The following is a 66813-nucleotide window of genomic DNA, read 5'->3' as shown; positions in this document are numbered from 1 at the left end:
TGGCAGTATCTCTAAGTGAGATGGTGTCAAACTTAGAGCAATAGTTCCTGAAGAAATCCCTCAAATGCTTATCACAGCCCTTGAGAAATTGTCTCCTCATGTGTACTTCTGCTTCTTTTGAATCAGGGCTAAAACCTAACAGTCCCTCAGTTTTTTTAGTAAGGAGATCAATAAATGTACTTGGGTGTTCATTTTTTTCTTGGGATAATCTGTCAAATTTTCCCCATGCATTGGGCCTTTCTGACAATTGCTTCATTCCCTGCAATAGATCCTCACAGCATTTTCTTAGATAAGCCAAAGATCTTGGATTAGAAAAATCCAGATCCTCAAAAACTTCTGGCCAGCTCGTGAGTGTTTGCTCAATAAAATTTTTATGTTCCTGGGGTGTAAAAAGTCCAAATAAAAGAATTTCTACATCCTCAAAATCTGGTTCATAGAGGCAAAATGCTCTCTTCAGTTCTTTAATTGTGAGATGAGGCTCTAATAAAAATTTAGGCATATGTTAGACACTAAGTCATGGGTGGTGAATGACTTATGAACCTTTTCATGTAAAATGCCAGTGTTATCATTGACCTTAACTACATCATGCAAAGGCATAATCTTTTGAGCCTTTGACGCATTTGCAAGATTGTTAGCAGATACATTAATTGGTGCCTGTATGTTATTGGCAAGGTTATTTCCCCCTACTGCAACTAACGGTGTCCCAGTATTAGTATTAATAACTACATCGTCCTTATTAGGCTGTCTCATCATGTCCCCAGTCTCCTTGTCGGTTCCCTTCCCCATGCCTTGTTTTCTCTGCATGTAATCCTGGTACATCTTTTATAATAGGGATCTGACCAAACAATGTCTCTAATCTATTATCGATGACTGGAGCATGTATAAGCTTTCTTTTGGAAGATCAGGTTGGCACCAGCTTTGATATTCTTTAAGATGTTAGTCACTGCCACGAACATAACATAGATTTGGGGTATGATTTGCCAGAGGTAATTGACATCTAGGTAATTCACTGGCAACTGTGTCCATCCCACAGTCATATTGGTTAATGTCCCCAGAACATTGTCTATTATAACTGATACAGTAGCCCCAATAAATGGCAATTATTCCTAGCACAGTTGACCACAGTATTAGTTGCAACATGTTTCCCATCAGATCTTTTCTAGGCTCTAACTGCCAGGAGTTAACAGTTAGAAAATGGTTGTTGTCCCCACAAGTTTTTCTTCTAGCTAGATAGAATCCAAGAAGGCCAGATACTATTATTGACAGCCCTAGTACAGTCTCGATTTACAATATACTCACTCTCAGTTTTATAACTGACCAGAGTGTCAGTTGGTAACTGACTTGTTCTCTCTCCCCACAGAGTCAGTGACAAAGGCTGCTCGCCTCAGGAGTTGTAATTGACAACTGACAGTTGATGGCAGCTGGTGACAGTCACTAAAGGTTATTATTTTTCAAATAAATGGGGTCCTTATTAATCTGGGGTGCCAACTGTTTAAAAAAAATAAGAGAGAAAAGAGAAGGGAAGGGACGTAATCCCAAAAGGAGGCTTGGACCCTGAGGTATGGAGAGAGGGAAAGAGAGGAGAATCTCCCCTTTCTACAAAGCAGGGTTCAGGGGAGACAGCAGATGTAATGGGTTGGCTCAGAGAAAGGAGAGGGGGTTTGAAGATTTTCCCCCTTCTGCCTTCCCTCCTTAGCTAAAGCTGCTCTCCCCAATTTGCTCTTGTCCCTGTGAATCTTAAAACTTCTCAGACTCTACCTTAGAACATTTGGTTAAGGCTATTCCCCATTTAAACAGTGAAGGTACTTGGTCAGGAATGTATTGAGAACTCTTACATTACTCCACCCATACTTAGGCATATTTTAGGGGAAGATAAAGTTGTAAACTCCTGATTGAACAATGAAAAGTACTTAACCCATACTTAAAGTAAAGCTAAAACCCTTAACCTGGGTCTATTTTTAAATCTAATACAAAAGGGTGCTAAGTACCCATGAAGGTCAAATTAATCACTAAAAGGTCAAGCAACTTACAAAGGGCAAGCTTAGCAAAGAGGTGTGAAGTTTTAGTCTACTCAGATGTGAACTAAGAATGGGCAGTCCTAGAAAAAGCGTCTACTGTGATTGGTAGATGTGAAAATTTAGGGGAGGTGACACAAGAGAAAATTTTCTTTAAAAGGAAGGAGCTTGAGGCCTCTGAACAGAGTTCAGCTTTGGAAGCTAAATTGGGAGGGTCTCTCTGAACACTAGAGTTTTGCTTGGGACAAAAATCTTGTGGTGAGTGATAAAAGACTGACTAGTCTCTCTTAAAGCTCAGGCCTAGGCCATTTTGACCTAGGCCTGTTTCCTACTATTTCCTCTTACTCTGTCTCTTTCCCTTCCCTTAATTCCTTCATTCGTATTAATTAAAAATCTCCATTAAAAACCCAGCTGACTTGGGTATTTCATATTTGGGAATTTTTCCCATGGTGATCACCATTTTTATTTAAATCAAGACACTGAAAATTATCTTTACAGTTTTGGCAATTCAAAGTCTTGAAACCCACATTCCTCTTGTCCCCCCTCCACTACTAGAGACCAAAAGGTCTCCCCTTGATCCATTCACTCACACTCAGCTTGGGGAACAAATAACTTTTAATGTCAACTCAATCAGGTAACACAAAAGGAATAATGGGCAGGGATGAAATGGGGAAAGGAAAATGGGAAAAGGGGTTCCTGTCTCTATCTAGACTCTTTACCTCCCTCCTCAAGTTTGGGGAGAACTCAGGCCTTGGTAGCCTGAGCGCCCCCCCCCCCCTGAGAAAGTCAGGTTGACTCACCCTTGGGCAACAGGAGCGGAGGTAGAGTCTTCAGAAAGTTCTTTCAATTGGGAAGCATTGGGGGGAAAGATTTCCAGTCACCAGCAGGAAAGATGGGAAACCCTCAGAAGAAAGTCTTTATCCACTTTCTCTCTTTGGCTTCTCAAGACCAAGAGTCCCTCACAGCTCTCTCAGCCAGAATCTTCTCCTCAGGATCCCATTCCTGGGGCCCCTCCCCCATTGAGGTGATCAATTTCATATACTCTTCAGTCTGGCACTTTTTCTCTAGTGCCAGCCTCTGTCACAAAGTGTAATGTCTAATACCATTGGTCAGGCCAACTAAGAAATGGATTGGAAGGGCTGCACTGGGGGTTCAGTGACCTGCTCAGCATGTCTGAGGCAGAGACCTCCCATCTCTGTGTCTGGCTCTCAATCCGCTGAGCCGCCTTGGTGCCCCCTTCCATGGCATCTTTTAGGCAGAGCGCCCAGGCGCCACACTCAGACTGCCCGTCTTTCCTCTGAAGGCCAAGGAGTGCCTGCAGTCTCCTGCCTGCCTGAAAGCTCTCAATGTGGGACTGTCTCCCTGTTTCCCAATAAACTACACGAGCCCTGGTACATGGGGATTCTAAGAGAGGGGGGTGAGAAGAGGGCCCATCTTAGGCACGAGGGGCAGCTTGCACAGAGGCAGGAAACAAAGTTTCCTTTATGAAAAACAATCAGAGGAGCAATTGGGTGACTGAGTAGGTAGACAGGGAGGCCCTTGGTTCAAATTTGGATTCAGGCACTTAGCTGTGTGACCCTGGGCAAGTCACTTGATTCCAGAGGGAGAGCGACAAAAAGACATGAATTGCTGTGACAGAATTTCCTTAGGAGCTGTTAGATTTAAAATGGTTGAAGGCCTTAAACTGTAACAGTTAAAAGAGTGATGTTGTAAACTGTAGTGAGTTAAAATGGTGGAAGATATAAATTGTGATAGATATAAGAGAGGGTGAGTAAATTTGACCGCAGAAAATATGTTTCACTACAGTGTCTTGGTTTTTAAATCAAATATAACGTGGTCGCCAGGGAAATATTCCCAATTATTCAAATACCCAACTCAACTGGGTTTTATAGAGATTTTAATTAATACAAATGTGGAATTAAAGAAAAGAGAGAGAGAGAGAAAAAGGAAATAAGTATGAAGGGCCTTAAGCCAACATGGCCTAGACCTGAGTCTTAAGAGAGAGAGAGGTCAGTCAGTCAGTCTTTTATCACTCACCACAAGGTCTGTCTAAGCTAGGATTCTAGGGACACCAGGCCAGCTCCATCTCAGCTGACTTCACCAGAGAGAGTTCCAGCCAGAGTCCTCCTTAAAGAGCCTTCCAGCCATAGACTGTTCCAAAGGGCCTCTCTCCAGAGCCTCCAAAGGGACAGAGTCCCGAGGAGCTCCAGCAAGACCTCCTTAGAGATTGTCCTCCAAGAGCTTCCCTTCTCCAGGGCCTCTCTCAAGAGATTCTTCCCAAGTGATCCTCATCAGAGATCATCCAAAAGGATTTCTTCTCAAGAGATTCTGCTTTTTCTTATATAGGGGTTTTTCTCCCATGTCACCTCCCTTAAGTCCCTACATCTACCAATCACCGTAGATGTTTTCCAAAGGACTGCCCATCTGAATTCCTGCTAAGTCAACTAATCTCCTCAGTAAGTCTGAACCAGAAAAAATGCTGCTGTGTTGACTAATCTCCTCAGTAAGTCTGAACCAGAGAAAACACTGCTGTGTCGACTAATCCCCTCAGTAAATCTGAACCAGAGAAAACACAGCTGAGTCGACTAATCTCATTAAGAGAAAACTTGCCTGACCCTTTTAGGTATCTAGCATCCCATTGTATCAATTCTAAAAATGGGCATGGCTCAAAGAACTCCTTGCCTTATTATAAGCATGGGTCCAAGTACTTTCATTGTTTAGCAAGGAGTTTTCTCCCCTAAAGCAGTCTTTAAGTACGGGTGGAGTAGAGGTCCTCCCATTTCTGATCCTGGTGAGTTCTCACATCAAAATGGGGAATGTTTCCAGTAGGGAATTTGTTCCAATGGAGGATTCCTCAATGTGGAAATTTTTAACATTCACAAGTCTGAGAAATTTCAAGATTTACAGAGCCCCGTTTGGATTTTGGCTGAGAGGTACACGTGGCGTCAAATCCGGATACGTCCCCGCATTTATTATCATCATTTGCAGTAGTGGTGCTGGCTGGGAAGTCCCAGAAGGCTGGGCGTTCTCTAGCCATGTGCCGGGGCTCGGATTGGAATACTGGACGTCCCAAACTTGGGCACATATGTGAGTGGCTCTGCTTTGTGGGGACAAAGTGGCGGTTCTCGAGGAGGCCGAGAGCGGATTGTAAGCCGCCAACCAAAGCCTCACCTAAATTCTGCGATGATGAGACAAGAGCGATCGCACCCACTCTGTGATGCCGTGTTGAGGCCGTTCAGTGGATAGAGACAGCTGGCGTGGTGGGTGCCCCGGGGGCAGGGCAGTGGCGCCCACTCTGCTTTGAGTCCCCGCTGCAAAGAGAAGGGGCAGCATCTGGAAGAGCTGCTCCTGTTGTCCCACTCCTGAGCCTGCCACAGATGTCTCTGGCTGTCATCTCTGTAAGTGCCGGGAAGAGGAAACACTTCTTAGAGGGGACTCCCTGGGGAGCCGTGTGCGAATAAAGCTTCGACTGTCACTGTAAGAAAGGCCAAATGGGAAGAACATGAGGCAACCCGGAGAACCCCAGTGAGGAGGAATGAATGGAGTCTTTAGTGAGCGTGGTGTGCAGAGGCTCCAAACAGGAAAGCGAGGCAGTCCCTAGTCCTGAGGACCTCAGTCTAAGGGGGAGATGACACTCACAAAGGTCCCGTGGTCCTTAGGGGCAGGGCCACAGCCTCCTTCCCACGGATCAGATCCTGTTTCTGGTGTGGCACCACTTGGCAGTGCCACGGACTTTGGTGGCCTGGTCTTCAGCAGCTGCGGGTGCAGGCCCTGCAGGAGCTGGATGGTTGGGCTTAGAAGCATGGCTCCTCCCAAGCCTATCTGGGCTCCCTTCATCAATGTCAGTCAGTCACTAAACATTGATTAACTGCCTACTATGTGCCAGGCTTAACCCACATTTTCCCAGATGACCGATGACAGTCTCTGCCTTTTCTTGGGGACTAGAAATGCACTGAGTTTTTACATGGGGCCTTTGGGGTGGGGGTGGACAACAAGGCTTGGGAGGGACCTACGAGGTCTCATCCAGAAGGATCTCCACTGAAGACCAAGCCCTGCTAGAGCTGATGCTTTGGAAAGCAACCACCCGGCCTTGATGTGAGTTGTCGCGTGCTAATGTGGGAGGTGCTACCAGCTGCCTGTACTGTCAGTTAGGATGACAGCCTGGGAGTTGTTGGGAGCCCTGGGACAAGGAGACCCCGGAGAGCTTCCCTGAAGGGTAGCTTGTTGCCAGCCACCTAGACAGATGTTCGAGGCAAGAAGATGGCCAGGCAGCAGGAAGGTGGCCACCTTACCTTGCCCCCACCCCCAGGTGTTAGTTCTATCCCAGTATCATTTCCTTATCATTCGCACAGGAAACCAAAGATTTGGGGTTCCAAAAATCCAGCTTGGGGGACTTGAAGCCGGGGAGCCTCCAAGCTACTGCCAAGTGGGTACAGATATGAAAGCGAGCCAGCCTCTAGGAATTTCTGACCAGAAGTCAGATGGAAGCTTGGGACAGAGACCCTGCCCTTAGTATGCAGCTGGTTGAGGATAAGCACAAGTTCAGCTAGAATGGCACTAGATTCACTTCACAATCTTGGATGACAAAGCACTTGGTTCCTAGGGCCCATCTGAAGGAGTAGAGAGCTCCTCCTTGGGTCTCCCCTTAAGGAGGGCCCAGACCAGTCACTTCTTCACTCACTACCAATTCCACTCAGGTGGATTTCTCCATCATGTCCACACTGTGAACCTTCTTTCCTTCCCCCTCTTTTCTGCTTTCTTTTGTAGGTTGCTTTTCCCTGTTAGATTACAAGCCTCTTGAGAGCAGGGACTGTCTTTCACATTTCTTTGTCTCCCCATTCCACGTGCCATCCTGTAGCTAGATTATACGCTTTTTAAAAAACAAAAGCAAAACAAAAAACCTTACTTCCGTCTTTGAATTGAGACTAAAGATTGGTTCCAAGGCAGAAGAACGGTAAGGGCTAGGCAATTGGGGTTAAGTGACTTGCTCAGAGTCACATAGTTAGGAAGTATCTGAGGCCAGATTTGAACCTAGGATCTCCCATAGATTATAAGCTTCTGAAAGGCATCACCTTTTTATCTTTGTATCCTCCACACCTAACAGAGTGCCTGGCATACAGTAGGTGCTTAATCAGTGCAAATGGATTGGTTGCACAGTTGTGGCTCATTCATGTACTGCAAATAGAGGAAAAAAGACTCACGACTGAGAATACTAGAATATCTGCTATCCACATGGAAAATTGTTCAGCATTTAAAATACATTTTAGAAATGCCTCCAACACAATGGCATCCCAGAAAAGGGACATAAAATGAGGTATCACAAAGGGCTTTAAAAGAATGCATGCCCTTTGATTTAGCAATACCACTACTGGGTTTATATGCCAAAGAGATTTTTTAAAAACTGGGCATGGACATGTTTGTGCAAAAATACTCATAGCTGTACTTTTTGTGGCATCAAAGAATTGGAAAATGAGGGGCTGCCCTTTGATTCGGGAATGGCTGAACAAATTGCGGTCTCTAATGGTGACAAAATACTATCGTGCTGAAAGGAATCATGAACTGGAGGGATTCCACGTGAACTGGAAAGACCTCCAGGAGCTGATGCATAGTGAGAGGAGCAGAACCAGGAGAACATTGTACACAGAGATGGATACATTGTAACATGATCGCATGTAACTGACTCTACTACTAGTAGCAATGCAGTGACCCAGGACAATTCCAAGGGACTCATGAGAAAGAACACTATTTACAACCAGAGGAAGAACTGTGGGAGTAGAAACGCAGAAGGAAAACAGGATTGATTACGTGATTTGATGGGGATAGGATTGAGGGTTTTGGTTTTATAAGATCACTTTCTTACAAAAATGAATAATATGGAAAGAAGTATCAAGTGATAATACATGTATAACCCAGTGGTTTTGCCTATCAGCTCTGGGAGGGGGGATGGGAAAGGGGAAGGAAAGAGCATGAATCATGGACCCTTGGAAAAAATGTCAAAATAAAAAATAGAAATAAACAAAATGGAGCATCAGCCCACTACAGTTCTGTCTAACATTTAATCCATTCCCTTCTTGAGAGAACTGAACCTGGCTTCTGTTGAGAGAGGAGGTTGGACCAGAACATCTCATTAATTACTTGGTTTGCATGGATGCCATCCAGTCCTTCGGCTTCCCTGGAAAACATGGTGAAGAGCATCTCCGTCTCTGTCCTTAGGATGCAATAAGTGTAAAATACTCGATGGAATGCCAGTTTCCAACCTATTCAGGAGAATGAAGTAAGTGGTGCTGAAGCTGGAACCAGGTCACCAGCAGACCCACCAGCGCCCACAATTCTCAGGATGGAGCATTGACCCATGAACATTTGGAAGTGATGTTTTTCACCGAGATCCCCATGCCAAACCCAGCTACGCTCCAGTCTGCATGGAATGATGGGCCCTGGGAGAAGAAATCTGAAAGATGAGCTCCACCCCATCAGTTAGTCGGTCTGTTGCTGGCACTTTCTTGACACTTCTGGGCCAGTTATCTTAGCTGTCGTCTAGGTAACAGTCCAATCAATTAGGTTCGGCCACAAGCAAAGGGGGGGAGCAGGTGTAGATGGAATTCCCATCTCCAAAAGTCATGTTGATTTTTTTGGCATAAAGGGATTCCATGGCCTAGGGCCACCCTACATCCCTGGCAGATGGTTGGCTCTAAGATCAGGTTGCTGTGTTTTGTCTGCTAGGAAGAAGCTGAAGGTCCCTGAAAGCCCCATTTCCCAAGTGCAGCCAAGCCCTCTCTTCTTCCTCCTCTTCCTCTTCCCCTTCGGTTCTGGGGTCTCTCTGTCAAAGACCCAGGGGTTTGACAGACTCCTTCAGTGGGCTGGCTCTCCATGTGTGCAAGGCACTTTCTATAATCACTTGGGCTTCCTGTGTGGATTAGAAGCCTCAACTCCCTGGACTGGTCATGGAGAGGGCCAGGGTTTGACGTGGCCAGAGAGAGACAGAGGATTAGGCATTTATTAAGCTCTTACTGTTTACTCAGCACATCCACAGGATGTCTGTAGGCAGGACCTTGCCCCTGAGGGTGGGGGGATCTCTCCTGCTTTTGGACTCTGTGCCAGACACAAAGAAAGGTGCCAGGGTGGGCATGGAGGAGAGGGCACAGAAAGAGCCACATGTGTGCACATGCTCCTCAGTTGAGTACAAGGCCCACAGGCCTTAGGGGAAAGTCTCTAGCTGTTTCTGGGGACACCCTTTGGGTACTGCCCGTGCTCTGGATACTGGACAACACCCTCGACTTTGGGACCCAAGCGCCCCCCTTTGCCAGGATGTGAGATGGAGGCTGTAGAGGCCCATCACTGCTCGCAGTCCAACCAGGGACATGCTGAGTAGCCTTGGAGGCGTGATGAGGTGGCTGGGGATGTCCAGGGACCAAAATGTGCTGGACACAATCAAGGCTGCACACACGGTGGTCCTGCAACGGACCTTGTGCCTTCTCAGTCTAACAGGAGACCACAGGTTCCATTGGAATCATTGTCTAAGTCATGCTTACAAGGCTGCATGGAAACTTAACTCATGCCCAGGCTGACTCTGTCTGATTCCCACCATGTCCGGCTCATGGATAGCATGAGTCCCCCTCATGGAAAGGGGAGCCAGGCACACCCCCTATGGGTGAAGAAAGGAAGGACCTTCTCTAGCTGGACATAACAGTGGGGCTGAGACTGCCCTGAAGCATGAACTCAGCGTGCCAGGGCTGCCACCTGAGGCCTGGGCTTCTCTTTCTCCTATGGTGCTTCCTTTCCTTTGGCAACAGTCTTGTGAATGGTGAAAGGAAGCCCCTGGAAGGCTGGAGTCCTTCCAAGAAGGAGGAGCAAGACCCACCATGTTTGTGGCCCAGCGTCATCAGGGAGAAGACGAGACCCTGGGCAGAGGAGCCAGCTGGGCCCGGAATGAGGACTGGCCAATAAGCAGCCTTGCAGGGAAACTGGGTCCCAAGGAGCCTGGAATGGCCCAGGAATGGTAGGTTCTAGGATTCCATCCAAACCAGGCTCGGACTCCCCAACACCCAGAGCTGAGGTGGGTCATGAGCTGCACTCTGCCTTTACTTCCCCCAGATGAGAGCCAAAGGCGGACTTGTTCCTCGGGAGCCCAAGTCGGGGTGGAATCCCCACTACCTGACAGAGCAGATGGGCAGCCCCCCAGCAATGAGTCTGGGGTGGACGGCAGGCTACAGACTGTGGACTCAGCCAAACAAGGCCTCCATGGTCACTGGGCTAGATATGGAGGAGACTCCTTGGGAAGGTGGCAAATGGCTTAATTAGTTCTGATTCGGGGGATAGTCACACAGTAGATAGAGCCCCAGGCCCGGAGTTGGGAGGACCTGGATTCAAATCTGACCGTAGACACTTCCTAGCTGTGTGACCTGTTAGATTTAAAATAGTTTTGGAGCGTTAAATTGTTGTAGATAAGAGAGTGGGAGCCATAAACTGTGATAATTAAAATGTTTGGAAGCAAGGGAAATATATAACAATTATGACCGCTGAAATGTTTTCTCCTGTGTCTTGGTTTTATATAAATATAAGATGGTCGCCAGGGAATATATTCCCAATTTATGAATATGCCCAAGCCAACTGGGTTTTATAGAGAAATTTAATTTATAATACACTGATTAATCAATAGAAAAAGAGAGAAAGTAAGAAAGGAATAAGAATGAATAAATCAGTCAGTTGGTTTTCTCACTCACCCAAGATCTCTCTAGGTAAGGCTTCTCATGCCAACCTCAGGCTCCACCTTCAAGAGAGCCTCCTTTCAAGAAATGTTCCAGAGAATTCTCCTCCTGACTCCTCCTGAGTTCTCCTTTGTAAAAAATAGACTCGAATACAGGACTACAATCCCCATGAGCCTTTGCTCCACTTCCCCAGAATGCCTTGTAATCTCACCTGGGCCGAGCTCGAGAAGGTATTTAAGCTGATTCAAAGGCTTTTGAGAGTCTCTCTTGGGTCTTTTGGACTTCCATTTTGCAGCAGGAGCGTCTCTTGCGTGATGTGAGGTTATTTTGTCTAGGCCTCTGGCCTAGGCACATGTTTCTTACTTGTATATTCTTTAATCTTTAACCTTTAATAAACCTCTAAAAAATATAATACTTCTTGCAGAGAGAAACTAATTTCTACCTGCCTCAGTCTCCCCATCTCCCCTAAATTTTAATCTTTACACCTTCCACAGCCTCCTTCAAGACCTCTCCAGGAGCTCTCCCTCCAGGACCTCTCTCCCCTCAGCCCTCCTTCAGAGCAAAAAAAAAAACTCCCTTCAGAGCATCAACCTCCTTCCATTCCCCTACCCTGCTATCTTTAAGCAAACAACCTAAGTTCCCTCCCCTCAGTTCTCGCATCTACCAATCACTGTCAATGTCTCCCCTGTGCCAATGGTGGCTCTAGCTTAACCCAGGACCGCCCAGAGGTCTGTCTCCTTTGCACATGTCTGTTGAAGGTCATATTCTCAAATAATTATATCTTGATCTTTGCTGCAGCCCTTCCTAAATCCTGTTACTCTGAGTAGGGTGGAGATTGTAGTTTCCAAGACCTGGTTCTGTCATTCCAAGTATCTCTATTGTACCAATTCTAAAATCAATCATGACTCAAAGAACTTCCTGTTCTATGCTTAAGCATAGGTCAAAGCCCTTTCCATTGTTTAGCAAAAGGTTTCTGTCCTAAAGTAGTCTTAAGTAGGGAGGAGAAGGATCCTCCCATGCCAAGGAGTTTCATATTCCAATAGAGTTCTTACTATCAATAGAAAATTTTTTCAAGTATGAAATTTCCCAATGGGGAATTTTCTAACATTCATAAGTCTAAGAAATTTTAAGGTTTACAGACCCTGATTGCCTAGCCTTAGCGTTTTCCTGTCTTAGAATCAAGCCCGAGACAGAAGGAAAGGGTTTGAAGTGGAAAAAAGTGGTTATTTTCATCTCTATTGCCAAGATCATCACAAATGCCTTTCACTAGGAAGAGGGGCATCCCGGGAGGCCCCACAGCATGGATCTCACCGGGGTTATGTCGGCCCCTTCAGGACTGGGGTTAGTCTGGGGTCCAGTTTCACACACAGGGGTGACAGCCTCCCTGGAGGAGGAAGAGGGTGAAAATGGTGGAGGGGGCCAAGCCTGGCCACAACAGGAACCTCGTGGTTGTGAAGCCCCTGACTCCTGGGAGTGACCTCGGGGCCTCCAGGCGAGCCAGCGGGGACATGGCCTGGGAGAACGGTGAATCTAGGCTGAGCATCCATCACTCGGCTGATGAGCCATAGTTAGCCTGGACAAGGAGAGGGGAGAAGGGCACTGACGTGCTGGGAGGGGCACAAAGGATTGCCAACAGGGAGATCCATCCATGAGGGGAGCAAGGAACAAGCATTTAGTAAGTGCCTACTGTGTACCAGGCCCTCTGCTGAGATCTTCACAAATGTAATCTCATTTGATCCTCACAACCATCCTAAAATGGGTTATCATCCCATGCCCGAGCCACGTTTCCGAACCTGAGGGTCACGGAGGGCCTGGAGGGAAATTATTCATCTCTGGGCAGCAGAACCCCGGGCTGAGCCTGAGCTGGGGTGGGGCGCAGGGCCTGCCCCTGGCAGTGCTTCTGACCCCACCTATTCAAGGCGAGATGCCATGGGGGAGGGGGCAAGAGGTCTAGGCCACCCCTTTTATTCTGAAGACTGAGCTAAGCTGGGCAGAGTTTTCCACATTTGTTTGTTTACTTAGAGGAGTTTCCCAGGATTCATGCACCCCCCCCCCCCAGCTGCTGGCAGTTCCCTGTTACACAAACCCATTTCCATGTTAGTTATATCCGCACCTAAGTGATGAGCGGAGCCGCCAGCCCACCGACCACGTGATCAGGCAGCTGGTTGCTGTAGCAGTCCGCCCCCTAGCTATGGGCAAGGGGAAAACAGTATGTGCAGATTGCTCAGTCTTGGGCATGCTCAGTAGTGCTCATGGCTGGGAAGGCCTCTGACCCTTGACCCCAGCTTCTCCCAGGTTAGGCGGGAAAACAGGTTTCTTTGTTCTCACCTGGTTAAGGGAAACCACACCTATGCCTTGTCATTAACCAATGAGAATCATCCCTATGTACTGTGTATATTTGCATATCAAAAACTATATCCAGCCCAGCAAGCTCCGCCTTCGCTCTCTCTGCTCTCTGCTCTCTGCTCTCTGCTCTCTGCTCTCTGCTCTCCTTCTCTTTCAGGCTACCTGATGGCTGTCCTTGCAGGAGCTTGGCCTCTGGCCAAGCTCCATCTTTAATCTTTCTCTATTCACCTCTCTGACCTGCGTGGTATGGATCTCAGGACTGGAAAAGCCTACAGAATTGGTCCTTTGATCAGAGCTTAGCTGTGGCTCATTGATAATTAATAAAGACTCATCCTGACCACCTCATATCTCTATTAGGACTCCGTCACTTCCCTCGTGGTATCAAAAACTTCTATCCTGTCTCTATCTTCCTACCTTGTGGCTTCTCTCACCTTTGAGAGAACCAACAGTTGCCTTCTGTGTTTCTGCTGCTGCAGTTAAGTCCCTCTGATTGCTTCTGGGTCATTGCATTGCTGCAAGTAGGGAAGACAGTTATGATTGTGCTACAATGTATCCATCTCTGTGTACAATGTTTCCTGGTTCTGCTCCTTTCGCTCTGCATCACTTTCTGGAGGTCCTTCCAGTTCACATGGAGTCCCTCCAGTTCATTATTCCTTTCAGCACAATAGTATTCCATCACCAACATATACCACAATGCGTTCAGCCATTCCCCAATCGAAGGGCAGCCCCTCATTTTCCATTTTTTTACCACCACAGAGTGTGCAGCTACGAATATTCTTGTACAAGTCTTTTTCCTTATTATCTCTTTGGGGTACAAACCCAGTAGTGCTATGGCTGGATCAAAGGGCAGACAGTCTTTTAGTGCCCTTTGGGCATAGTTCCAAATTCCCTCCAGAATGGTTGGATCCATTCACAACTCCACCAGCAATGAATTAATGTCGGACTTTGCCACATCCCCTCCAGCATTCATCACTTTGCTGTCATGTTAGTCAATCTGCTAGGTGTGAGGTGATTCCTCAGAGTTGTTTTAATTTGCATCTCTTTAATCAGGAGGGATTCAGAATACTTTTTCATGTGCTTGTTAATAGCTTTTATTTCTTTATCTGAAAACTGCCTCTTCATGTCTCTTGCCCATTTATCAATTGGAGAATGGCTTGATTCTTTGTACAACTTTGTACAACTGGTTTAGCTCTTTGTAAATTTGAGTAATTAGACCTTTGTCAGAGGTTTTTGTTATGAAGATTGTTTCCCAATTTGTTGCTTCCCTTCTCATTTTGGTTGCATTGGCTTTGTTTGTACAAAACCTTTTTAATGAATGGGCAAATAGATCCCCAAACATTCTGTGTGGTCTAGAGTGATTTGAAATGGAATTTCTCTTTCTAACTCTTGCTGCTGAGAAGTGTTGGAAGTATATAGACTGCACCTGACATGTGGCTCATCCAGTGTCTCCTCGAAGCCCTTCAGGGTGGTCCCCCACCTTCCCCCTTGGCTTCCCATGGACCTCCCATCCTCCACCTTGGCACCCCGGGAGAGTGGAGCCAGATCTCCTCTGCATGGCACCCTTTGCCTTTGTTACCCTTCCATGTCGATAAGAGTCTGTGGCTGGATACAAGGACCAGTCACTGCACTCCTCCTGGGGAGCGTCTAAAGTTCCCCAACTACATGGAATAATCCTTTTCAACCTACGTTTTCCAAAATGATGAGGTCCAAAGCCTCTCCCTCCCCTCCCCCACTCAGAGATGGTGAGCAACTTGATCTGGGCCGGCCAATCATTAAGTCCACACCGGACACTGGTGGAAGGGCAGGCACCTCCGAAACCCACCCCCCAATAAGGCCCTGAACGCCTTCTCAGGAGGGGGAGAGCATTCCTGGGCAGAAGTCCTCCAGAACTGGCCAAGGTTGCTGTTCTGGGTTCAGTGTTCTCCCCCTTGCGCTTCTTTCCCTCTGCTCTTCCCCCTGGACGCCGGATGAAGCCCTGCTCAGTCGGCCATTCCCCAACGGTGGGCGCTTGTCGCCTCCCTTTTCCGTGGTCTCTTGGGGATAAGGCTGCGGGCAGGTTTGGGGCCCTTCCCTCCGGGCAAGCCCCTCCACAGGGAGCCCGGAGAGGGGAGGTTCCTGGGCTCTAAGTGGAGCGTGCAGAGCCCCCAAGTTCGTGCCGACTCTTCCTCAGCCTTGCTGGGGGGCTGCTACGCCTGTTCTTTCCCTCCCCCTCCTCGGTGAGGTCCTGCAGCCTCCTCTCAGGCTGTGGAATGGAGGCTAATCAAAGCACGGCTGTTGGGGGAAGGGCGGGCTGAGCCCGGTGCTCTGCCATAGGCTGCCTCACCAGGCAGGCAGGCAGCCCCCAGGGGGCTCCCAGGGTCCTCCCCACCCCAAGGCTGCCTCCCAGCGACTCCCAGTCTGGTCTGGGCCTCCCTGGCCTCCCCCGGAGGCCCCGGGGTCCTGCTGAGTCCTCAAGTCCGCCATTCGGGCTCTTCCCGATGGACCGGGCTGGAATCGGGCCGCAGACCTCCTCCCGAGGGGGAAGTTGGACGTCCGTGGATGAAGCCACGCTGGGGCCAGGCTGAATGAAGCAGGGGGCCACCCGGCCTCACGACCCAAGCGCTGAATCGTGCTTTCTCGGAAAGGGGCCCCGGCTGGCCGGGATGGGCTTAGCCTTCGGCTCGGCTCGGGGGTCCTGCGTGAGCCTCCTCCCATTTCTCTTGGCTCTGCAGCCCCTCCAGGTCTCCGGGAGGGCTCTCTGGCCTCCAGGCGTGGTGGGATGGGGAGGCAGCAGGAGCATCCCTGGGCCAGGACGGAGAGAGGAGATCCCGGAGGCTGCAGGGAAGCGGGGGCCAAAGAGTGAACTGCCTGCCTGGAGGAGGGTGAAGAGAATGGAGGCGGCAGGGAGCCCAAGGTTCAGTCCAACAGCCCTGCAGCAAGCCCCTCTGGGGCGGCAGATGAGAGCCTCGCAGCAACGCTGCAAGGCAGGCGCTCTTGGTGTCCTCACTTCCCAGGGAAGGAAACTGAGGCAAACAGCCCACCTTCGGGAAGTATCCGAGGTCAAATTTGAACTCGCGTCTTCCTGGCTCCGTTTCTGAGCGGCAGGAGGCCTCCCTCATCCTTCCGGAGAACTCTTACCCGCGAAGGCGGCTGCTAGGCTGGGAGCCTCAGATAGTCTGTGAAGAACCCCACCGGCCAGGGAGGCAGAGAAGAGAGGGAAGATCGCGGGAGTGGGGAGGCCGCGGCGCCAGCTTTGGGGAAAGGGAGGACTCGAGGCCAATGGTGGGAGGGCCGCGGGAGAGCCGAGCCTGGGGGAAGGAGGGAGCCGGGCTTGTCAGCTCTGGCTCAGTCTGGGGGAAGGAAGCTGGCGCGGTGTCGAGGAAAAGAGGAAAAGATTGCCTGGCTGCGGGGAGGACCCACAGGGGTGGGGAAGTAGGAACTGCCACTCACCCAGTTGCCACGGCAACAGCCTCTCTGCCCCAGAGACAGCTGCCTCCTCCGGAGGTGGGATGGAGTGGGCGGGGCCTCCATCTCCTCCGGTCCCCCTTTCCTCAGTTTCCCAGGCCTCCCCTCCCCCGGGCCTCCTCTCATCCAGCCCCCACCCCAGCTGGAGCCCTCGTGGCCTCTACATCCAAACCACCGGCCACGGAGGCTGCCAAAGGCATTTTCCCAAGGCAGTTTGGTCACGTGGGCCCTTGCGTGCTCAGCGAACTCCTGGGGGCTCCCCAGTGCCTGCCCGCCCAAAGCTCAGCTCCCCTTTCTGGCATTCCTGGGCAGCCTTGGTGCCAGCCCCTCCCCCGGTCTCCCTCCTAACGGGAGGCAGGGACCCTCCGGCTTTTGTGTCTGGGTCTACCCGGCCCACCTACTGAGCGCTTCGTAAAGGTCTGGGGGAGCCCCTGAAAGGAAATGATCTCCCAGAGGAGCTCCACGAGGCCCCCCCCAGGGGGTCCGATTCTTCTGGCCACGGACGCAGGAGACCAGGAGGGGGCGCTCCTGCCACGCCACAAGAGCAGCTGAAGGGCCGCCGCCTTTCTTTCCCTCTGCCTGGCCCCGGCGGGCAGCACATGGAGCAAAGGCTTCTGGGGCACGTCAGCGGCTCAGGCGTCTCCTCAGCACCTACTATGCACGTAGCACTGTGCTGTGGGGCGTTCAGCACAGTAGGGCTGCGGAGCTGGTGATGCCAGCCCCACTCAGGGCGGTTCTGGCTTGCTGGCTTGCCGGCCTGCCTCCCCGTGAAGGTGGGCCGAACCGGGGCAGGACCAGGGCCAGCGCCCGGCTCAGGCTGCAGCGCCCTCGCTTACTGCGGGTCTTTGGGGAGGGGCGGACGCCGGCCAGAACGGCCATCTGGGCTGATGGGGGGCCGGACTCCTGGCTGTCCTCTGGCTGTCCAGCCCCCGACCTGGGGGTCCTCAGAAGGAGACACGACTTTCAGAAGAAGTGAAGCCACGTGACCTGCCCTGGGGAGGGTTCGAGGATGGCAGCAGCTCTTCGGAGCCAGCCCACGCGTGGCTGCCACCGTCTGACGGCTCGAGGGCTGGCGGAGAAGGCGGAAGCTCCCACCTGCCCTGCCGGTCCCCTCCCAGGGGAGTCCGGCCTGGAGCCTCATTCGGCCTCTCCAGCTGGCCCCCTCACTTCCTGCCTCCCCGGTTGAGGCTCCCCGAGCCGTGGGGCAGTTCTGCTGCCAGACCGCTTCTGGGGGGTGGGGGGCGCCTGCCCTTCGGCTTGCCAGGCCCTTGGCTCACTCTGGGACGCCCGGAAGCCACCTGGCCTCCCTGGAGGGTTCCGGGACGACAGTCACTGCAGTTCATTGGCCTGAAGCTCCCATGTCCTGAGTGCGAGGGGAGGAGGAGGAAGGGGGCAGATGGCGTTCAGCCCCATGTCAGCAGACCCCAGAGACTTCCGGGGGGTTTCTCGGCGGAGTGCTTTGCCATTCCCTTCCCCGAGATGTCTCCATTTAACAGATGAGGAAGGGAGATAAATGGGGGCTTGGTGACTTGCCCAGGGTCACACCGCTAGTAAATGTCCAAGGCTGGACTTGAACTCGGCTCTTCCTGAATCTAGACCTAGTTGTCTGTGCCAGGCACTGAGCCAAACATTGTAGGTACAAATGCAAGCAAATAAGCCTGTCCCCTCTCCTCGGGCAGGGGAAGAGGACCTACAAGGAAGAGCCGCCAGCAATGATTGGAGGGACCGAAATAGGGTGAGATCAGGCGAAGAAGGGGGGCCTCTCTGGGCAGGCAGAGGGGAGGGCTACTTTTTCACGTGGAGTGGGAGTGCCAGTCAAGGGGACCTTTCCAGAGGCCTGTGCGGCAGCCTCTTCCCGTGCCCAGGGGCCAAGCCTCCGAAGGGCAGCCGAGACCACCCTCAGCCATGACCGTCCTTGTTGCTCTCACTCCAGTTCCTCTCAGACCCGATGCCGATGCTGCCAATGGCAGACAGGAAGGAGGGGGGCGGCCCTCCCTGGGCACCACCTCGCTCTCTCGTCCTCTGCTTGCAAAAACCGATTCAGCTCTCCTGGACGTCTCGGGTGCCGAAGCCCAAGTTCTGAGCCCCTCAGCATGTTCCCTCGAGCCCGTGCTGCAGGTGGAGAAGGCCTCCCCACGCCGGGAGAAGTGGCAGCCCCCCGAGGACCGTCCGGATCCAGAGACTGCGCAGGGCTCAGCCCCGGGAGGAAGCCCTGGACCGACACCCTGCTCTGAGGATTTCAACTTTCCTCCCGCAAGCTTGGTTAGCCGAAAGCTCAACGGCTGTCCATAGTAACCTCCCTGGGTTCAACCCGCCTAGTGGAAGCTGGAGCTGCCTGAGGGAGGCTCATTATCTGGGGAGCTGCCGGCAGGGCTAGAACCTCCCGTTTCCAGCAGCCCTCGGAATCGAGCTGCCTTCGCCTCCCAAATTTACCTCCAGGCTGCTGAAGTGGTTCCCTTTGGGGCCAATGAAGGAGCCACGGGAGGTTTTCACAGAAGACACTGTAGTGGCTAAAAGAATTCTTCCTGTGGCTCGCTGGCATATCTTTGGCTCACCATGGCCTTGGCAGAGCCCTGAACTCTGGTCAGGGCTGGTTTTCGGAGTCCCGAGCTGGTGCTTGAGCAGAAGCAAAGCTCCGCTTGGCCTGCGCGCTCTCTGGTGATTTCTACTCAGGGCCGGATGCTGCCACGTGAACTCTTTCTCCCCAAAGTGGGGTAAAGGGATCCCTGGAGCTCAGCAGTTATCCTCCCCAAATAAGAGGAGCGGCCTCCGCTGGCTGGAGCTCCTCTGGCCTTTCTCAGGGAATGCCAGCCCCAGCTGAGTCAGCAGAAGGCCAGGGGCCAAGGCGGGTGATGCAACCTCAAAGGACACGAAGAGTGGCCAGAAGTAAGGGAAGGAGAGCTGGGGTTCTGCCTGTGGCTCTCAGTGCCCCCAGTGAAGAGCCAGAGAATATCCAGAGAAGGGTGAAGGGAGGGGAGGCCTGGGGACCACCCCGTGGCCGACTGGTGGAAGGAACTGGACTCGGCTAGCCCAGAAAACCTAGAGGAAAGGGGTAGGACAGCTGTCTGCAAGCACTGGCTCCAGGGTCTACACTTGTTTTCTTTGGCCCCAGAGAGCAGCAGCAAATTTGCAAAGAAGCCAATCTGAGCTCGGCTCTGGAGGGATAAAATCTTCCTAACAACGAAGCCTTTGCTTGTCTCCCCACCAGGAGCATCTTCCAGCAGGTGCTTGGGACCCTGTCCTAGCTCAGGCTCAGGGACTAGATGGCTCCTGACGTTCCTTCTGCCTCAGAGCTCCCAGGATCTACTTGGCAGACCAAGTGAGCCACCTCAAGTAACTGCTGTGTATTATCGCTACATTGTGTAAAAATGGAGACTTGAATCCAGGACTTCAATCCCCAGAAGTCCTTGCTCCACTTCCCAAAATGCTTTGTAATCTCACTGAATTCTCACCTGGACCGAGAGCAAATCATTATTTAAAGGGTCTCCACCCACCGCAGGCTCTTTCTCTTTCCTGTTTCCACTTGCAAGAGACCTCTTTTTCATAATGTAGGTGAGGTTGTCTAGGCCAGAGGCCTAGACACATGCTTTCTTATTCTGCATTTTCTTTAATCCTTAACCTTTAATAAAGCTCTAAAATATAATACTCCTTGCAGAGAGAAACTAATTTCTACCTGCCTCAGTTTCCCTAAATTTTCATCTTTACAGTTGCCTGTCTTCGTCCCTCTCCTCCCTGTGGCACTGAACCCCACTGTCTACCCCTTTCTGTTTCTGTCGGTGTGGTCTGTTTCACTGGTACTCTGTCTCTCTCCTTCCCTTTGTTTCTCTCTTGGTCTGGGCTTGCCTCTGCCTGTATGTCTGTCACCCCCCACCCCCCATCAGCTTTTTTCATCCTCCCCCAAGACCTGCCCCCAAAGGTGGCCAGAAGGAGCTTCCTGTCTGGGGCCCGCCTACCTGGGGCTGTGAGCAATGAGGCTCCTGTGGCCACATCTGCCCTGTGTGGATCTTTTCTGGCTAAGGGAGATCCAAAGCGAGGGAGCTAGGGAAGGGCGGCGGATGCGAGGGTGGATTTCCATGGCTCGATCTCTGAACACAAGCCGGAACCTTCCATCCATTCAGACCCCGAGAGAGAGATCCGTTCTGCTTCTCGTGTTGCTCCGATGAGTTCGTGGTGGCTGGGGCAGAGTGAAGGAAGGCTCACCCCGGGCTTTAGCCTAGGCCAGAGGTCCCATTGCACGTGGCTTCTGCGATCACGGAGGAACATTGAGTCGGCGGCGGGGGAGGAGGGGAGAGTTTGAGAAATCTGTCGAAGGAATCAAAGGAGGAGAAATCTGTTGGCCACTCACTGACTGACTCTCGCCAGAGATGCTGCCGAGAGCTAAGGCGGCGGCTGCTTCCACCTGGCTGGGCAGAGGAAGTGCTGCCCACTGGGCACCTCTGCTGACTGAAGGCCACTTTCTCTTGGGGAAAGTCAAGCCATTTCTCTGAAGAGACTTTGTGACAAAAGCCTGCACCAGGTGATCGGGAGAAGACGTTGGGGACCCCCCCCCCCGTCTTTCTTTCCCAAGAAATAAAGCAGCCAGTTAGTATGGCAGAGGGGGGAGGACTCCAGAGTCAAAGAAGAAGGTTGGGAGGGGTTGGCTCGCCTTTGGTCGGGTCCAGGCTCCAGCCCGTGTCTGCTGGGACTGGCCGAGCCCCCCAGCTCGCCTCTCTCCCCAGGGACAGTTCAAAGACTGCTGCTGTTGGGCGAACTGCCTCTCGAACCCGCGACTGCAGTCAGGCCGCTCTGTCTGTCCAAATGGAAGTGGCTTGTGAAAGTCTGGGTGTTCTCCAGTGTTCCTGTTGAGGCCAGGCACCTGCTTCCCCCTCTCTTTGGGCCATGGCGGGGAGCCCCGGGACAATGAGGCATCTGCCCAGGCGCCACTTCTGCCCGGAGGCCAGAAGAAGCCCCCGTCTTGGAATGTGGGAGCTGGAAAGCTACTCAGATGGCCTGATCACCTTCGCTTTTCTGGGCCCTGCCTGGATGCCAGGAGCTCTAAGGGGGCGACGAGACACTCTGGGCCCTCTAGGAGTCTCCAGCCTCCGGGGGATTGATGTACAGGCCGAGCCAGAGCCCCTTTGGGGGGAGGGCACCCTGGTTTCTGGGGGAGCAGGGAGGACTTCCCGGAGGAGGTAACGCATTCATTAGTGCTTGGTTTACACGTCCCCATCATTTATCCTGCCTGCCCTAACCCAGAGTGCAAGTGGAGACTTCTGTAACCCGAGGCAGGTCCCTTCCTCTCTCTGGCCGACCTCCTCTCGGACCCGGCCCTGGATGGCCAGCATTTGCCCTCTCAGGCTCTTGCTCTGGCCTAGCCCAGGCACCGTCAGCAGAGATGTTGCGTGTCTCCCAGAGCTGTGGCCAGCCCTTTGCCTCCATACATTTGGCTCTACTGAAGGGATCCATTCACCTCCCCCAGCACGTCTCTCCCCATCCCCGGCCTGTCCCCCCCCACCCTGCAGGCCCCCTCCAGGGCAGCCTCCTCCATTTGGGTCTGACTCTTTGTGACTCCATCCAGGCTGTTCCTGGCCCTTTCCTTCTCCTGCTCATTGGACAGATGGGGAAACTGAGGCAAAAGGGTGTGAAGACTGGTTTTAGCTATCTCCTGATTGGACAATGAAGGTACTTAGCTCTTACTTTATGGTGAAGCTGGAACTTTTAGCTAAGTCTATTTTTAGACCTTCATACAAAAATGTGTTAAGTAACTATAAAGGGTAAATTAATCCCAAAAGGTCAAGTAATGAACAAAAGGTGAACTTAACAAAGAAGTGTGAAGTAACTCAAAAGCTATAATCTAAGCAGAGAAGATGAGAACTAAAGAATGGACAGTCCTGGAGAAGAGCCTCGGATGTGATTGGTAGATGTGAAAATTGAGAGGAGGGGACACAAGAGTAAAAGGTCTTACATTTCACGTCACTTCCTCTCTACCTTTGGCAGCGGAGAGGTGGCTGGTGGCAACGTGCTGGGCCTTTCAGCATCTTGGCGTGGCTACAGCTATTGTCCGGTTCTGTGGGGAGTTTCTGGCTGAGTTTTTCCTCCTTTACTTTCCAAACTTTATCCTCTTAGAAGCCTCTAATCTCCTTCAGAGACCTAGTTGCAGAGATCTTGAACTCCCCCTGGCACAGGCCAGGCGGGAGAAATCCAATCCCTCTTCCCTCTTTCTCCTTAAAATCCTTCCGTCTATATTAATTAAAGTTACCTTAAAATTCCAGACTGACTTGGGTATTTTATTTGGGATTTTCCCCTGGCGACCAATTAATTAGATTTTAAGTCACAACCCTAAAATTATCTTTACATGGGTACAGTGACTCGCCCAGGGTCACACAAGCACACTCACACCCATACGCCTCCAGTGGCCCAACTCTCCCCTCCCTGTGGTCTTTCATCTCCCTCTGGGCCTCTTCTTGGGTCCCTTTCCAGGCCCCTTCCTTGTGCTGTGGCCTGTCCTAGCGGATCCCTTTCCCGGTCCCCCTCCTGCTTCCTCATCCTCTGGCCTTCGTCCGCCTCCCTCCACCCCCTGCAGACGGACCTTTCCCTGGACTCTTCCCTCTGCAGTTGAGTCGGAGGTGAGGCTGCCATTTCTCACCGACTCCTCTAGAAAGCTGCCTTTCCCAGGCCTGCCAGTCCGTGGCGACCTCACTGGTCAGACAGCGGCAGCCTCGGGGCCCCTGGGAGAAGGCCAGCAGCGCTGTTTACACTTCCGCCCCCGGCTGACCCGACGTGGCCCCCAGGGCCCCTCAGGGAGGTCTAGGTCGACCCTGCAGAGACCCAGGGTTTGGGGGGGTTACCGCAGCCAGACAGAGCCTGAGCCGCTGGCCAGGAAGCCCAGAGTGCGGCCTTTGAGTGCTTCTGAAGGGTGCCTCCTCCCTTCACCCCAAGCCTGTGCAAGGCCACTGGGAGACTCATGCGCCCCGCCGGCCTCCCCCGAGAGGCAGCTTTGTCAGACCCGGAGGAGCACCGGCCTGTGACCGCCTGGGACCCACCTCAGGAGGTCAGAGCTGGCCGAGGCCTCGGACCTCGATGAGGAGCCTCTGATGAGGGAAGAAGGCTCGCGAGGAGGGAGCTGCCGGGACAAGGCTGGGGGTCTGGGCTGAGGCTGCCGGTCACCGGCCAGAGCAGCGTTCTGAGGGGTGGGCAGCGGGGCCAGAGGCCAATTGTCTGGGCCGGACGGGCTGCGCTCGGGCAGGGACGGAGGGCTCTGGCCCCAGGCTCTCAACGGGGTTCCCTCTTCACTCTGCCTGGTCCCCACCGAGCGGTGAAATCGAGCCTTGCCGGGCCTCCCCTCTGAGTAGAGGCTGGAAGTGAGGCAGGGGCCCCGCTCACCCTTCCTCTGGGGCCTGTCCTGGACACGGCAACCCCAGGGAGAAGCGCCAGCATGGGGCGGCATCTCGGGGTGAGCCAAGTGGACCCTTCCCAGACTTCCATAAAGGCCTCCTTTGAGCCTTTCCCTTGGAATTCGCCCTCAGAAGGGAGCCGTCCCCCGGGGCGTTCTTGGGAAGGAAGCTTTGGCTGCTGCGTGTGTCTCTGGCCTCTTCGAGGCCCGTCCAGCCCCCTTCTGTCCACCTCCCCCCTCCCCCGTCAGGTGCCTAGAGCATGGTGGCTGAAAGGGCCGGCCCATTGGGGAGGCCCATCGGGGAGGCCCATCGGGGAGGCCCATTGGGGAGGCCTGGCTTCCCAGCCTGCTCCCGCTTTGCCTCCTCCATGACCTGGGCCCGGCCTGTGTCCCCTCTTCTGGGAAGCAAAGGCCTCTGAGGGGCGCCCGGGCAGCCGGACCCCAGGGTTCTCCAGGCCTGGCAAGGGTCCGGCTCCCAGGCGGCCACGACTGCTCTGTGGGCTCGCGTGGACTTTCGCTTGGTGGCTGCTCTGCCCCTTCTCCCGGGGTGGAGGCAGGACAGGGGAGCCAGGCTGCGGCTGCCTCAGGCTCAGCCCGGGACAGTTGGGGCCGGCTGCTTCCCGGCCCGAATGGTGTCGGTCCGAAAGGCAGGTTAGGCTTCGGCTCTTCCCTCCTGGCTGCCTGCCCCACGCCCACCTTCCGGCCAGAGGCTCCAGCCGTCCTGCTGTGGCAGGCAGACGTGCCGGAGCCTCTGCTACCAGGAAAACGCTTCCCGGTGCCCTCTCCTGGCGCTGGAACACCTGGGCCCAAGCTACCCGGAGTGTGCGTGTGCATGCGGGGTCCGGGCCTCCCCTTGCACATGCGTGTGTGTACACACATGGGGTCCTGGAGCCTCCCCTTACACACATACACACACAGAGGTCCTGGGGCCTCCCCTTGCACACATACACACATGGGGTCCTGGAGCCTCCCCTTGCACATGCGTGTGTGTACACACATGGGGTCCTGGAGCCTCCCCTTACACACATACACACACAGAGGTCCTGGGGCCTCCTCTTGCACACATACACACACGGAGGTCCTGGGGCCTCCCCTTGCACACACACGGGGTCCTAGAGCCTCCCCTTGCACACACACGGGGTCCTGGAGCCTCCCCTTGCACACATACACACACAGAGGTCCTGGGGCCTCCCCTTGCACACATACACACATGGGGTCCTGGAGCCCCCTTGCACATGCGTGTGTGTACACACATGGGGTCCTGGAGCCTCCCCTTGCACACATACACACACAGAGGTCCTGGGGCCTCCTCTTGCACACATACACACATGGGGTCCTGGAGCCCCCTTGCACATGCGTGTGTGTACACACATGGGGTCCTGGAGCCTCCCCTTACACACATACACACACAGAGGTCCTGGGGCCTCCTCTTGCACACATACACACACGGAGGTCCTGGGGCCTCCCCTTGCACACACACGGGGTCCTAGAGCCTCCCCTTGCACACACACGGGGTCCTAGAGCCTCCCCTTGCACACACACGGGGTCCTGGAGCCTCCCCTTGTACACATACACACACAGAGGTCCTGGGGCCTCCCCTTGCACACATACACACGGGGTCCTGGAGCCTCCCTTGCACACGCACACACACGCGTGTGTCACGTCATGCCAGGGCTGGGGCGCCCCACTCTGTCCCAGGAGGGGAAGCTCATTTCATTTGTGCCTCGTGTCTGGGGGAGATGCTGGCCGAGCTCGGAGGGGGATGGGGTGGCCCCAAGTTGGCAGCCGATCTCCTGGCTCCTCTGCTGCCTTCCGCCTCCCCCCACCCCCACGTTCTGCCCGAGTGACCTCAGACAAGTCCTCGGCCCTCTCTGGACCTCAGTTTCCTCCTCTGAAAAAGGGGGAGAGCTTCGCCTCGCAGCTCTGCGCTATTGAATCCAGAAGCGCCGCAGGGAGGCGCCTCCTGGGCTCCGCCCCCTCGGCCCGGCTCCCTCCTCCCGCTCTGACTGAATGTGTTCTGGCTGTGGGGGGGGGGGAGGGGAGCACTCAGGAGGAGGAGGAGGAGGACGTCCCAGGGCCCCCCGCAGCCCCCCACCACGGGGCAGAGCCGGCCGGAGGCGGGGAGGGAAGTGGGGGCGACTCCTCCCGTCCATCCCTCTGCCCACCTGCTTCCCCACCCCAGGGCGGTTGGGGCAATCCCGGGAGGCCGGAGGAGGCTGGAGGCTCCTGAAAACAAGCGCTTTATTGCCTGGGGGTGACAAGCTGGCGGGGCTGCGGGGGACACAGCCGAGGAGCCTCGCGGCAGCCCCGGAGCGCCTTCCGCACTCGGGGCCTCATGGACGGGCCCCGCCCCGGCCGTGGGCGCTGGTGTCTCTCCTGCCCCGCCGGAACCCTGCTCTCCTCGGTGCGGACCAGGTGCGGCGGGGCTTCGAGCCTGCCCCGGTGTGGAGCGACTTCTGGGGCCCGGAGGATCTCCCGCCTCCCCCGTAGGTCCTCGGCGGCTGCGGGTCACGAGGAGGAAGCCGAAGGGCGGCGTCAAGGGGGTGGGAGGCTCTGGAGATGCTCCCCCAGCTGTCCGGCAGGCCCCCCTGGCCTCCCCTCGTCCTCCGGGTCCTCTGGGAGGGCGGCTCTGGGGCCCTCAGCTCCGCAAGGTGCTCGAGGATAGACTGTGCCACATCAAGCAGCCGTTTCTGAAGGGAAGAACCGGCAGCCGCCCCGTCGAGCCTGTCGCTGGTGCCTCGGTTTCCGCTGGGCTGCCGGAGCTTCTCTGGTTCCCGGCTGGTCGCGGGCAGCTGCTGATTCCGCCCTGACAGACACAGAGAAGGGACGCTGCAGCTGGCCTGCCCGGAGCCTCTCCTCGGGCTCCCCGAAGGGGCCCCGGGCGGCTCGGCCCCTTCTGCTGGCGGGGGATGCTCCCAGCACCCAGAAGGCCCCCCTCGAGCATCATGGCACCGCCTTCCTTGGCCAATGGCTGGCCTGACACCCGCCCCTCGGGCGGCGGCAGCCCCTGTGCTCGGAGATCCCCAAGCTGAAAGGAGGGAGTTCAGGGGCCACCCTGACTGGGAATAACCCCCAATCCATTCTTGGATCCCCCTCAGTGACGGGAGAGTCACTACCTCCCAGGCAGCCCGTCTCAGAGCCCACCCAGGCTCGGCACCTAGGATGACCGTCAGGTCTGGAACCCGCCTCTGCCTCAGTCTACTTCCCGGGAAAATGGGCCTCGGAGCAGCCCCTCCCCCTCTGAGGATGCGCTCTCTCCTTCCTCTCCTGGACCTCCCCTCGCTCCTCTCGGGAGCCCAGAAGACGCTGCCTCTTGCAGGCCATGGAGCTGAGATTGACAGCTAGGGGACTCCTACGGAGGAATGAGGCCCATTTTCCAGGGGAGGAAACTGAGGCCCGGAGGGAGGGGGCGGGGCGTCCTTACTGGAGATCCAGCCGCACTCCCGCTCGCAGGCCTCCACCGAGTCGAAGTTGTTGGCTTTGCCTTCGCAGCCCCTGAAGAGTAAGGAGAGGCACTTCTGCAGGCGGAGGGCGTACTGGAGGTGGGGTTCGAGCCCTTGGCACGACCCGTCGTCCCGGGGCTGCAGGCAGGGCGATGAGGGGGGCGGGGGCGGGGGCTCCAGCAGCGCCGGGAGAGCAGCCCCGAGCGCCGGCCAGCACAGCAGCAGCGGCAGGAGGAGCGGAATCATGGTCGAGAAGAGGAGCCGACGTGGGGCCTGCCCGGACGGGGCTCCCGCTTTATTTAGCGGTTCGACCCGCCCTTGCTCTGGACCCAGCCCCGGGGAGGGGCTCGGGCGGGGCTCGGTGAGGGAACTCGAACTCGGCGCCCACAGCGGGCGGGAGGGGCGGAGAAGAGGCGAGGCTGGCCCCTGGCCTCGGGCACCCGATTCCCTTCGGCGCTCGAGAGGCCCCCAAGGGGGGGCGGGGCGGGCGCTGTGCTGGACTAGGAGTCTGGGCCCCCCGCCGGCGGGCTTCCCGAGGCCTCAGTGAGGGTGCCCCGGCCAGGCCAGCTTGGGGGAGGCCGGGAAATCGCTCGGCGGAGAGCTCCCAGTGAGCGGGCCACTTCCCGGAATTCTGGCCTGGAATTCCCGGATTAGCCGCCGCCCGCCTTCCCGGAAGAAGGGCCAGCTGGGATCTCTGGCCTGCGGCCACCTTAGTTAGGCGAACCCCGCCGGCCCTTCGGAGCGCGTCCGACCCGCAGCCACAGAGAGAGCCGCCCCAGGCTTGGGTGGAGCGAGCCCAGGAGCCCGCGGGAGAAGAGCGGCTCAGGGGCCCAGATACGGGGCTTCCTTAGGTTCGGGATTCACCCCGTTTCCCGAGTCCACCCACGGAGAAGGCGCGTGGGATGCCGCCGGGCCACTTTCCCTCCCCGCTGCGGACTAAATCCCGAGGCTGGCCCAGGCAGCTTCTGCGTCGCCCCCTCCTCGCCTTCCCTCCTCCGCCCTCGCTCAGAGCATGTGGGTTTCTGCACTGAATCGCGAACCCGAGCCGCTCGGCCTGGGTCGGGTCCGAGTCTGTGCAGCCTCGGGGGATTCGCCTTCAGCATTTTCCTAGCGGGCCTGGCAGGTGGCTCAGGAGGCCCCGCCCCCTCCCCTCGGCCCCTCCCGCATTCCCGCCCCCTTCTGGGCCCTCCGCGGAGCCGCTCTTTTCCCCTTACCGAGGAAGGTCTTAGGGGACTTCCCCTCCCCCCCCCCCCCCCGCGCCCCGCGTGGCTCCGGCGGCCTTTGCGATCTGGGGCGCCCGATTCGCGCCGGGATTTCTGGGAAAGCGCGGAAAGGGGGGCCGACAGAGGCTCGTCGCGCCCTCCCCTGCGGCCAAGTGCGCGTGAGCGTGTGCGAACGGGCCTCGCTCGGCTGGGAAACCGACGCCTCCTTACCGGGCCCAGCCGGGGTTCCGCCTGCGGCGGCCTAAACTCTGGGGGGGGGGGCGGGGGAGCCTTCCACGGTCCCCGCAGGAGAATGCGGCCGCTCCTCCGTGGCCCCGCCCCCTGCCATGCCCGGACCCCCCTCCGTTCCCCCCCTCTCCAGAGAGTCGCTTCCTCGGGAAAAGCCCGGAGGGCAACCGCAAAGCCTCGTGGTCGTGCCGGCGGTCCAGAAGGGGGTGCTGGGCCAAACCGAACAACCGCGGGTCGCCGGCATTGCCTCCCTGGGAAAGCCCGATCTCTCCTCGCCTCGTTTTTGGAAACCCACCCCTTCCGCCTCGGGGAGCGCCCAGGGCCAGGCAGTGGGGGGCCAGTGACTTGTCCAGGGTCACCCAGCTGCGAAGTGACTGAGGCCACGTTGGAACCCCGGACCTCCCGGCTCCAGGCTGGCTCTCCCTCCACTGAGCCACCCGGCTGCCCCCTGAGCCTTTCCTTGCAGACGATGTTGAGTCATTCTCTTCTCTTGAGCTTCCCTGTGAGCAGAACAGTTTTGATGGCAGGACTCGCACTCTCTGCCTGCCTGTGTCCCTCCCTCCTTCCCTCTCCCAGCTGCCCCCTCTTCTGGGGCGCTCTCGTTGCACACGTCCCCTGTGCCCGGCTGCTCTCCCCGTGCTCAGCCGTCTGAGGCCACTTCCCCATCCTCCTCGGTGAGCTCAGGAAAGAGGAGATCTGCGGGCGTCCGGCCCCCCCAGGATCCCCCAACGTCGACAGCCCCTCCCCCTGCCCCCCAAGTGCCCTTGTCGGAGAAGAGGGGGAGGGAGGCCAGTCTGGGCAGCCCAACCCCCCTCCAGATTAATGGCGTCAGCAGTTTGGTGGCCTCCTTGAGAAGGGGGGCCGGGTCTGGCCGGTGACCTTGGCTGGCCGAGAGGGAGGGCTAAACCGCCTTAATCGGGTCAGCGGAGCTCAGGGGGCGGCTTTAAAAGCCGGGCCAGCGGCCTGGAGGGCAGCGAGAGAGCCAGCGAGCCACCGCGATGCCCGTCATCAACATCGAGGACCTGACGGAGAAGGACAAGCTCAAGATGGAGGTGGACCAGCTGAAGAAGGAGGTGACCCTGGAGAGGGTGGTGGTGAGTGCGAGGCCGGAGCTGGGGGGAGGCGGACCCTGGAGGCTGCCCAGGGGGCCCAAGTCCTGGGGACAGAGACTGGGAAGGGCTGGGGGGCTTCTGGCCTCTTTCCAGAACCCCGGCCCGCCCCCCCCCCCCCCTCGGCCGCCACGTTCCGTGGCGCTTGGTTGGCTTTCTGGATCCTGCGAACAAATGGGCTTTAGCCACCCCCGCCCGAGAGTGGGCCAAGAACCCGGCCCGGCAGTCAGGGACGGCCGCGTTTACTGTGGGGTCCTCGGGCCGGCCTGGCCCACCTCCCGCTCGGCCGATGCCAATCCGCGATCCTCTTTCCGTCTTTTAGTCGCGTCTCATTCCCGCCTTCCCAGAAGTCACCCCCGGAGGGCCTGGACTGCTTTCTGGCGCCTCCTCCGTCTGCCCACAGCTGGCAGGGGGGCGCTCTGAGCCCGAGGCTTCCTCACCCTGCCCAGAACCAGCAGGCTGGGCCGTGTGGGCAGATCCTGCCCCGATAAAGGCTGGCCCAGGGCCGTGGATGGGCTCACACAAGCACTCATTTGCACACTCGCTCACACCCTATACACTCCCCACACACGCCCATGACACTAGAGAGCCTTCTTGGGTGAGGCCCAGCCGCTGGGGTGGGCTTTCTGCCCCCCAGATGCCAACAGCCCCAGGTCCAGCGCTAACCCTAACCCTAACCCACCTTGGCGTGTGCTCTGGGGAGGTCGCGGAGTCGGGCTGATCCCCAAGTAGATGTTGCCCCCAGCGAAGTCCCGACAGGCCAGTTTGTTCCGTGTTTCCCAGCATCTCCCTGTGCTTGCCGGCTTTTCCCTCTGTTCCCCGGCAGAGGCCCCCGGGTTTTGGCCGCAGTCAGCCGAGGAGGCTTTAGGAGACGGAGGTAGCCTGTCCATACCATCGCCTCCACCCGGCCCTCCCTCAAGGGCCAAGCTTGGCCGGTCCCCCCCCCCCCCCTTCTGGGCTCGGAGCACCCATCCCGAGGCCTCGCAGCTTCTGTAGGGAAATGGAGCCGCCTCTCTGCTCAGGGCTCCCAAAGCTCAGGGTGCAGAGGGACAAAAGAGCCTCTTCCCAGGCATGGGAAGTCCAAGGCCTGGCCCGGCCCATCCAGCAGACCAGGGGTGAGTCCCACCTCCCTTGGGTCCTTGGATGCTGCACACGTCTGACTGTCACTTCCCTGCCCCCCCCACGGGAGTCTTCATGGGGGGCCACCTAAGCGCCTCCATTCTTGTTGTCCCTGTAGCACCCACACATGCCATTGTTCCGTAGTGTCTGACTCTTCATGACCCCATTTGGGGTTTTCTTGGCAAAGATCCTGGCATGGGGTGCCATTTCCTTCTCCGGGAAACTGAGACAAATAGGGCAAAGTGACTTGCCCAGGGTCACACAGCTAGGAAAGGTCTGAGGCTGGATTTGAACTCAGGAAGATGAGCCTTTCTGACTCCAGACCCTCCGCTCTGGCCATGGCGCCATTTAGATGCCCCCTCGCAATCGAGGTGCTTCATAAATGCTTCAAGCCTTTCCTGTTCCAGCCCAGCCCCCCTTCCAGAAGTCTCAGCACCCTCCCCTCCACGCCTTTATCCTGCTCACTGCTCCATATAATAGTGACTCTTCACAGCTCTGTGAGGAGCATGTGGCATCTCATTTGATGCTCACAACAACCCTTCTGTGAGGCAGGTACACTCCAGCCACACTGGCTAGTGGCTTGCTCCTTGAGCTCAACCCTCCATCTTTTGGGTTCCAAGTCCATCGCCATCCACCGTGCCCACCCCGGGGTACTCTTCCTCCTCGCCTCCCCGGCTCACAGTCTACGTGTTCTCTGCGGGAAGCTCTTTCTCTCCCCATCACGACTTCCTTCCCCTCCCTCAGATCATCTCCGGAGCCCACGGTCAGTTCTTAGAAGCTCGGGCCTGGCTTGATCTTTCTCTGCCTCTTCAGCCAGTCTTGGTGCCCAAAGGGCCCACATCATAGAGCATGAGGCTGAAGCCTCACTGAGGGGCTAAAACCTCAGGGAAAGGTGGGGGGAGGAAGGGGCGGCTTGGGAGCCAGCTGGATGGCCAGCTGGCCTCTTTGGGGGTTCTGGGTGCCACCCATCAGCTGATCTTCTCCCGTTTTCTTTTTTTGAAGGTCTCAAAATGTTGTGAAGAAGTAAGGGACTACATAGAGGAGAGGTCTGGGGAGGACCCCCTTGTGAAGGGGATCCCGGAGGACAAGAACCCCTTCAAGGAGCTCAAGGGCGGCTGCGTCATTTCCTGAAGAAAGACCCAGATGCTGCTAAGCTAGTGGAAATCCCTTGTCAGAAGTGTGAAAGGATCCAGGAACAAGGCGGCAGCCCCCCACCAATGGCCTGAGAGAGAATGTGCGACCTTGGTGGCTGCTGCTCCCCCCTCCCCCCTTGGCTTTTAATAAAGATTGGAAGTGGCCCATTCAAAGGGCTGAGCCCATCTCTCTCCATGGGTCCGGGGCTCGGGGAGTGTTCGGAGAGGTTTGCTGAGGGCTTTTCAGTATCTTTCATTATGGGCTTCTGTGAATCCCTTCCTGCTTGCCCCATGACTCATTTCCTAGTCTACGTTTCACCCGTTTGATCTAGACAAACTCCTGCCACCGCTGCCACAAGCATCTTCTCCCTCAGCTCCAGAGCCAGTCAGCCTTCGGGATTCCAGTTGTGAGCAGGGAGGGAGCCTTCCTTTAGGAGCGGAGGAAACCCAAAGACCTACCCTCAGCAATGGCAGGGCCATTCCTAGTGCCGCCAGGCCATGGCTGAGGCCCTGCTCTTCCCCCTTCCAAAGCTCAGGAAAGGACAGTAAAGATCTCCAGGGTGCCAAGAGTCTCAGCCAGGCTGCAGAGAAAGAGCTAGGCTGCACCATCCATGGTTCAGGAAGCAGAGCTCCAACGGATGGCTACTGGCCATCTAGAGAAGGAAGTGGCATTCGAAAGAGCCAGGATGGTGGCTTCCAGAACAACTGGGGGCAAACTAACATTGCTGCCTGCCTTTCCTGGGATTGGGAGTGTGGAGAAGTGAACCCTAACTGGAAACCAAACCCTAACGCAAACCCTAACCCTAAATACGTTTCTAACCCTAACCCTAAATACATGCTCCAAGGGATGGCTACTGGCCATCTAGAGAAGCAAGCGGCATTCCAAAGAGCCAGGATGGTGCCTTCCAGAACAACTGGGGGCAAACTTCCCGCCTTTCCTGGGATTGGGAGCGTGGAGAAGCGAACCCTAACTGGAACCTAACCCTAACCCTAACTCTAACGCTAACCTCAATCCTAAACCTAACCCTAACCCTAAATACCTGCCGATAACCTTAACCCTAACCCTAACCCTAAAAACATCAACCCTACCCCTAACCCTAAACTTAACCCTAACCCTAACCCTTTCCTGGGATTTGGAGACTGGAGAGGCAAACCTCAACACTAACCCTAACCCTAAAAACCTCAACCCTAACCCTAACACTAACCCTAACCTTAACCTAAACCCTAAACCTTTCCTGGGATTTGGAGACTGGAGAGGCAAACCACCCTAAACCTAACACTAGTCCTAACCCTAAACCTAACCCTAACCCTAAACCTAAACCTAAACCTAAACTCTAAACCAAACTCTAACCTTAACCCTAACCCTAACACTAGTCCTAACCCTAAACCTAACCCTAACCCTAATCCTAAACCTAAACTCTAAACCAAACTCTAACCTTAACCCTAACACTAACCCTAACCCTAAACCTCAACCCTAACCCTAAAAACCTCAATCCTAACCATAAACATAACCCTAAAAACCTCAACCCTAACCCTAACCCTAACACTAAAAACCTCAAACCTAACCCTAACCCTAACCTTAACCCTAACCCTAAACCTTTCCTGGGATATGGAGACTGGAAAGGCAAACCTCAACCCTAACCCTAACCCTAACCCTTCCAAAGCTCAGGACACGACAGTAAAGATCTCCAGGGTGCCAAAAGTCTCAGCCAGACTGCAGAGAAAGAGCTAGGCTGTGCAATCCATGGTTTAGGAAGCAGTGCTCCAAGGGATAGCTACTGGCCATCTAGAGAAGGAAGCGGCATTCGAAAGAGCCAGGATGGTGGCTTCCAGAACAACTGGGGGCAAACTAACATTGCTTCCCACCTTTCCTGGGATTTGGAGCATGGAGAGAAAAACCTCAACCCTAACCCTAACCCTAACCTCAACCCTAACCTTAAACCTAACCCTAACCCTAAACCCTAACCCTAACCCCAATCCTAAATTTGGGCAGAGTTCTAGACAGAGTTCAGCTGGGCTCTTGTTCAGGCCTTTGCAGTGGTGAGCCCATCTGGGGCTTTCCTGGAAGCAAAGATGCTGGGGGGTAGGGGGAGTTGCCATTTTCTTCTCTAGCTTTTTTGGCAGATGAGGAAACTGAGGCAAGCAGAGTTCAATGATTTTCCCAGGGTCACATGAATAGTAAGGGTCTGAGACCAGGTTTCACCCCTTGGCTCCAGGAGGCCTGTGGGACAGTCATTCTGAGGTAGTTGGGGAAGCTCCGAGTTTGAGAGCTTGCGGTAGGATGGCTCCATCTGTATAGGCTCGAGAAGAGCCTGGGACGGGGTTCAAGGAGTGCGGAGGCCACCCGAGAGTCTGACTGGGAGGAAAGCTGCTGGCCAGAAGCCAGAGGGAGCGACCCCCCAGAGGAGCCAGGAGCGAAGTCTCCCCACAGCTTCTCCCATTTGGAATTCTGGGTTTGCGCCACTTTGTCCTCTTGGTTCTCCCTGTTTGTAGGGGTCTATCTATGTTGGGGCCAGGCCATCGGGGATCGGCTCACTTTCCCCTTTATCCCCCAGCTTGGGAGGGGAGAGCTCAGATGAAGCCAGGAGGATTGTGTCCCTGTCCCCAAGGAGTCCCTGAGACCGGCCAAGCCTGCCTCCTCCACTCCTCTGCTAGCCCAGGGAAGCCACTTGGCCTCGCTAGAAAACTCAGTTTCCCCGTTTGTAAAAACTGGGCCAAGGCCACAGGCAGGGGGAGGCCAAAGGCCTGGAGGATGGCTCTGCTTTGCTAGGCAGACTCCCCCTCCCCAGGCCCTGCCCCACAGAGCCTTGGCCCCTCCCCTGGCTGGAGAAAGGGGGGGCAGTTCGGAAGGAGGGCTGCATCCTCTTCCTGGATTCACACACAAAGCCCGGATGTGACTTGAAAAAACAAGCTGCCCAGCCCAGCCCTGGAAACTGCTTCCAGTGTGGTAGGGAGAGCGCTGGAGCCAGCAGGGTCGGTCCTGGATTCAAATTCTATCCGGGCCCCTTCCTAGCTGGCTGACCCAGGGTAAGTGACCCTCCCTCCATGGGGGTGGGGGAGGGGAGCTATTCTCCTAGCTGGGATCCTGGAATTCTGGGGGGCAGCCCCTCCCCTGCCCTGGTGGACCCCTTTGGGGGGCAGCACTGTCAGGGGGTCCTGGGGGAGCCTCATAGGGGTGGGAGGGAGAGAGCCAGGCTGAGGGATTCCTCCTCGGAGCCTCTCCAAAGGGAAGGTCAGGCATTCCTGTGGGGCAGCTCACAGGGGCCTCCCCTGGCTCTGGGCAGAGGGAAGATGCCGGCGGTCCACGTGGAAGACCTGTCGGAGAAGGACAAGCTGAGGATGGAGGTGGCGCAGCTGCGGAAGGAGGTGAAGCTGCAGAGGCAGCAGGTGAGCCTGGCCGGCTTCTCTGGGCAGCCCTTTGAGAGGTGGATGGGAAAGAGGAGGGGCGGGCGGGGGGCAGAGGGGGGCCTCTCAGCCCCCCCAGAATGCCTTGGCTCTTCCTCCAGCCCCATCGGGGCTGCCTGCCTGCTCGCCTTCCTCTGGCTTTCCCAGAAAGGAAGCCTCTTGGAGTTTTGTCTGACCTCTTCTTGCTGAAGTCGATTCCAGTACCCCAAGAAGGCTTGGGGCTCCAGGGCTGGCCCCTTGGCTCAGATCTGGCTTTGGGCCATGCCTGGGCATGGCTCTGACCATGGGGGGGGGGGAAGGCTGTCACTGTCAGGCTGTGTGTTCTTTTGGGACAGTCTGGGCTGAGCCAGAGCCAGGTTTGAGCCCCCCCCCCCCCCAGCTGCTTTGCTGTTTTCCATGGGAGCCAGGGACTATCCTGCAGGACCTGCCTCGGCTCTCTGGCTCTGGCAGATGCCCTCTGCTTGGCGCTGCACAGATGCTGCCTCTTCCATGAAGCCTTCTCAGATTTTCCCTTTTGATGAGAGCCGGCCTCTGGCCTCCTCCTTCTGTCCGGACGTCTTATTGGCTGTCCCCCCTCCCCCCAAGCTCCTTGACATGTTTCACCCTCCTGTTAGAGCGGGAGCTTTGGGAGCTTCCTGAGGCCCGGACTAAGCAGGAAGAGTCTTTGGACGGGCACAGAGAGATCTGGGGGGACACTTGGATCTCGAAGAGCAAAGCGCAGACCAAGTGTCTGCCCTGAGGCAGGGCTCAGCTCTGTTCTGGGGCGCCGCTTCCCTCCCAAGGCCTAGATCGCAGCTCCCCGCCCGCCTTCTTGCTGCCAGCAGTGACTAACGGAGGCAGAAATCTGGGGCCCGGTGGGTCCTGGAGAAGGTCGCAAAGGGCCCGGTGGGCCCAGCAGCGGGCATGAGAAGGCAGAACTCGCCCCCAGTTAGGGCCCCACCTCCAGGGGGGAGGAGGGGGAGGAGGCTGGGCACTGCAAGCCACTCGGCTAGGCAAGAAAGTGAGCGCTGTCCTGGGAGAGTGGCCAGTCTGGAGGAGGGGGGCACCCCTTCCCTCAGCCCTGAGCAGACTGCTTCAGGCATGCGGTGCCCAGCTCGAGGCAGGGAAGCCCAGTGGCTAGAGAGCCTGCCTTGACCAGGATGGAAGGAGGCTGGCCTCATCTGAAGGCAGCGCCCAAGGGTCTGAGGCGCCAAGCTGCACGGCCGCCGAGGGCTTCCTCGCCCAGAAGCTCCGGGGCTGCGGGCAGGGTCAGGCTACGAAGAAAGGAAGGAGCCCGACAAGGGCCGGAAGTGTCTGCCCAGTGCACAGCCTCCAGGCGCTGAAGAGAGGGGGGCTCGTGGGCTGGAAGGGCTGGCGTGGCGCAGACTGGGAGAAGGCTCGGGGACAAAGGCCAGGGCTCCCCGGCTGGCAGGGACCGGAGCGTGTGGCGAGGGTCCGTCTGTGAAGTTCCATCTCAGTGCCCTGTTCTGGGAGCTTGGTACAGAGCAGAGCAGAGCACAGGCTCCTTGAGGGCAGCCATTGCGTCCCAGGCCTTCGTAACCCCCACTGATGGCCCGGGAAACCCATCTCCCGAGATCGAATCCGGCCTCAAGGGCCTCCTCCCTGTGGGAGCCGGAGCTTGCCTCGGTTTCCCCATCTGTCAAACAACTTGGAGAAGGAAATGACAAAGCATTTCCTCCAGGATCTTTGCCAAGGGGGGTTCCCACAGAACTGGGCACAAGCAAACAGCAGCAGGGCTTCGAGGCCAGGGGATGGTGGAAAGGCCAGAAACCGGGTGAGGGGCGAGGGCCAGAGGCCAGCTGTCTGGGTCTCCTGGCTTCCACACAGGCTGCACCTGAGTCACACCAAGAAGCATTTATTAGGCACCCACTGTGTGCCGGTGTCAGAATGGACCCCAGGCAGCGAGAAGGGCTTTTTGGAGAGGGTCCCGGGGCCTGCCTCGGGCTCCCATCCGACCCACTCTTCCCGGTTTTCAGGTTTCGAAGTGTTCCGAGGAGATCAAGCAGTACATCGAGGCACACTGTGGCGAAGACCCGCTGGTGAAGGGCATCCCGGAGGATAAAAATCCCTACAAGGAGAAGGCAGGCTGCACAATCTCCTGAGCGGCTGTCGGGGCTGCCAGCCCAGGCCAGGGCGGCTCTGCTCAGACTTGGGACTCTCCAGATCACTCTGCCCCTGGCAGCTCCACAGGCAGACCCTGGCCCCTGGGCTGCAGGAACCAGGCTCCCCTTTCTTTTCCTTCAATAAAGCTCTTCCTCCCTTTTTCCCTCCTCCCACTCTGTGGGTGGGGCTGGGCTCTGAGAGGCTGGGCTGGGGGAAGGGGTGCCCTGGACTCCAAGCTCTCTTTTGGCTCCAGAGGCCTGGCAGCCAGTGCTGAGCCCTGTGCCAGGAGAGTACCCTGGCCTGGGAGGAGCCAGCTGGAGGGAGCTGGGGAGCAGAGGCTCTGTCCTGTGCTGGTCACCCTCTCCGGGACTCCACTGGGACAGCATGGCTCGCTGCTGGGCTGCACTCACTGGGCGCTGGCTGCAGAGCCCAGGGTGGGGCCGCTCCCTTTTCCAGGGGATCCCCAGGGGTGTCCGCCACTGCTCCTCCCAAGCCTCCTCCCCAGAGACCTGCAGTAGCCCCCACAGCGCAGACCCTCTGAACTACACGAAGGATCACCTGGCCCTGAGGGAGTCCCTGCGAAAGGTAGCAGCTGCCCCCTCTTCCCTTCCTGGAGCCCTGATAGTGGAGTCCCTGGGGAATCCCCCCCTCCAAAAGGCCAGGCTGGACTGGAAGGGCTCCCCTCGCTCTCTTCCAGGCCGCCTGGTTGGTATGAAAGCCAACAACCCTTAGACGTGGACCTCCTCGGAGGCCTGTTTGGCACTGTCACTGCACAGGGCTGAGCCCTTTGGTTAACTTGGGAGGGAGAGCAGAGAAGACCTCCTGCAGCTGCCCTGTCGGCTTCTCTTTCTCTCCTTTCTGTTCTCTGCCTTTATTCTTCCTGGCTGGGCTCGGCTCTCTCCAATTCCAGCCGTTTGCCATCTCTGCAGCTCCCCAGCTCTGCCCCCCCCCCCCCCCCCCCCCGCTTCGGACCCTGTAAATCAGGCTCACAGGATGCCATTCACCCACCCTGAAGCGCCTGGAGCCGTGCCAAATGCTGGGGAGCCCGACACAAGCTGTCAAAAGACAGGCTGAGCTTATGTTCCCATTGGGTAGGAGCATGGGGTAGGGGTGGGGGTGGGGGTGGGGGTGGGGTGGAGGTAGAGACAGAAGGAACTGGGCTCAGACCCTCCCCTCCCTTCCCCCCTGTTGCCTGGCCCTGGCCAATCTTCTGCCTGAGAATCCAAACTAACAGGGACAGTGAGAGTTTAGAAAGGAGCTGCCAAGGGCAGGCTGGGGCCCAGGGCTGCGTGGGAGAGGGGAGGGAGGCTGCTGGCCTCTGGGCCCTCCCCCAGTGGAAGAATGCCAGCCCTTTGGCCCTTTGGAAGCCGAATGGCTGGAGCCCAGGTAGAATGTTAGCGTTGGCAGCAGCCGGCCAGAATCGCCTTGAACCCTGGCCTTTCAGGGCATTCCCTGCCTGGTTTATGGGTGGACAGGCAGAAATCCCCCGGCCGCACCCTGGGGGCTCAGTCCTGGGAGGGACCTGCTGGCAGGGAGCTGGGAACCTTGCTCCCTGGGCACTTTGCCATGCTGGGGCCTAGCAGTGGCCGCAGTACCCTCACACCACAGGTCTTCTGTCCAGAGGGCCCCAAAGGCTGCTGGGAACCCCTTTGAGACAACTCCCTCCCGCTCCTGGCAGTTTGACCTGGGAAAAGGGTGGAAGTTGGATGCTGTCATTTGAGCCTTTCACACCTCGGGATGAGAGCTTGTTCACTGGAAAGTTACTTCTAGGGCCTAGAAAAGGCTTCCTTTCAGAGTGGGGTCTCAGGAGCCCTCCCCCCTCCTCTTCCTCTCCTCCCTCTTCACCAGCCTTCCCTCCCCCTCTCCTTCTCTTCTTCCCCCTCTCCTCCCCTTCTGCTTCTCTCCCTCCTCCCCTCTCCTCCCCCTCCCCCTCTCCTTTTCCTCTTAGGCGCCTCCCCCTCTCCTCGGTTCTCCTAGCCGGTGCTCCTAGCCAGCTGGGGATTTCACTTCCTTGACTCTTGCGAGGTGGGGGCTGGTCCTCCCTCCTGGGTGTCTGGGCATCGCACAGGCCTGCACCCGGGACTCAGTCCGGTTGGGTTCTGAGCTTCCTCTGGAGGCAGGGAAGAGGGAGGGGGCAGGGGGCACGGGGAGGGGGGGACGCTCCCTCTTTACTACTCCCGTTTGGCGTCTCTGGGGCCTCTGTCCCGGGCGCCCAGGGATCGGGCCCTTTTTTTTCTGGCACATCTTCCGCCCCCAGCGTCGTCCTACTTTCCCCTCCGAGCCGCCTTTGTGCGGCCCACCCTCTGCCTAGAAGGCAGGTTTTCCCTAATTCCTGCTGAAACCTCGCCAGGCTCTCTGGACCCTTTTCTGTATAGGACCAGCTCCCCCCTTCCCCCACTCCGTCCTCCCTTCCCCCTCCCTCGTCCCCCTCCCCCCTCTGTCCTCGGGCCCCCCCCCCCCCCCCTTCAGTTGCTTCAGCTCCGGGGAGGCAGACTTGGAGGGAAAGAGGATCACAGCCTCGGGACTAGCACTGGCCCAGGACGGGGTGGGGGGTGGGGGGCGGGGCTCCCGTGTCTTGGGCTCCGGGAGAGGCCCGGTTCTGTTTCTGCTTTAGCCTCTCTGCGCCTCAGTTTCCTCCCCTGCCAAATGGGACGATTGTGCCCATCTGGCTGCCGGAGTGACGTTTGTTTGCTTATTGACTTTTCCCCGAAGACTCGCCACAAATCCCTTCCGAAAAGGAGCGCGGGGCCCGCGGGCCCTCCCTATGGACAGACGGAGTAACTGAGTCTCCCACAAGCTCAGTGACTCGGCCAGGGTCCCAGAGCCTGGCTCAAGGGCAGCTTAGACCTGGGCCTTTGGGACGGACCGCAGCCACACTGGCGGGGCCCTGGGGAGGGAGAGGGGCGGGGCCTGCTGCTCTCCAGGCGTTCACAGTGTTTACAGAGGGGGTCCGGGGTGCAGAGCCGGGAAAGGGGCCGCCCGGCGCAGCGACACAAGGTCCAAAGCCGAGAGCCCAGGCGGCGGGTGGGGGTGGAGTGGCCGGGAGAGTCTCGGGGCCCCAGGAATGGACGGAAAAGGCGAAGAGGCGGGCCGCGAAGGACCCAGGCGCAGGCTGTGCCCAGGACCTTGGAGAGCAAGGCGGATGGCTGAGAGGCTGAACTAAATTGGTGCCGCCGCCGCCGCCGCCTCCGGGAGGGACACCGGGCTACCGGAGCTCTTTAATACGTCTCCTCCCCGCAGATTATCGAGAAGGAGATTAATCCTTTCGTGGACAAATGGGAAGAAGAACGAGGCTTCCCGGCCCATCACCTGTTCCGGATTCTGGGCCAAGCCGGCTTCCTGGGGGTGGACAAGCAGCCAAGTAAGAGCCCGACCCGCAGGTCTGTGTGCGGGGGCGAGAGAGGGGCCTGCTCCTTGCCGCGCTCTTCGGAGACAATAGGGAGCCCCTAAGCGGGCCTGGCAGGTGGTGCGGAAGCCCCCTCGGCTCCGGGGGGGGGGGAGGGACGGGCCGCAGATCCGATTAGCCCGACTTCCAAGAGGCTCAGGAAATGCTGAGTCAGGAGGCCGCAGAGGACGGGCGGCGGGAAAGGGCGCGGCGATTAGGGCTGCTTCGAGCCGCTGTCAGCGCGCGCTGCTCTACTGGGACGTGACGGGCCTGTAAGTCCCGGCTGGCCTCGCTCTCGCTTTCCCCTCGGAGGCCTCGGGCCGTTCAGCACCGCTGCCACGTGAAAAGCGCTACTCGGCCTCCGCTTCCTCAGAAGGCCGCCCGGCCCCGCCCACGCCCCTCTCAGGCCCCGCCCACTCCTCTCTGGCGACTCTTGCTCTGGGGGGCGGCGGGGGCAGGAGAGCCGCTGCCTCCGCCCAGCTGCCTCCTGGGGCCTCCCTGAAGGCGCGCCCTCAGCGGTCAGAGCCCAGCTCCGCCCACGGTAGCTCCCTCCCCTTGTTAGCGCCTGGACGCGCTTCCCTGCCCGTCGCTTGGGTTAGTGAGGAATCTTGTCCTGGCCAAACCCCGAAGGAACGACGGGCCGCCCGGGATGGACCAAAGGCTTTGTGCTGGGCAGGCGGCAGGCGAGGTGGGGCCTGCGGGCTGGTCCTGGGACGCCCACCAGCTCCTCTTGGGGCGCCACCCTCCGACCCAAGGCCTTGCCCCAAGAGGCTCCTCACGGCCTGCACTGGCAAGCGATGGGGAAGGAGGCTTCGGGCTGTGGAGGGGAGGAAGTGGGATGGCCTGCGGAGCTCCTGGAGGGGAGGAAGTGGGATGGCCTGCGGAGCTCCTGCTCATCGCAACATGGGGGGGGGGGGGGTGGCTGGGCAGCCTCAGATACCGAGCGGTTTCCTGCTAATTATCAGGGCCGGCCACACTTCCTTTCAGAGCGGGGCTTCCTCCCCTCCCTCCCCTTGGCCTCTTTTCCAGGTCAGCTTCCGAGCTGGGATTCTCGGGGAATCACGGAAGGACATGGGGGGGGGGGGGAAGGGCGGCCCATTCCTCGAGCCTCCACAGCGGGGCCACAGGCTTAGCGGAGCTGCTCGCTCTAATGTGAGTTGGAAGCGAGGCACATCCCCAGCCTGGAGTGTCACCAGGAGGAAAAGGAGAGGCCTGGGGAAAGCCTCAAGCTGGGCTGGAGGGCCGGATGGGCCCCATCCCCCGTCCCCCATCCCCCCCCAGGCCTCAGGACCTTCCCCCGCCCCCCCCCCCCCCAGCCAGGCTAACACCCGCAGTCATCCCAGGAACTGCTGGCCTTGGCGATGGTGGAGGAGAAAGTGAGCATCTGAGGTGGAAAGCAGCAGTCAGAGGGGGGAGGAAGATGATGAACTTGAAATAGCAGGTGCCCACCTTCACTGCCTTCCCAGCCACAACCCTAGTGTGGGTGCCTGGAGCTCCCCCCCCACCTGCAGCCACACCCCACCTCCAGACGCTCTTTCCCTCCCCCTTCCCTCTCTCCTGTCTTGGAGGGGGGCTGAGGGGGCGCTGTGGCCAGGCACTAACCCACCTGGCCCTTCTTCAGGCTCCTCTTTCCTCTCTCGCTTCTCACAAAGGCGCCTGGAAGCCTCCCAACCCAGCCAGCCCAGCCTCTCTGTTTGGGTGTCCCTCAGCACCACCCCAGGGTCCTCTCTGACTCCCCCCACCCTTCCAGGCTTCCTGTGAGGCCCCGTTCCCAGGCTCCAGCCTTCTGGACCTCTCGGCCACGGAGACATGGCCCACGGCCTACCAGCCCCTCTGACAGCCTGTGCCCACCCCACCCATTGACTGCTTAGCCTTCCTCTTTCCCGAATTACTAATGACCACTGGGTGTCTCAGGCTCAAAGCCCTGAAACCATGTGGTCCCCTTTCCTCATGGGGTCTCCCCTGAACACCCCTGTGGTCGTGGACACAGCCAGAGCCTCCTTTTCCAGTGGCCTGTGGCTCTCTGGCGAACCCAGGGTGGAACTATTGGAGTCCTCTTGGTTAGCCAGGCCTTTTGCGGGCTGGAATTGCACCAGAAACCCCTCATCTGGGATTCTTGGCCAAGTAGGCAAAGCCTCCCAGCATCCCCCACTAAGCAGAGCCTCCCCTGGAGGTGGAATCTGGCCACCCGCAGCTTCGTTCTCGTGGTCACCTGGTAAAACATAGGAATGGTGAGGCCTGACTTAAACCGAAAGGGGCTGCTACAAGTGGAAGTGGGAGGTGAGCAGGAATAGGATGCCGGCCAAGGACAGACAGAGCAGCACAAGATGGTCAAGGACTCATTCTGATGATATTAAGTGAAAAAGGGCTTGGACAAAGCCAGAAGGGAAGCAACAAGCTGGGGAAAGACTTGGATAAAGACCTCATTTCTCAAATAGATAAAGAAGGAACCAAGCCATTCCCCAACTGACAAATGGGCAAAGGACATGAATAGGCAATTCTCAGTCAAAGAAATCACCACCATTAATAAGCACATGAAAAAGTGCTCTAAATCTAAATCAGAGAAATGCAATCCAAGCAACTCTGAGGTATCACCTCACACCTAGCAAATTGGCTAACATGACAGCAAAGGAAAGTAATGAATGCTGGAGGGGATGTGGCAAAGTCGGACATTAATGCATTGCTGGTGGAGTCGTGAATTGATCCAACCATTCTGGAGGGCAATTTGGAACTATCCCCAGAGGGCGTTAAAAGACTGTCTGTCCTTTGATCCAGCCATAGCACTGCTGGGTTTGTACCCCAAAGAGATAATAAGGAAAAAGACTTGTACAAGAATATTCATAGCTGCGCTCTTTGTGGTGGCCAAAAATTGGAAAATGAGGGGATGCCCATCAATCGGGGAATGACTGAACAAATTGTGGGATCTGTTGGTGATGGAATATTATTGTGCTGAAAAGAATAATGAACTGGAGGGACTCCATGTGAACTGGAAGGACCTCCAGAAAGTGATGCAGAGCGAAAGGAGCAGAACCAGGAAACATTGTACACAGAGATGGATACATTGTAGCACAATCATAACTGTCTTCCCTACTTGCAGCAATGCAATGACCCAGGACAACCCGGGGGACTTGTGAGAAAGAAGCTCTCCATATCCAGAGGAAGAACTGGGGGAGCAGAAACAGAGGAAAAAAACAGGATTTATCACTCGTTTATATGAGTATTGGATGTGGGGTTTTGGTTTTAGATTATTACTCTTTTACAAACATGAAAAATATGGAAGTAGGTTTTGAGTGATAATTCCACCAGGGGAATTGCTCCCCAGCTCTGGGAAGGGGGAGGGAAGAAGGGAGGGAAATAATAAGAATTATGTAACCATGGGGAAAAAAGAAAACCTTAGAAATGAATGGTGAATAGTTAAAAGAAAAGACCCACCTTGCCAGAAGCCTCTTTTTTTTCTTTTTTCATCCTCCCTCTCCCTTTCCCTCTCTCTCCCTCCCTCCTTCTCTCCTCTTTCCTCTCTCCCTGTCGCTCTCTCTCCTCTGTCTCTGTGTCTGCCTCTCTTTGTCTGTCTGTGTCTCTCCTTGTCTCCTTCTCTCCCTTTCTCCCTCCTTCCTTCCCCTTCTGTCTCAGAATCAAATTGGTTCCAAGATAGAAGAGCAGTGAGGACCAGGCAACTGAGGTTAAGTGACTTGCCTCAGGTCACCCAGCTAGGAAGTGTTTGAAGCCACATTTGAACCCAGGTCCTCCTGACTCCAGGCCTGGCTCTCTGGCCAATAAGTCACCATGCTGTCCCTAAGATCCCCTGTTCCCTTCTTTGGAGAAGGACCAAGCACACAGCTTGTCAGGAGAGTTCTCTTTGAGTGCAAAGCTGCTGAATTGCTGAGCGAGCAGACTAGCTAGTTGAGCCACTCTAGACACTCCTGGCTTTGTGTTCTGGGGCTCTCCCCTCGAGGCTGCAGGGTTGTTTACCTCCTGCTGCTTTGGCCAGCTCTCCTTCCATCGCTGGCAGCTCCTGCCTAGTCTCTCATCTGCCCAGTGACTGAGGAATTCGCCCTGGGAGTGGGAATGACAGCCTGGAACCCTGGCCCAGGAGTAGGGCTTGAGCCCAGGACAGCTCCTTGTGGCGCCCCTATGAGGCGGCCACCTGTCACAGAGAGCCTCTACTCCCAGGAGTAACAAGTGACTGCCCTGAGCAGGGAAGGAGAGTGCAGAGATGGTCATCGTCCTAGTCACTCCCAGCTTGGGCCTGCTCCAGGGGTGTCTCCTCTTCACCTCAGGGTCCCAAGAGCAGGGCTTAGGATAAGCCATGGTACACTTGGTCACAGCCTTGTCTCTACGTGACTGCGTGACACAGGCTCACACATTTACATCTGGCCCAATGTCTTCATTTTGTACTTGGGGAAACTGAGGCACAGTGGAAAGGGCCCTAACTGGCAGAGCCTAAATTGGAACCCAGAACCCTCAACTCCAAACCTATACTGGTCCCAGCCCGCATCTCACAACAGGCCTGTGTAATTCCTTCAAAACTCCTTTTCTTCTGGGTGAAGTTCTCTGTTCTAGCATGGAACGTGATTACGTCTTCTGCGGGGGCACTTGGGATCCCTGGGCCCAGGTGTCATGCCAGCTGTCCTCACTGACCTTGCCTTTCTCCCCCTTGGCAGAGTACGGAGGCCAGGGCTTGGACTTCTCCTACCAGATCGCTATGGCAGAAGAATTAGGGACTATCCGAAGCATGGGTGTCTCCACAGCCATCCTCCTGCAGACCAGCATGGCCACCCCGGCCCTGGAGAGGTACTGGGGCTTGACCCAGGCCATCTGAAGGTCTAAGTGGATCGAGGCCTTCTCACCCACAGGCTTTGCTCGAACCCATTCAGCTAAGAAGAGTTTCTGCTTGATTATGGATCCATTTGTTCAGTTGGGTCTGGCTCTCTGTGACCGACTTCCTGTGGGTTTTCCTGGCAAAGACACAGGAGTGGTTTGCCATTTTCTTCTCCAGCTCATTTTACAGAGGAGGAAACAGGCAAACTGGTTGAAGTGACTTGCCCAGGGTCATACAGCTAGGAAGTGTCTGAGGCCAGATTTGATCTCCAGAAGAGGAGTCTTCCTGACTCCAGGCCTAGGACTCTATCCACTGTGCCATTTAACTGCCCAATGGTAGCAGAGTATGGTGTTTTAGCACTAAATTTAGTTGGGGAGATCCCTTCAAAGCTGTTAGCACAGGCAGCTGACCGATGTGGATTCATTACTTCAAAATTCCTGGGGTGTAGATGTGCATCACTTATTTTATATTTTCTGGAATCACCTCCCTCCCTCCCTCTTTCTATCTGTCTCTCTAACTCTCTCCTTTCTTTCTCTCTGTCTCTCCCTCTCTGTCTGTCTTTGTCTCATCCTATCTCTGTCTCTCTGTGTCTCTGTTTGTCTGTCTTTTTGTCTCTCTCTCTCCCCCTTCCTCTCTCTTTCTGTCTCTCTCCCTCTGTCCGTCTTTCTTGCTCCCTCTCTCTCTCTGTCTTCCTCCCTCCCTCTGTCTCTGTCTGTCTCTGTCTCTCCCTCTCCCTCTCCCTCTCCCTCTCCCCTGTAGTAAGCCTAACCATACAGGGAAGTTCCCCTGAGAGGGTTGTCAGAGTTGCCTTCCCTAAGACCTTTGCATCCAATCACTCATCTTCAGTCCAATGTCATTCTTGACTCTTCGTGGTTTTTGAGACGATGAGTCCAAGTGTAGCCAGAAGGACTATATTGGGGAGCTATCGAGGCCCTTTCCTTTTTGTCTTGGGATTTTAAAAGTGAAAAGGAAGCATGTGTGGGCCCGTGTGTGTGCATGCACGGCTGTTACAACATGCCTGGAGGCTCCTGGGATGAGCTCCTGCTCCTTTCTCCCATTTTCAGGTTTGGAAGTGAAGAGCTAAAGCAGCGATTCCTGGTGCCATCCATTGCGGGAGACTTTGTGGCCTGCCTTGGAGTCAGTGAACCTGGAGCAGGGTCTGATGTTTCAAGTGAGTGAGAGCTTCCCCAGGGCCCTGGCAAAGCTTAGCCTCAGAGGCTGCTGGATCCTCTCTGTTTGCTCCCCCAATTCTTCTGGCACCCCCTCCTCAGATGATATTAGTCACATATACGAACTATTAAGAACAGCATTGCAAGGTGTGGGCTGCCTCCCCTGGGGTAGCCAATGGGGATTAAGTGACTTGCCCAGGGTCACAAAGCTAGACAGTGTCTGAAGCCAGATTTGAACCCAGGATCTCCAAATCTCCAGGCCTAGCTCTCTATGCACTGAGCCACCTAAATCCCCCCCCCCCCCCCCAAAGAGGGACCTTAATGGCAGCAATCACTGGGAGACTCCTTGAGGTCCTCTTAGGAAGGAGCAAGGAGCAATGGTCATGGAAAAGTGAGGGATTCAGAAGAGCTGGCTAGCTGGAGAAGTGGGCAGTTGGCTGCAAAGATACTAAGGAGAGGGACATACAGTCTTTGGCCAGAGATACCAGGCTTCTGGCCAGGGACGGAGAATTCTTTTTTTTTTAAAATAATATTTTATTTGATCATTTCCAAGCATTATTCATTAAAGACAAAGATTATTTTCTTTTCCTCCCCCCACCCCCTGTAGCCGATGCGTGATTCCACTGGGTGTCACATGTGTTCTTGATTCAAACCTTTGCCATGTTGTTAATATTTGCATTAGAGTGTTCGTTTAGAGTCTCTCCTCTGTCATGTCCCCTCAACCGCTGTAGTCAGGCAGTTGCTTTTCCTTGGTGTTTCTACTCCCTCAGTTTGTCCTCTGCTTGTGGATAGTGTTTTTTCTCCTAGATCCCTGTAGATTGTTCCAGGACATTGTAAAGCCATTAATGGAGAAGTCAGTTACATTTGATTGTGCCACAATGTATCCGTCTCTGTGTACCGTGTTCTCCTGGTTCTGCTCCTCTCACTCTGCATCACTTCCTGGAGGTCGTTCCAGTCTCCATGGAATTCCTCCACTTTATTATTCCTTTCTGCACAATAGTATTCCATCACCAACATATACCACAATTTGTTCAGCCATTCCCCAATTGATGGGCATCCCCTGATTTTCCAGTTTTTTGCCACCACAAAGAGCGCAGCTATGAATATTCTTGTACAAGTCTTTTTCCTTATGATATCTTTGGGGTACAAACCCAGCAGTGCTCTGGCTGGATCAAAGGGCAGACAGTCTTTTATCGCCCTTTGGGCATAGTTCCAAATTGCCCTCCAGAATGGTTGGATCAATTCACGACTCCACCAGCAATGCATTAATGTCCGACTTTGCCACATCCCCTCCAGCATTCATTACTTTCCTTTGCTGTCATGTTAGCCAATTTGCTAGGTGTGAGGTGATACCTCAGAGTTGTTTTGATTTGCATCTCTCTGATTATAAGAGATTTAGAACACTTCTTCATGTGCTTATTAATAGTTTTGATTTCTTTATCTGAAAACTGTCTATCCATGTCCCTTGCCAAATTTATCAATTGGAGAATGGCTTGGATTTTTGTACAATTGATTTAGCTCTTTATAAATTTGAGTAATTAAACCTTTGTCAGAGGTTTCTATGAAGATTTTTTCCCTATTTGTTGTTTCCCTTCTGATTTTAGTTACATTGGTTTTGTTTGTACAAAACCTTTTTAATTTGATGTAGTCGAAATTATTTATTTTACATTTTGTGATTCTTTCTATGTCTTGCTTGGTTTTAAAGTCTTTCCCCTCCCAAAGGTCTGACATGTATACTATTCTGTGTTTACCCAATTTACTTATGGTTTCCTTCTTGTTTGTTGATCTATTCCTAGTCTCTCCCACACTGTCTTCCAATTTTCCCAGCAGTTTTTATCGAATAGTGGATTTTTGTCCCCAAAGCTGGGATCTTTGGGTTTATTGTATACTGTCTTGCTGAGGTCGCTTTCCCCCCAGTCTATTCCACTGATCCTCCTTTCTGTCTCTTATCCAGTACCAAATTGTTTTGATGACTGCTGCTTTGTAATATAGTTTAAGGTCAGGGACTGCAAGGCCCCCAGCATATGTGTTTTTTTTTTTCATTATTTCCCTGGATATCCTTGATCTTTTGTTATTTCAAATGAACTTTGTTATGGTTTTTTCTAAATCAGTAAAGAAATATTTTGGGAGTTCCATGGGTATGGCATTAAATAGATAAATAAGTTTGGTAGGATGGTCATTTTTATTATATTGGCTCGTCCTATCCATGAGCAGTTAATGTTTTTCCAATTGCTCAAGTCTAGTTTTAGTTATGTGGAGAGTGTTTTGTAGTTATGTTCATATAGTTCCTGTGTTTGTCTCGGGAGGTAGATTCCTAGGTATTTTATTTTGTCTAAGGTGATTTTGAATGGGATTTCTCTTTCTAGTTTTTGCTGCTGAGCTGTGTTGGAGATATATAGAAAAGCTGATGACTTATGTGGGTTTATTTTGTATCCTGCAACTTTGCTAAAGTTGTTGATTATTTCAATTAGCTTTTTGGTTGAATCTCTAGGATTCTTTAAGTAGACCATCATGTCATCCGCAAAGAGTGATAACTTGGTCTCCTCATTGCCCATTTTAATACCTTCAATTTCTTTTTCTTCTCTAACTGTTACTGCTAGTGTTTCTAGTACAATGTTACATATAATAGAGGTGATAATGGACATCCTTGTTTCACTCCTGATCTTAATGGGAATGCGTCTAGTTTATCCCCATTGCAGATGATATTAGCTGATGGTTTTAGATATATACTGTTTATTATTTTTAGGAATGACCCTTCTATTCCTATGCTTTCTAGTGTTTTTAATAGGAATGGGTGTTGTATTTTATCAAATGCTTTTTCTGCGTCTATTGAGATAATCATGTGGTTCTTGTTGATGTGGTCAATTATGTGGATGGTTTTCCTAATATTGAACAAGCCCTGCATCCCTGGTATAAATCCTACTTGATCATGGTGGATGACCCTTCTGATCACTTGCTGGATTCTTTTTGCTAGTATCCTATTTAAGATTTTTGCATCTATATTCATTAGGGAGATTGGTCTGTAGTTTTCTTTCTCTGTTTTTGACCTGCCTGGTTTTGGAATCAGTACCATGTTTGTGTCATAAAAGGAGTTTGGTAGAACTCCCTCTTTGCTTATTATGTCAAATAGTTTGTATAGTATTGGGATTAACTGTTCTTTGAATGTTTGATAGAATTCACTGGTGAATCCATCAGGCCCTGGGGATTTTTTCTTAGGAAGTTCTTTGATGGCCTGTTGGATTTCATTTTCTAATATGGGATTATTTAAGAATTCTATTTCCTCTTCTGTTAGTCTAGGCAGTTTGTATTTTTGTATATATTCATCCATATCACCTAAATTGGTGTATTTATTGCCATATAATTGGGCAAAGTAATTTTTAATGATTGCCTTAATTTCCTCTTCATTGGAGGTGATGTCCCCCTTTTCGTCTTTGATGCTGTTAATTTGCTTTTCTTCTTTCCTTTTTTTAATTAGATTGACCAGTACTTTGTCTATTTTGTTTGTTTTTTCAAAGTACCAGCTTCTTGTCTTATTCATTAAATCAATAGTTCTATCACCTTCGATTTTATTAATTTCTCCCTTAATTTTTAGGATTTCTAGTTTCATTTTCTGCTGGGGGTTTTTAATTTGATTGCTTTCGAGTTTTTTTATTTGCATTTCCAATTGATTGATCTCTGCTCTCCCTAGTTTGTTAATATATGCACTCAGGGATATGAATTTACCTCTGATTACCGCTTTGGCTGCATCCCAAAAGGACCTTGAGACTTAGATGGAAGGATCCAGCCAGGGGGCTGCAGGCTCCCACCCCCCCCCCCCGTCTCTTTCTGTTTCCCTGCTGTCTGGGTGCCCCTGCGACTGGGTCAGGTTGTTTTCAGGATGTGGCCTTCAGAATAGCTGGCCCTGAGGCTCTGAGGTTCCCTCTGCTGCCTCAGACTCAGCGCTCTGGGTTGGGGGGTTGGGTCCTGGGACCTTCCTTCTGCCTACCCCTTAGGTCCAAGTGATCTTGTGTTCTGGCTTTTGGGGGGGCTGTCCCTTTTGATCCAGATCCAGGTCCAGGAGGAGGATTCCCAGGGTCTATGCTGTTGTTTGTTTTGAATTTCGGTGCCTTAGGAGCATATAGTTTGAGTTTGGTAGGGAAGGGTTTCTGGAGATCTGAACTCTAGCTTTCTCTAAGCCGTCATCTTGACCAGAAGTCTCGGGACGGAGCATTCTTAACAAACAAGGGCTCCTTCAGGATGTAACTGCCTAGTGGTTTACAAACTTACTCAAAATGGCTGTAAAGTAAAAAAAGCAAAGAGGAAAGGCAGGGGGAAACTTTCCATAGATATCTGGTGAGCTGAGTACTCTAGGTGGTAGCTAGGGGCAGCTGGGTGGCCCAGTGGTTAGAGAGGCAGGCCTGGAGACAGGAAATCCTGGGTTCACATCTGGCTTCAGACACCTCCTAGCTGTGGGATCCTGGCCAAGTCATTTAGCCCTTGCTGCTCTCCTGCCTTGGAACTGATACTTCAAATTGGTTCTAAGACAGAAGGTAAAGGTTTTAAGGGGGGGGAAAGAAAGAAGCGTCACTGCAGAAGGAAGAATGGTATCTGAGACACCCAGAATTCCCCCAAAAGATAAAGTTCAAGAAAGTTGCAAGTGAGAAAAATGAATCTTACAAGAAGGGCTTTTTAAAAGGAGGACCTTGAAGTGCTGATGCAAGGAGACAAATATGGCCCCAGGGGTTTGGTGGGCTGATAAATGGGTAAAGGGAACAAGCTAGGGCAGGGCAGATCTGGTGGAGGTGGGGGGGTGGGCAGGGTTGTTGTCTCTGAACAAAATGTCCTCCCCCAGAAGTGGGTGGGGAAAGGCTGGAGAGCAGACTAGAGACCTCTTGGACAGAAGGAGAAAATAGATGAGGTGCCAAGAGAAGGGGGTCTAGTTATGAGCAGGGGCTTCACTTAGACACGGACTGAACAACTTCTGCCAAAACCAGAGCAGAGGAATGCTGGGAGGGCATGGCCAGAGGTGCCCCTGGACCTTGGGGAAAGCAGTCCAAGTGTGACAGGGAATGGAGAATGAGGCGGGCGTTGGGGGCTTAGGGTGATATTGGGCTGCCAGGCCAGCACCGGGGGCCATCCTCAGACACTCTCCTCGTGCCTCCCTGGTGGCAGGTTAGGCTTAGGCTTGGGCGAGGTGGTGAGAGAGGACGAGCCTCACCCCTCCCGGGTGGCCAGGGCGGGATGCACGGACGCAGGCTCCGGCCTCAGACATTCGAGGCTCCGAGTTGAGCCTCGCGAGGTCAGCAGAGGGGCCGCCCGCCAGCTGGTGCAGGTCGGAGGCCTTATGGGCTGGTACCACGGAAGCAGGAGGGATGCCCCAGCTGGTGGGACCAAAGCTTTGGGGAAACTGCCTTGTCTATGCCGGTTCTCCCAGAGATCCAGGTGGAGTCGAGCCACGCGTGGCCCAAAGGCTTCTAGGCCTGGTGTTGCTCCATCCTTGATGTCTTCCTCTAACGGATTCCCGTTAACCACAGCCCAAGTGCAGATCCCTGGTGGCAAAGGGCGGAGAAAGCCACCATGTTGGCGATTCACTCCTGAGTACTGGCCACAGCCTACTTCTGGGGTGACCCGGGGGGGGGGTACGCAGAGTACGATTTGCTCCCAAAGCTTTTGAAGGGAAAGCCAGCTTGATGCCCTGGACCGAACCATGCTGGGCCAACCACCACCAGCACCGTGGGGAGGGCCTTCTACAAAGGGAGACCCCAAGACCAAAGCCAAGCAATGGCGTCCAGGGTTAAGAAGGCCCTTGTCCAGAGACCCATGGGAGTACACGGGAAAGTCGGCAAGCAGCAGAGCTTCCTTTTAGCCAGATGAATCCCAGAGCTGGAAGCCCTGTCCTAGGCCCCCCGGGGACACGGAACCCCAAGAGGAACCCAGCTGGGGGAGGCAACCTGCACGTGGGATATAGGTGGGGAGGCAGGCAGCACCCCAAAAAGACCAAGGGCTCATCCCCACCCTCTAGCCCAGAAATCGCAGGCACCCAGGAAGGGTCCTTGCAGAAGGGGACTTTGAGCTGGGCCTTGAGGGGAACCAGCACGTTCTGGGCACCCGCCTGGGACTAGACCTGCTCCTCCACCGACAGGAGGCTCCTTCCAGGCCTTCTCTGAGACTCCCAGGCTGCCTCCCTTGCTCACAGAGCTGCCCAGAGTATTGACAGGTTAAGGCCCAGAAGGAGTATCTGGCCCAGGTGGAATTTGAACTCGGGGCTTCTTGGTTCTGGCCACTTTTCTATTGCCCGTGAGGGAAAGCTTCCTGGTTAGGTGGAGGGGCCCCAAGCAGTCCCGGAGGTCACACTTGGAGGTTCTCAGTGGCAGAAGCGAGAAGCCAGGTCTGGGGAACAGTTGGAAAGGGTGCTGCAGCCCGACGGAGTCTCTGGGGATCTGCCAAGGCCCAGGGGCCCCTGAGGGCGCTGGGGAGGGCACTGACCAGGCCTGGCATCTGCGGGCTCCCCCTGCCCTCGCTGGGTGGCTCAGAAAGGGCCGGGTCTGATGCGATGCCCTCTGTGGACACTCCGCTTGGCAAGGCGGAAGGGACAGGAGAGCCCGCCAGTTGGGGGCAGCGGAATCTCTGCACGTCTATTCTGGGGCCCTGGGGGGGGGTGGGATGGGATGATGGAAGGCGTCGCCCCCTCTTTCCTCTCTTCCAACAGATATCCAGACGAGAGCCGAGCTCCGAGGGGGCGATTACATCATCAACGGAAGCAAGATGTGGACTACTTCGGGGAGCCAGGCGGACTGGATGTGTCTGCTGGCCAACACGGGCGCGGGCCCGCCCCACCTCAACAAGTCCCTGCTTTGCGTGCCCATGAACCTGGCCGGTAAGAGCAGCTGCGGCAGAGGGGACACTGAGGCAGGCAGGCTGCGTGGGTGGGGCAACGAGAAAGGAGTCCCCGGGCCAGCCCTGGGGATCAAAGAGGAAAGGTGGGGTGGGGTGGGGCAGAGCGCAGAGCTGTGGGCGGTGCAGACCAGAACTGGTGCCTGACTCCCTCCCTTCCCCTGCCTTCCCCCAACCAGAGGCACCGGCAGCCCTCTCGCTGCAGCCTCGTTTCCCCAGGGTGCTCTGGTCACTCCTCGGCAGGGGCTGGGATGAGGTGGAACCGAGTGCCAGTGAGGGCCGGCTTCCCCGTCCCATCCCCCCAGGAAGTCCCGCCCCTTTTAGACTCTGCTCTCTGCCCGCTCTGTCGCCAGCCAGCTGGTACCTTTGTAACGTCTTGTAGGGGCATCTCCTCTCCTCAGCCCTGGACCACCGGAGGAGCTGCCGGGGCTCTGCCTGCCTCCACACTCTCCCCACCCAGGCTGTCTTCCCCACAGCCTTCCCACATTCACCCACACGTGGCTCCTAATTGGTCCTCCAGGATCAAAGGGGAAATGCTCTGCAAGGCATTGGAAGCCTCCCTGGTGGCCCAACCTCTCATTACCCCCATGCTGTGGCCTGAACCAAGCAGGTGACTAGAACAAGGTGTTTTGATTCCCAAGATGATGGGAGAAGCCCAGAGGGGTTGTCTGACCAAGTGCCGAATGCGAATGCCGCAAAGACTTTGGCTTTCTTTTGGTGGTAAAAGGTGGGCTGGAAGCTCCGCCTTCAAAGGAGCCTCGCTGTACTCTGGGGGAGGGGAGAGAGGTCTGGAAAGCTGGAATCCCTGCCCAGAGCAGTCTGCAGAGGCTTCTCCCCAGCGGGTAGCAGGAGCTCCCTCTCAATGACGCTCACCCTCCTACCAGAGGGAAGAAGCTGGGCTTTCCCCTCCCCATCCTGGCCGCCCCACATGATGCCCCACACGAGCTCTTTCCTGCCTCCGAGCATTTTCACTGACCGCCCCCAGGTCTCTCCTGGGAAAACACGTGGAGCCCTCTTGGGACTGGCGAAAGAGCAGCCTGGCCGGGCAGAATGAAGAGGCGAGTTGGTCTCGCCTCCCTCGCTGAGCACGGGCAGCCTCTCAGGGTCCCAGGAGGTCCCGAGGGCCCCCGCCTCCAAATTGTAGAGGGAAAAGGGCTGCTTCCCCGGAGCCCCGGATTCCCCGAAGCTCGGTGCCACCCTCAGCAGGTCTCGTTCTTTCCTAGGGATTCACGTCTCCAAAAGCATCGACAAGCTGGGCTTGAACGCCTCGGACACGGTTCAGGTCTTTTTTGAAGACGTCCGCGTGCCCAGGAAGTTCCTCATTGGGGAGGAAGGCCGGGGCTTCCACTATCAGATGCTACAGTTCCAAGAGGAGCGGATGTCGGCCACCGCAATGGGTAAACGGCAGGGCTGGCTGGGGTGGGGGGTGGGGAAGGCTCCGGCAGGAGGGCCTGGGTGGCCTGTGGTGGTCTCCTGGGAGCCTGCCCAGTGGAAGTCCCTCGCACTGGGCGCCTCCTCGCTCTGAGGGACCAAAGCCCAGAGTGGCGATTAGCACGAGCGCTGAGGATTCTTTTCGGAGGGCTCATGTTCAGGAGCTGGAACGACCGCTGACTCCCCAGGGATTTCGCTCTCATGTCGGCGTCCCCGCCACATCCACTCGTGCACACAATTCTTGCGTGGGTTTGAACACCTGTGGAGGCAAGTTGGACATTGGAAAGCAAAGGGTGTGGCTTCTAGGCTGGAAAGGATGAGCCATAGAAGGACCGGAGACAAGACCTAAGCCTGGTGTCATGGGCTCAGCCGCTTCTTCCCGCTGGCCGGAGGTCCTGGAGTCACTGAGCTGGGGGTCGTGGGACGTCCACAGTGTGTCAGGGCAGAAATATCAGCCCCATCTTGGCAACCAACAACAAGAGAAGAGACGACGCCCCGATCAGAAGCTCCTTAGAAAGTCCTTCTTCCTCCAGACCGGGGCGACCTCTCATTCAGATGCCTTTGCAAGAAGCCTTCCAGGCTGCAGGTGTGGGCAGGGGCTAGAATCCCCATTCAGCCCTCTGACATGCCTGAAACATCCGCAAGTCTGGTCCCTGCGCCTCGCTCATTCCAGTCAGCTTTGGACTCCATCTTTACTGCCTTCGTGATGGGCTCTACCTGAACCCCACATCCAACAGCGGGCACAGGAGACGCCTCCCCTCCGGGCCAGAACTTCCGTGGGGGCGGCCACCCTGGAGCCCCTGGGAGGAAGAGGAGGGGGGTGAGGGGGTGGGGAGGGAGAGAGGAATTAGACGTTCCTCTCCTCTCCCATTTTTCCTCGGTTGGCCAGTGAAAGAGGGCAGGAGAGTTTGAGACCTGCCCTTTCTCATTCAGGCTACACAACGGGATGGCCCATGTGCCCTTCCCAGGTTCTCCCAGAGAAGCTTTTTTTTCTTTTTAATTTTATTTAATGAATTAATTTAGAATATCTTTGCCTGGTTCCGTGATTCCTGTTCTTTCCCTCCCCTCCCCCCACCCCCTCCTGTAGCCAATGTGCAATTCCACTGGGTTTAACATGTGACCCAGACCCATTTCCATATGATTGATATTTGCACCAGGGTGACTGCTTAGAGTCTCCATCCCCAGTTCTGTCCCCATCGACCATGTCATCCTTTCTGCTCCCACGGTTCTTCCTCTCCAGAGAAGCTTTCTACGATCCCAAATTCATTTCCTTCCTTCGACTCTTGGGTTCTGGGTTCTGGTTCTTGCCTTGTCCTTCTGCAGCGGCGACCCCAACCCCGAGACTTCCAGCGGTTCTTAGAAGGCTTTGGCGCCTCAGCCACGTCTGGTTGCTGCTTGTCTGCTTAGAAAGGGTCGCCCCGTGGGCAGGGCCAGTGGTCACTGTCCAGAAGGGCCGTGTTGTTGTGTGTCCCCTAGTGCTGACCCCGATGGCCGACATCATCCGCCAGACCATCGACTATGCCCGGGGTCGTGTCCTCTTCAACAAGCCCCTGCTGGACCACCAGGTCGTGCACTTCCGCCTGGCAGAGCTGGCCACCGAGCTGGAGTTGCTTCGCTCCCTCCTCTACCGGGCTGTAGGTGAGGCGGCCACAGAGGGTGGGGGGGACGGAGAGCTCCGAGCCAGGAGCAGCTGCTCACGCTCGTCTCCCCCTCTGGCAGCCCAGCACACGCGAGGCCTCGACGTGACCGAGCTGGTGTCGATGGGCAAGTTAAAGGCTGGCCGTCTCTGCCGCGAGGTGACTGACAGCTGTCTGCAGTTCTGGGGGGGCCAGGGCTACACCCACAAAGCCCTGGTCAGCAGGCTATTCAGGTGAGCGCGGAGCATCTTCCTCCTTCCTTTGGCCCGTCCACTTTTTCCAGGCTGCTGTCGTGGGGGTCCCCCAGCACACCCCAAACTGGCCAGACCCCCCAAGGAGTCCACTGGCAGGGCTGGCAGCTGATCCTCCACCCCTCGGCTTCGGCTGGACTGACACTGAGCCTGAGGGGTGCCTCGTGTACATCCCAGACCCAGCGGGTCCTCCAGAGAACTCACCCTCCTCTCTGACATGCTTGTGTCCATCCGGTGCCCTCTTCTCCCCTGGCTGCCCCGTTCGTTCCCTCCCCGGTCAGGGGAAATCTCCAGCCCCAGATCCTCCGTCTCTCTCAGGGACTTGCGTGGTGGCCCACTTCCTGCCCTGCACCCCCCTTCTGTTTGATGGGTACACAAGTGTTGGGGGGCCTGAATTCTCCCCCCTCATTGAGCCGGTGGGCAATCTGGCCCGATGTCACGTGAGAATCCTGGAAAACTCCCTCCTGTGTTAACCCTTCTGTGGACAGAAGCGCCCCCAAAAAGCAGCGGAAGGAGCCGAGGGCGGGCGTGCAAGTGACCCCAGGTGCTCCGTGTGCGGCCTCTGCTCGCTTCACCCTGCGCCGTTCTGAGCCCCCCCAAGGCCTGCCCTGGCACGCGGGTCTGTGCCAACCTTCCAAGGTGGCGTGGGCTGAACCATGGCCGTCGCCCTCCAGGCCTCACTCTGTCAGGGTGTTGGAGGGCCTTTAGGGAGGGATCTGGCCCTCCACGGCCTGTCCCGCCATCTTGGCTCGGCTGCCCTCACCGCCATGCAAAAGGCCCGAAAGAAATGGGAAAAGGGCCCGCCGGGGGCCGGCGCCGCGCTAACAGCTCTGAACTTTGTCACGTGAGGACAAAAGGCTCTCGTAGGAAGGGGGGCGGGCTCCCCGCGGGCGCGCCGTCTTCGGGCCTCCATTGGACTCAAAGACGATGGAAGTCGGGGTCGCCAGGGAGAGGCCGCCCTGCGGGCACCGGACACCCGGCCAAATCGCCAGCCCTTCTGCCCCCGGCCGGCCTCGGCTACCCCTCAGAGGGGCTCGGCAGCGCCGCCGAAACCCCAGCCCGAGTTGGCAAAGGAACCCGCGGACGGACGGGCTCTGAGCTGCCCGCTGCGAGGCCTCGGAAACAGGCGGGCGGCGAGGCAGACACGGGCACGCCTGGCACCGCCCTCGATGGACGAAGGAAGTGCGACGGACCCTTCCTGGGCCCGGTGACGTCCTCAGGGTCGGAGAGCCTGTGCTGGGGCCCCTTCCGGGACAGTCCTCCGGACCGGCCCAGAGGCAGGCCACCCAGTCTACCGGGGAGCCCACAGAGCTTCCGAGCTCTCAGCGGCGGGCGTCCCGGGCGAGTCGGGAGCCCGAGCGTCTGCGGCGTGCCTTGGATTTCGCCCTGCCCAAGTCTGCGCTGCCGTCTGCCAGGTGCTGGCGCCTCCCATCCCCCGCAGCCCCCCATGGGGTAATCCTGCTGGCCAGAATCCAGAGGGCTTCAGCTATCTCATCTGGCCGTATCAACACGCCCATTTTCCAGACAGGGAAACCGAGGCAGGTCCTCGGTGAGGCGGCTGTCGTCCTGCCCATCCCTCCTCAGCGTGACCAGACACGTGTGCACACACACACACACGCACACAGGTGACTATTAGGGAAATGTACGGTTTAGGTGAAACTTAGACCCCAAAGAACTGAGGTCGGAAACGCCCTCCCCGAGGGATCCTTGGGCTGCCGACAAGGGTCCAGCTCAGACAACAGACTGTCACTCGGGGGCCTCTCAAGACAGAGGAGGGGAGGCCCTGGGACCCTGGACCGGGGGCCTTGCAGTAGTCTACAGGGGAGTGGCGAGGCCTGGGCTCTGAGGGTGCCCAAAGAAGCCCGACGAAAGGTTCTGCGACCTCCAGAGAGACGTGGGGGCTATCGGTGCAGCTGGGGTGTGTGCGTGTGAGTGTGTGCGTGTGCAGGGTGGCCAGTTTGGAAACGTGTTGCTGCTCCCACGTGTGTGTGCGAGTGTGTGAGAGCAGCTGGTGCGTGTGTGTACATGTGCGCGCGTGTACGTATGAGTGTGCGTGAGTGTGTGCATGTGTGCGAGGTGGCCAGTTTGGAAATGTGTTGCTGCTCCCACGTGTGTGTGTGAGTGTGTGAGAGCAGCTGGTGCGTGTGTGCGCATGTATGTATGAGTGTGCGTGAGTGTGTGCATGTGTGGTGGCCAGTTTGGAAACGCGTTGCTGCTCCCACGTGTAGAATTGCTATCGCATGGCTCGCCTTTTCAGTCCCAGAAAGGGGACGGAAGAAGAGAATTTAGAATTCCATTTTTTAGTTAAAAAATGAACAAATAACTAAAAAAGAATGCAGTTAGTTGGCCAGTGCCTTGCTGGCATCCCTGGGTGTGAGGCCTCCCTCGAACCCTGCTGTCCCTTCATTTCAGAGACCTGAGAGTAACATCCATTGGAGGAGGTGCCGATGAAGTCATGCTCGCCATCATATGCAAGTACATGGACACACTTCCAAGGACCAAATCGGTGAAATGAAACAAGTGGGGGCTTCCCGGGAAGAGCCCCGGGCACCACGTGGTCCCTGGGAGCAGATGCTCACGTTTCCGGGGAAAAGGGCCAAACACACCCTTTCCTCGGAGCTGGCCTAATGTATGTGCCAACGTTGACTGAATAAAGTGCATGACAGGACCCGTGTGTGTGTGCACACGTGTGTGTGCGCACGTGCAATATTACTTATTGGAACCATCTTCCCAACAGCCCATCCTGGCACGATTCTTTGAGGGTGACCACGCCCCGGAGCCCAGGAAACCGCCGGCCAGGTTCTAGAACGCTTGGGGAAGGAAGGGATCGCGGGGCAGGAGTCCGTGGCAGAGAGCAGTGTGCAGCAGAGGCCAGGGGGGGCTTGTTTCTACGCTCCGGGGTCTCTGCATGGGAAGGTCCTCAGGCGATGTGGTCAGTTTGGTCTTCACAAAGGTAAAGAGGCTCAAAGACAACACGGAGAGATGCGAGCCAGGTGGCAGGGCCTGCCACGATGGGCCGATCGGTGGATTTGAGGCTGTCCCTGCCTGGTTTTGGTCCTCTGGAGCCATCTTTTTGGAAGGCCACTCAGGTGGAGAGCATCCCAATGGGGCCAGCTAGGGATAAAAGAACATACTAAGGTCTACAGAAGGCGTCAGGAGGGGGCCCTATCCCCCTGGAGAGGAGGAAAGGGTTCAGGTGGAAGGAAAGGGGCCCTGAGCCAACTCTAATCCAAGCAGTGGTGGTGAAGCGGGAGAGCCTTCTGGGCAATGAATGTGCTCATGGAATGATAGCCTTATGGGGGACGGCTGATGCAAAGGCCTGGAGATGAGAGATGGGGCTGGTCCTTTGTCTAGGAGACAGGCAGGAGCAGATGTGTAAGGAGCCTGGAAAGGCATGCTGGGGTGGGCTTCTGCAGTCCAGAGGAGCTGTATGGGTTCCTGGCCCTCTGGAGATCACTGCAGCACGGGGGAGGACGGAGACTTGAGGCTCGGAACATCTCTCGCCTCTGCGGTCGGCCTGCTTCCGGCCTCGGCCGGACTTCTCTCCTGGGCGGTCTCTTAAAGCTGAACCGCTTTCGGCCTGACCGCCTCTGCTGAGGAAGTCCTCCGGGCCAGGAAACATCAGCGTTTCCATCCTTCCTTCCTTCGGCCCCTTGTCAGGCACCAGTCTTGAGCCCACCCGGCACAGGGCCCCAAAGGGGCAGCAGAAAGACAGTCATAAGCAAACCCAAAGGCCCAGATGTTGCCCCCGGGAGGGAAGAGCTGCATCCACCCAGGCCACAGAGTCCAGGAAGGGGAGGGAAAGGCCACCAGCAGAGGGAGGGCTGCGGTAAAAAGTGCCCGAGTGGCCGGGAAGGGAGGCGCATTTCTGCAAGTGCTGCTGGGACTTCCCCGGGTTCTCTCCACGGTCCTGGGAGGTCGCGTGCTACATCCCTCTTTACCAAGGCGGTAACGGAGGCAGACAGACACGCAGTGCCTTGTCCGGGGCACATGGCTAGTCGGCATCTGGGAGTGGATTTGAACTCGGGATCTCCCGACCCCCTGCACCACCCCTTCGAGGAAATGGAAGCGGCAGGATTGAGCAAGAGCACGAGACAACCCTCTCATGTTACCTGGCCTCACTCCCGCCTGTGAATGGGAGACGCCAAAAGCCGTGGCCCGCCGAACCCAACAGAGCCGGCACCACCCAGAACGCGCGACGAACACCTCGGGGAGGCTCAGCTGCGCTGTCTGAGGAGGCCCCCGCCAAGGTGCCGGGCAGGGCGCGGCGTTCATGCTCCCGGGAAGCTCTCGGGGGCGCCCGTCCCCGCCCAAGAGCACGGGCAGGGCGAGCCGCCCCCAAAGCTGACTCGGTGGGCCCGGGTTTTGAACCCAGTCAGAGAAGGGCCCCATTTCAGTTGTTTTTGCCCTAAAAAAGTGACGTTCACGTGCCAACAAGCTCTGCTGCATTGAAAGCAAATTTATTTCTCAGTTCTCTGATGAAGACAACCCTGAGCGGCCGGGCCGGGCCCTTCCCCCCGCACCCACCGGGGCAGCCGAGGCCCGCTGGGATCCCCGGATCGTCGTCTCTGGGCCCGCGGCCCCCCATCCCGACAGAGGAACGCGCAGAAGGGGGAGGGCAGCGCCCCGCGCTACCCAAGGGGAAGCCACTTTCTCTCCAGTGGGGGGAGCAGGGGAACCCCGGGGGCCAGCCCAGGGTCCTCCCGAAGCCCACCTGGGGGCGGCCTGGCCCCATGGGGGGGCAGCACAAATGGGAACCTCAGAGCCGCTGGCATCATCTCCATTTAATGAGCCAATAAATGACAAAGAAGACGAAGAGGGTGAACAGGGCCATGTAGGCCAGGAGCCTGGCCTGGCTGCCTCGCGACAGCACCTTCAGCCTTCCCATGGTTTTGCTCAGAAAGCCCGTGGTGGAATCGAACTCGGAGTCCTGTGAGAAGGAGGAAACACCCAGCACTGGCCGATGGGCCTAACCCTCCGCCCCCAGTCATGGGAGAGCCGGCCGGCCGCCAGTGGGGGAGGGGAGAGCCGCCACTCACCATCTCGGCGAGCATTTTGTTCTGATGCTTCACTTCGTGCCCTATTTCAATGGAGAGCTGTGAGGGGAGACACGGAGCGGCTGTTAGGGGGCCGCCCCGCCCCCAGACCTGGGGGAGGGCCAGCGGGGTAGAAACGGGCCCCCCCAGCTCCCCCCCCCCCCCGGGTCTCACCGACTTGATGGCCGTGACCTTGGAGCGCAGGCTCTCCGTCAGCCGGTCGTTCTCCTCCTCGAAGGCGCTGTAGCCGCTGGCCGAGTAGCCGTGGTGTCCGGGGGGAGGCCCCCCCTCGCCTGGGGGCGCACGGCGGTTCATGGAGGGGCGTCCCTGCGGGGAAGGGGCCTTCCTCCCTCGGGCCCAGGCTCCCCCCAAAGCCCGGCGGCCAGCTTAAACTCGCGACCCCCACCCCGTGCCCTGGAGGCCAGAGGGCGCAGGACCCAGATCCTGGGGGCTCCCGAGAAGCCGGGGGCGGGCGAGTGGGGGCCTAGGGAGAGAATTGTTCCAGAAGAGGGGGGACCCCCGGGGGAAGGCTGCTTCCCCCTGCTCACGCCGGGGTCAGTGGTCAGCACGGGGTGGGGCAGGATGACACCCATATCACAGTTGGGGAGACTGAGGCGGGCGGGGGCGGGGCCGCCAGGCTCACGGTTTAAACAGAGTAAATATAGTCCGGGGCCGCGGAGGCCGCCTTCACCCTAACTCGGGGGAGGGCTTCAAGCCCTGACCTCGTTCTTCAAAACGAGCCCCCTGCCCCTCCCCCGCCGAACTCACCTAAGCCCGCGCGCCTCATCGTGGTCCCTGAAGCCCCAAAAGTCCCAAACTTGTTCCGTCTCCCGCCACGTCAGCGCCAGAGTCTGCGCGGAATGATGACATCACAGCCTGCGCGGAGGGGCATGGTGGATTCGCCTGTAGTCCCGAAAGGGGCCGCGAAGATTTCTGGGAAGTGTAGTCTGGGTAAGGATGTGCTGCCTCGGAGTTCTAGGGGAGGGAGCGAAGCCGAGAGGTTCCAGCGCTTGAGCAGACCAGGGCCCAACATGAGACACCTCCCCCCAACCTTCTGCCTCGTCCCCCCCGCCCCCGGCGCCCTCCCTGCCGGGGTCCCGTGCCCGCTCCCTCCCCCATATGTGCAGTCGACCATCCCGGGACTGTCAAGCCCTTGAGGCAGGGAGCCCTGCCTGGCACGTGGCGGCCCTTAAACTAGGGAGAAGTGACTTAAGCCAGGCGCCAACCACAGCCCCGCGAGGCTATCGCACCCTCCCGGGGCGACTCCCCTCCCCCCCCAGCACCAGGTGTCGGCCCTCTCCCTGAGGAGTCAGATTGGGGGCGGGGCGGAGGGAGACAGCCTTAGGTGCGAGCCTCCCGGAGCCGGGAGAAGAGCCTCCCGTCAGGCCCTGTGCGGAGTCCCGCTGGCCGGCGTCCAGGCTAACCCCTCGGGAGCCTCGGAAGCAGGGGGGAGCGGAGAGGAGGCCGCACGGAATCAGCCCCAATAGGAGTCTCAGCCACTTTCCCGCTAGAAAAGGGGTTGGGAGGAGCCGGAAGCTCGCCGTGGGGGGGGGGGGGGGGGAGTCTTCCTTCGAAGAGCTCCTGCCTCATTCACGCGGCCTCCCTCCCCACCCTGACCCACTTTGAAGTGGATTCTGCGCAGTGACCCGCAACTGTGCTTTGGAGTCTCACTCCGGAAGGGCTCTAATCAAAGCTCTCCTCCTCCTGCACCTCGCACCGGGATTGAACTGGAGGTGGCGCAGGGCTAGGTGGGGGCTGTTGGGGAAAGACTGACCTGGTCCGGCCGGCCCTTCGGAGGAGACCCGCGGACACAATGGGCCAGATCTCGGGTACCAGAGGGAGGAATGGAGGATAAGCACCGGCCTGGGAGCTGGGGCGCTCCTGGGCCTTGGCCGGAAATGGAGGACGCCCTGTGGAGGCGGAGTTCCACAGGCCTCCGGGGGGCAGTTGGAGCCCAAGAAGGAGATGGGACATGAGGAGACTTGCTCTGCGCCCAGCTGACCCTAAACTCGCCCTCAGCCTCGGATGCTGACGGACACAAAGGGATAAGGCGCAGCCACCAGGACCGCAGACATCCGGGGCTCCATGCGCAGGGCTTGGAGAGAGCAAGGGGGTCCCGCCCTGAGCTGGCAGAGGAAGGGGGCCGCAGAGCCGGCTTCAAAGAAGAATGGGCCGCCCCGTTGGTCCAGGAAGCCCAGGCTGACAGCTGAGTGGAGGCGGGCGGGCCGGCCCGCAGCAGGATCCAAGGGCAGAGGAAAGCCTTGGAAGCTCAATGGTGGCCTGAAGAAGAGAAGAGGGAATGCACAGGCGGCGCCTCTCTTCTCAGCGGAGTGGGAGGTGCCGGTCAGGGCCAGCTTCATTCAGGAGCACCAGGGGCCAAAGGCAGCGAAGAGGGGCAGCAGCCCATTGCTGAGGAGCCCACCCAAGGGGTGAAGGTCTGGAGCCACAGGCCAATGGAGGACCCGGCTGGCTCGCCAAAGGGGAGAGGAAGAAGCCAGGCGCTAGTGCTGGGGTGACGTGCCGGACTTGGGGGACAGAGAAGAGGCGGCCTTAAGTAAGGGAAGGCAGAGCTCGGGTGCCCTTTGGGACTCTGACTCACATCCTCCTTCTGGGGAATCCCATAGCAAAAGAGCAAGCCTGGGACTCGGGCCTTCTCTAGACGCCCTGCCCTTGGCGCCCCCATTGGGGCAGGCATCAGTAAGCTCAGAGCGCCTTGTTGGCATCCAAGTTCAGGTGCGCCTGCCTCCCCCTCTTCCTCCTTCAGCCCCCACCAGAGGCCGGCCCTGCCTCCTACCCCTCTCCGAGCTTCCACTCATCCAGCTTTTGCCGAGCACGGACTGAGCTCTGCTGTATGCACAGGGTGGGAGACAACGAAGCCAGGCTGGGCCTCTGCCCCCAGGAAGTCTCCCATATTGAAAAAATCCCACCTGAATTCCACGGGCCTAGAAAGCACCTCCTGGGGGCAGTTGGGTAGCTCAGTGGGTTGAGAACTCTTCTGCCTCGGCGCCAACACGCAGTATTGGTTCCAGGACGGAAGGTCGGGTTTTAAAAACGAGAGAAAGCACCTACTACGTGCAGTTGAGTTGCCAAGGATATAAAGACAAAACGGACCGTCGTGGGGATGGCCCAGCCCCCAGCGGCTGAGGGTTTAGATGGTCTCTCTTGCGTCTGTTCCGGCCCCGACAGCGTGGCCTCCTCGTTAGTGGGAACCTGATGGCCAGCCCTGCAGCCGAGGAGGAGCCAAGTCCTGCGGTTTCCAGAGGAGGAAGCTGAGGCCAGTGGGGGGAGGCCCTCACCTGAGGGAGAGCAAGTCGGGCTCTGTCCCCTGCTCGATGCTGCCTTGCTGGTGCCCAGTGAGCACAGTCAGCTCTCCAAGCCCTGGGGAGGAGATCCCGGGGCCCAAGGGAAATGCTCTGGCTGCTGCTGCTTCTCCTCACTTGACTTTCATGCCTCCTGTGTACCTGCCACCCCCTTTTGCTTTCCTACCAGCACGAAGATGCCCCGGGAGGTGGGGAGCAGGAGGTCCTCAGTCTGTGGGGGAGAAGAGAGATTCCTTCTCCATGAGTTCTGGGGAGTGGACAGACCAGGCACTGTTGTCGTGCTGGCTAGTCGTCACTGGACAGATTCTCTCCTTAAATGGGATCCTTCCTGGCGGCAGAAGCAGAGGGGGATGCCCGGAGATGATGGACGGAGGCCAAGAGAAGATGGCTGACTTTCGTGGCCCACGTGAGGGAGCGCAGAGCCCCCGGGTGACTTCATTGCTCTTGGACACCGACGATGGGTGACTTGGGGTGTCTAGAATGCAGGATTCAAAATGAATATCCAAATACTCCAAGTATTATTTTTATAAGACTTAATAACAGGAACTGGAAGCCGAGGAAAGACTAGCCTGAGTAGGGGAGGGTCCCGACCACGGAGCGCACGTGGTTACACACAACTTGTCAACACGTGAGGACCGAATGACTCTGGGAGATGAAGTCCAAGGGTTCGAGATGTCTAATTACACCGGACCCCCTGTGTGAGGGCCTGGCCCTGAAGGGCTCGGGACCCCGGAAGAAGCATAGGGTGAGTGTCTGGACTACTCGACACCCTGTTTGTCTGGAAAGATCTTTGAAAACCCAGGTAGACTGCCAGTGGGAGGAGTGTGGCTGAAGGGGGGGGTGGAGTTGGGGTTCTGGAATGTAGAAGGAGATGGAGCTCTGGCCTAGGAAGAAACCCGACTCACTAATGCGGGGCTCTGCTAAGCGGTTCCCCAGTATTATCCACAGTAACTCTGGGAGCGGGTGCTCTTATCACTCTCCCTCTGTAGCCGCTGAGGCCGAGGTCAGGCGCTGACCAGAGGTCCCCAGTCAGTCAGGGCCTGCGGCCGGCTCTTCCCACTCTGGGCCTCGGGTGCCCCCCAAGTGCCAGGGCTTCGATCCCTGCCCCTTTGGAAGAGGAGGCTGCCCTTGGATTCTTGGCTCCAACCTCCCTGCGTCTTTCTCTCCTCACCACCGGCACCCCAGCTTTGTCACTGAACTCCTGAACCACTTGTTGGGGACTCCCATTGAGAGGACCCCCAAAGAAA

General features: G+C 56.5%; 5 protein-coding genes across 8 annotated transcripts; 3 read left to right on the top strand and 2 right to left on the bottom strand.

Moving 5' to 3' along the window:
- Positions 1–26106: 26106 nt before the first annotated feature.
- TFPI2 (tissue factor pathway inhibitor 2) lies at positions 26107–28005 on the bottom strand. Its single transcript, XM_056803989.1, has 2 exons — positions 27307–28005; positions 26107–26688 (listed from the first exon to the last, which is right to left on the bottom strand). The coding sequence occupies exons 1-2, from the start codon at positions 27569–27571 to the stop codon at positions 26216–26218; spliced, it is 738 nt and encodes a 245-aa protein (XP_056659967.1). The 5' UTR covers positions 27572–28005; the 3' UTR covers positions 26107–26215.
- A 779-nt stretch (positions 28006–28784) lies between these two features.
- GNGT1 (G protein subunit gamma transducin 1) lies at positions 28785–32311 on the top strand. Its single transcript, XM_056803990.1, has 2 exons — positions 28785–29870; positions 32007–32311. The coding sequence occupies exons 1-2, from the start codon at positions 29775–29777 to the stop codon at positions 32133–32135; spliced, it is 225 nt and encodes a 74-aa protein (XP_056659968.1). The 5' UTR covers positions 28785–29774; the 3' UTR covers positions 32136–32311.
- A 2704-nt stretch (positions 32312–35015) lies between these two features.
- Positions 35016–37806, top strand: GNG11 (G protein subunit gamma 11). 2 transcript variants are annotated; one of them, XM_056803987.1, is made up of 3 exons: positions 35016–35164; positions 35422–35524; positions 37519–37806. In XM_056803987.1, the coding sequence occupies exons 2-3, from the start codon at positions 35429–35431 to the stop codon at positions 37642–37644; spliced, it is 222 nt and encodes a 73-aa protein (XP_056659965.1). In that variant the 5' UTR covers positions 35016–35164; positions 35422–35428; the 3' UTR covers positions 37645–37806. The 2 variants fall into 2 exon arrangements, with proteins under 2 accessions (XP_056659965.1, XP_056659966.1); XM_056803988.1 differs by having other exon boundaries at positions 35044–35164; positions 35392–35524.
- A 92-nt stretch (positions 37807–37898) lies between these two features.
- LOC100026719 (probable acyl-CoA dehydrogenase 6) lies at positions 37899–59878 on the top strand. Of its 2 annotated transcripts, none has more exons than XM_056803985.1 (9): positions 37899–38230; positions 40886–41006; positions 45692–45821; positions 46914–47020; positions 53707–53874; positions 55115–55288; positions 56799–56960; positions 57042–57192; positions 59623–59878. In XM_056803985.1, the coding sequence occupies exons 1-9, from the start codon at positions 38030–38032 to the stop codon at positions 59723–59725; spliced, it is 1317 nt and encodes a 438-aa protein (XP_056659963.1). In that variant the 5' UTR covers positions 37899–38029; the 3' UTR covers positions 59726–59878. The 2 variants fall into 2 exon arrangements, with proteins under 2 accessions (XP_056659963.1, XP_056659962.1); XM_056803984.1 differs by having other exon boundaries at positions 56751–56960.
- Positions 59879–61654: 1776 nt separating this feature from the next.
- On the bottom strand, positions 61655–63221 carry BET1 (Bet1 golgi vesicular membrane trafficking protein). 2 transcript variants are annotated; one of them, XM_001377138.4, is made up of 4 exons: positions 63015–63216; positions 62421–62539; positions 62250–62306; positions 61655–62140 (listed from the first exon to the last, which is right to left on the bottom strand). In XM_001377138.4, exons 1-4 carry the CDS (start codon positions 63031–63033, stop codon positions 61985–61987), a joined length of 351 nt encoding a protein of 116 aa, XP_001377175.1. In that variant the 5' UTR covers positions 63034–63216; the 3' UTR covers positions 61655–61984. The 2 variants fall into 2 exon arrangements, with proteins under 2 accessions (XP_001377175.1, XP_056659964.1); XM_056803986.1 differs by having other exon boundaries at positions 61655–62306; positions 63015–63221.
- Between the last annotated feature and the right edge of the window lie 3592 nt (positions 63222–66813).

This window comes from Monodelphis domestica, chromosome 7 (assembly GCF_027887165.1).
Source record: "Monodelphis domestica isolate mMonDom1 chromosome 7, mMonDom1.pri, whole genome shotgun sequence".
NCBI classification, from domain to species: Eukaryota; Metazoa; Chordata; class Mammalia; order Didelphimorphia; family Didelphidae; genus Monodelphis; species Monodelphis domestica.
This window is presented reverse-complemented; position numbering and strand designations above follow the sequence as displayed.

What these genes read in the sequence shown, in the direction of transcription:
- TFPI2 (XM_056803989.1), bottom strand. Translation starts at nt 27,571, where the DNA reads ATGATTCCGCTCCTCCTGCCGCTGCTGCTGTGCTGGCCGGCGCTCGGG. An exon ending in GGAGTGCGGCTGGATCTCCA is followed by an intron (nt 26,689 to 27,306) that starts GTAAGGACGCCC and finishes TGTGTCTGTCAG; the next exon opens with GGCGGAATCAGCAGCTGCCC.
- LOC100026719 (XM_056803984.1), top strand. Translation starts at nt 38,030, where the DNA reads ATGGCTCGCTGCTGGGCTGCACTCACTGGGCGCTGGCTGCAGAGCCCA. An exon ending in GCCACCCCGGCCCTGGAGAG is followed by an intron (nt 45,822 to 46,913) that starts GTACTGGGGCTT and finishes TCCCATTTTCAG; the next exon opens with GTTTGGAAGTGAAGAGCTAA. An exon ending in AGCAGGGTCTGATGTTTCAA is followed by an intron (nt 47,021 to 53,706) that starts GTGAGTGAGAGC and finishes CTCTTCCAACAG; the next exon opens with ATATCCAGACGAGAGCCGAG.
- BET1 (XM_056803986.1), bottom strand. An exon ending in AGGTCACGGCCATCAAGTCG is followed by an intron (nt 62,307 to 62,420) that starts GTGAGACCCGGG and finishes CTCCCCTCACAG; the next exon opens with CTCTCCATTGAAATAGGGCA.
- GNG11 (XM_056803987.1), top strand. Translation starts at nt 35,429, where the DNA reads ATGCCGGCGGTCCACGTGGAAGACCTGTCGGAGAAGGACAAGCTGAGG. An exon ending in TGAAGCTGCAGAGGCAGCAG is followed by an intron (nt 35,525 to 37,518) that starts GTGAGCCTGGCC and finishes CCCGGTTTTCAG; the next exon opens with GTTTCGAAGTGTTCCGAGGA.
- GNGT1 (XM_056803990.1), top strand. Translation starts at nt 29,775, where the DNA reads ATGCCCGTCATCAACATCGAGGACCTGACGGAGAAGGACAAGCTCAAG. An exon ending in TGACCCTGGAGAGGGTGGTG is followed by an intron (nt 29,871 to 32,006) that starts GTGAGTGCGAGG and finishes CTTTTTTTGAAG; the next exon opens with GTCTCAAAATGTTGTGAAGA.